Here is a 54,135-nt window from a genome sequence, read left to right as displayed (position 1 = left end):
CATCGCCAGCCGAGCACCCCCTCGAGCTGGCCCGCAGGGACCAGGCAGCTTTGCAGCAAAGCAGGTTAAGGCTCTGCACTACAAAATCACTGTAAGAAGCTGGCTGTACTAGTAGGAGGAATAAGAATAACGTACTCCTTGTTCTGTTTGACGGTGGGCAGTTCAGCGCTTACTTAAATGGGGCATACAAGCACTGTTCTGCAGCCTGGTTATCAGGACAGCAACTAAGAGTTTTGCTTCAGTCCCTTCTTGACTAGTTGGTAAATTCAGAATTGGCTTTGTGTCTGTTACTGGCTGTTCCCTTTCTTACACAATTGGTATGCAATAATTCTATTCCAGCTCTAAAGCAGGGTCAGACTGCTCTGAGGTCGAGGCACTATTTCCTGCTCTTCTTCCTATAGCTTGAATTAATTAAGTATTCCATCATTCCTCTTCAAGTGCTGCTTTTGGGTTGGTATTTTTTTGGTATACACATTCAACATCGATACACTTGTGCATAATGAAGATTTTGAACAGTTACTCCAAGGAGAAGAATATCTTCCTGTAGATCACAGTACCAGTCTACCATGCCCATGACATTTTCCTCCCATCTTACAGCAGAAGCCTGAATCAAAACCTTACTACGAAAATAAACACCATTATCACAATTAAAATCTATTCAAAGAGATAGCAAAATGCAGATTTATTACGTGGCTCCATTACAAATGTGTTTGCTTCTTGCTCAGCTGAAAATCGGAACATACCACTGGCAATCTAAAATGATCAACACTACATTAAAAAGTTCAACTTGGCAATCACAACCTACCCATTTCAATAGCTGTAAGGATTTTGTTTCCTAACAAAAATACTTATTTTAAAAAGCTCTGAACCACTTGACATGTATTTTCACTGACACACACTGAGCACACAGCTATTTACACCTATGTACAATTGTTTCATGTTATTGTGGAGCCAGCACCCAGTCCAAAGCACCAGTACTAGTGGTACCTGCTGCCTGTGGTTCGTACAGGACATGAGTTTGGCTCCCTGAGCATTTTTACATCATGGCAATTTAACCGTGTGATCTTGCTTTTGTTTCTAGCAATTTTTAGTCCGAGTTAAACATGCCCTCATAAACGCACATTTGGTAGAGACGTATCAAGAGCTGTGACACTGCATATCCAGTGTCAAAGGTCAAGTCAAGAATCATCTGGGAATCTACATATAATGATAGATGTGTAGACGTACCTACACTCAGAGGAAATGTGGAACACAAGCAGGAACCAACAAATAAATATTAAGCTATTTAAACTAAAAAAAAACCCCAAAACCTCACCAAAGAAATGGTCCATGCTATCACATGTAACATTCAAACAGCTACAGCTTGAAATAGCACTTCAATTAAAGAAAAAAAAAAAAATCTCACCTTTGCAAGTTTACAGTTGCTTTAGATTGCTTTTAAAACAAAGTAAAGGGCACCAAAAGTCAATTCATTAAGAAGTTGCTGTAATGTACTGTGGTGACAGACAAGCTAACAATGAATCAAACTGAATCTGAATGTTCTGTTTCTGTAGGCAGAGATTTGACATTCAGGTGCTTTATCAGTCATGTAAAATTTAACTGTCTGCAGAAACCAAAGCTTTCCCAGTTTGTCTGATGCCATTCCCTTGTCCAGCTACTCTAACTCTGACTTTCAAGGCAAGTACCTGCCAATTTGCTTCAGTGACAGTCTTTTAACATTCTTGGTGCAAATAATGTATGAGAATGCTAGAGGCGTATGAGACCAGATTACTTCAACTGAAAGCAGCAGTGAGATTTTCTTCATATATATGAGCTGATCACCTTAGTTACCCTTTGCAGTTAGTGAGGAAGAATACCTGCTTCAAGTACATGATGCCTCACATCCTAAAGATGCTTTCTTTAGGAGAAGAGTCCTGTTTCAAATTACCTGTTGTGGTTTTTTTTCCTCCAGTGACTCTACAGAGAAACTAGGACACATAGCTCAGGTGCAGGTATCTCAAATATGTAGGAAACTAGTTCCCAGTGAATAGGTCCCATATTTTTAACAAACCATTCAAAAGTACTGAGGGTTTTATTTCTGAGTGCTTGTACACACACACAACCCACATCTCTAAACTTTAAATCCTATGTATGAAATTAAACAGCAGGAAACTTCATGTACATGGTATTAGTCTAAACATGAGAGAAACATACAATTTGAGAACTCCAACGGAAGTTTTTGGTGAAAAGCGACTCATCCATAGCAGTCATTTGTGAATGTTTTTCTGATTCCATTCTGTGCACTGAATTGTTCTGTACTTCTCTCTTCAGAACTGTACTTTAACAAGCAGTCTTTGAAGAAAAAAAAAAAAGTATCCAGTTTTCTTAATTTCACTAGAGAATCAAGCAAGCCACCTGATAAGAAAGTAACTGTAATCTTCTGTAATTAGCAATGGTGGAAAGGCAATAGGAAAAAGTCCAGCATGCTGGAGAGACAGGAAATGTTTGTAACAACAGTTATGTACAAACCCACTTTTTTCCACCTCTCTTCCAGGTTGTGCATTCTGCACTATTCCAGGAGTCATTCATGAGGTATGAAAAAACAAGCAAAAAGTTAACATTTAACCATTTTAATAAAACTCACTATTATTTGCACTCTCAAAATATTTCTGAAAATAAAGTAAAAAAATCTTAGCATTCTTGAAAGTCTTAAGGAATTTTTTATTAAAAAAGCAGTCTTGTTTGTTGCTTGTTTGGAACCCAGTTCTGCCTTAACATCACACTGAGACAGAACTGTATCCTTCTTATTACTGTCATACAAGTAATCACACTGAATTTCTATAGCACTGAAAATGATACAAAACAAATAAACCCTCACAAAAATACATACAGGTAGCCAGAAAACTAATCAAGAAGAACTCATGTTGCCTGTAGTGAAGAGTAAACACCACTTCTAAATGCCAATAAAACCTTCAATTTGTTGGCATGTCTCTTCCATCTAAGATTTTTGAGTAGAAGGACAAACAGACCTCCACAGAGGAATTCCTAAAACGACTTTGGTTTACAATGATCTAGAGAGAATTCATACCCCATACATAATATTGATCTACTGGATTTCTGTAAAGCTAATATGGCAAGCAACAGGGAAAACTGTACATGTGAACCTTATGATGAAAATAATAATTTAAACTCAGTATGTCATATTCCAAATATACAGAGAAGACATGATTATATTAAACACACTTATCTTCTGCTATAAATTAGTTCAGCTAGCCAGATCCCAACTCTTTAATACTTCATGACTGAAGCAGCTAAGTATTCTCTGTGTCTGATAAATAATAGGCTATGTATGGTAAGCCTTAAAAGTCTGCCATTTGTACTGAAAGGTGTATTTCAGCATATTTCAGATACAGAAGTTGGTACTGACTAAACTATGCCGGTTTTCAGAAGATGGCTACCCGTAGTGGTGCAAGTTCTGCTGGATCCGTACATACACTTACCAAAGCGCATGTTTATATCCTGCAAATACATTCAGAAACTAGCTTCGGGAAATTTTGTCCAGAAACCAGAAGAAATGGAAACAATTGCATCAACTTAGTATCCTACATAAACTAATTAGTCCTGCTGAGAAACAGCCTGTATTTGCAGAAGAGGAGCACTGCAGTAGCACAAATACATGCCCCTGGTACGTCAACTAAAATCAGTATGACAACATACTAGATAACATGGGCATATTAATTCATTCAAAGCCAGATTTATGGACAGCACCACACTGCCACAGCCTTGCTGGCTAGATTAGCAATTAGTCTGGCATGAATATTACATTAGCTGCACTACCTGTGTTACCCAAACTAGTTTTGTCAGAGGATGCTTTGGTAGCTCTGCAGGACTGCAATGTGCTTTGCAGACACACTTGGTTCTTGACACAAGGGTAATTTCCAAGCAGATTTACAATACAAAAGTAGCCTACAACAAGTTCAAAACATAGTATAGATGTAAAATGGTGACATGGTGGTCAGATGGCAGGGTCATGCGACATCAGGCATTCCCCCAACACTTTAAATGGTTCCTCTCATAGATGAGTTGTATATGGAGAACATTACACAACCTCCCATACAATAATCATTGGACAAATTAGGAAAGCTGCAAATACTCCACCCATCAGTATCTTCCTGGGGGACAGGGTCAGAAAGAACAAAGGAATATGGAAAGAGAGGTAAAGTTCCTCAGTTTTTACATCCAATAGCAATCTTCCAATCTTATATGCCAAGGAAACAGCAAATAAACGTGACTAGGAATGTAAATATTAGCACAAGACAAACAACTCTGGACAGCCAGAGTTTAAACATGTATTAAAACATAGCCCATTTAGAGAAGCAACATCATATCAATGTATCCCATCTCTGAATCATCCCACATCAATGTGATCAGTTTATGCTTATTTAACTGACACTTCAGTAAACACGAGCCACAGGAGACTGAGGTGAAGTTGAGTTCCTTCCAGTTAAAACATCAACAGCCAAAGTCAGGTCCTCTGCCCAGTTACTTTTGCACATAAACTCCCTCCTTATTCACCAACAGTATAGGAACTGAAAGGTGTAGTGTCCTTAACCAGAAAGCACTGAAATGCCTGAGAACACAGGAATTAGCTCCTATAGATGCTGTATTATATTTAGACCACTGACCTGCAGCAGAGGCTAAAGCAATTTTGACTCGCCCAAGCTGTCAATGTTAGATGAGGCTGTCTGCAAGGACAGAAACTCTAGCTGACTTCTCTATTGCCTCACACTTTTCCTTTTGCTGCTTGCTAAAATCTGCCATCTTAATCTAAGAGTATTTTCTTCACTCAGGCGTACCTCAGCAGTGCACTGTCTGACAAACATTTATGCTCAAATCCTTGTCCTCATTTACTCCTCTACAAATCCGACACTTCACAGGGTGGAGCCTGGCACAAGAACAAGTGCATAACTCAAATTACATGAGTAGACTGATGTGCTGGACAGAATCCATTCTTCTACTAGCTCTGCAGGACTAGCAGTAGAAGGAAGTAATAAAACCAAAGTGGACAGATATTCTTCACAGTTGAAAAGATACGTATTTAAACAGGAATTTGCACTTTTTAAAGAATCACTTTCAGAAGTAAAACTACCTTTTGGTATTCATCCTGCTACTAAAAAGTCATAGAATAGTCAGATGAAGATATCAAATTATAAGTGAAAGCTGTGAAATTCCATCTGCGTTGCTTTCATATACCTAAAAAAATGTTCTAAGGGACTTTAAAAGCAGTTCAAGAGTAAAAATAAAATAAACCCTCATGCTGAAATTTTAGAATCTGTAGGAGGGCATAATTGGACATCCAAGTGTGCAGTGCTGGTGGTGGTATTATTTTTGAGAAATAACAACTGAATCCTTTACATGGGCAAAAATACCCATGTAATGTGAATTGTGAACAGCATGCACGGACAACCTGAATAGAAACATCAGGCACCGCCTTTCTTTTGCAACTGCTCCAGTTTTCTTCTTAGGAGGTTGTAGTTTTCCTTGGTCCCGGGTGCCATAGGATCAAGCTTCAGAGAGACCTCGTAGTGCTTCTTTGCCAAGTCAAGATTTCCCCAGCGATGATAAAGCACAGCTGGAACATCAATGAGGAATTTCATTAGCAATATTGTTGAATAATGTGCAATCTTGCCAATCACTTGGAAAACAACATTAAAGCATTTGTTTTCCAGTGAGGGTCTCTTGCTGGCTGGTGGCACAGTAGCCGCTTGTTCTGTTGCCAACCAAGGAGCAAAGCCTGGGAGCAGAACTGGCATGGGAATGATGGAAGGAATGAATTACACTGCAGCCATAAATGGCAGCTCTTATCTGGTGAGCTCATTGCGGGTTACAAGCATAGCATAAGTGAACCAATTTGCAGACACTGAAGTGCAGCTACCTCTGGGCTGGATTGTGCAGCCCTCTTGATCTGTCATATCGTGTGACAGCTTTTATGGTTTAATACCCTGTTCTTCTGGCTGGCAGTTTTTCTAGGAAGTGAAATAGAAATCTGCCCAGCAGGAAGAAGGCTCAAAAGATTGCTTTTTCTTTTAAAACACAATGAATATGAAGCAAACAAACAATACAGCTGATAAGAGTTAGAAAGGCTCTTACCCAAATTACCATGATAACTGGCAGCATTTGGATTGGCTTTAATTGCCTTCAGAAACAAAGCTTCAGATTCCTGAATAATTTAGAACAAGAAGTCAACAGGACAGTCTACTCCTGTAGTATATAAAATATTGCAAAATTGATCAACAATTGTAATTAAAAACCCTCTCAAAAATACCAAATTTGTGTGACACCACAGTATATTTATTCTAAGCCCATGTGATACTGTAGCTCAGGTGGCTACAGCCTCCAGAAAACAGTAATAAAGCTACCTACAAGTGCCATGCTTTCACAGGCTGCTGTTATTTTAGCACACAGCTATTAAGCACTAGTGAAGTTTGCAAAGCAGTTTACTTTTTTTTTTTTTTTAACTCCCCACGGTTACAGTATTTTCACACGTTACCTACTGAAGTTTTCCCTACTTAATTCAATCAAGTTAAGGATAATGTAATTCACTATATCTGACCAAACTGCTTTTAGGTGTCTTTCCCTTTAAAATAGATTTTAGCATTTAAAATAGCGGCATTCCAGTAAACCCCTTTCAAACAGCTCGTAGAAGCAGAATGGTTTGGATTGGAAAGGACCTCAAGATCATACAGTTGCAGCTCCCCTGCCATGGTTGCTCAGGACCTGACCTGTTTCAGTGTGGTTCTCAATGAAGACTAGCTGAGTGCCTGTTCCTTAAAAAGATCAAGCCAACTGAAATATTCCTCACAAGTTATCTTTTCCAGATTCCCACTTGCAGTGTGTACTCTTAGGACTGTCGATATCCAAGTTCTTCTTACGAAACCTGAGCTCCATCACCGAATATTTAAAGAACAATTTACCACTAAGTTTATTCTCCAATTCAAACATTTTCCCAAACTAGCTGCTAATATACTTTTGTTCCAGAGCATATTTCCTTGCAGAAGTTTAAAAAGATACCCCTTCCCCAATCCAAATGAAGTATATGTACTCACTTGCATGCAAGTTTATGTATTTTGGGAAGCAAATTTTACAAAGATTTCTATTCTGTGCTGTGTTTTAGGAAACTTGCCCATTCAGTTTCAATGCAATTAATGTGAAGATGAAATTACCTCAGTGTGGTAGGCTTCTGTCTGAATGCACATACTTGCTGTCTGAAGTATGTGAGAACAATAACCTGGGGAAAAGGGTTTTCCTTTGCACTAAGCTTTTATTGCTGAAATCTACAAAACACACCACAGGCTCTATGGAAAAAGAAAACCTGTCAGCCAGACTTTGGTTCCACCATCTTCTCATGTGAAGTATGAAATAAGTCTCTGTAAAGGTCCCTCAGAGGCAAGAAATTTCTGATGTGTCAAAATTAAGTCACTTAACTTTTGAGTTACTTAAGAGCTTCCCAGTATATCCAAATTCAAACCCAAACAACATGCTCCTTTCAGGGCATTGCTGCGCACAGCAATAAGGCTGCAACTCTCAAGCCAAGAGAGACTGATGCCTGAAGTGCCTTCATCTTCACAGGTCAAGGAGATTACAAATCCTAGGGTTCTCAACAAATCCTTTTGCAGGACATCCTGGTTTGTTTTTTTTTTTTTCCTTAACGTAAAGGTCGTCAAGCACTGGAAGATGCTGTCCAGAGAAGTTTCAGAATCTCCATCCATACGGATGTTCAAGATTCAACTGGAGATTGCCCTGGCTTGGGTCAGGTTAGACTAGATGACCTCTGAATGTCCTTTCCAGTAAAAATTATTCTATGATTTTAACTCTGTCACATTTGGCAAGTCTAGTGGAGTTGCAAGATATCCTCCTCTTTTCATATGACCATCAAAGCCTTAAAATCAACAGGCATTTGAAAGCATACAGTAATTAGTTGTATCTTTTTTTCCACCACAAATTTTATTATTTTGGTCTAACAAGTAAATCTCTGTTTTCTTCACTGGGCAGGTTAACAGCAATCAAAGTAAAAGATGTGCTGTCCAATTAATTAACTCTTATGCCTAAAAGTTGCCACCTACACAAAGAAGCACCACCTAATGTATGGTCTCATGCTTTCACTGCTGAAGCATGATGGGACAACATGTACAATGTGCTCCCAGAAAATTTAATGAAATAGATTCTAAATGCTAGCTGCCATTACCATGCATTTTCAACTACATGCTGAAAACATTTTTATTACCACTACTTTACTCAGCAGCTAGTAGAAGCACACTGGCCAATTAAAGGCTATTTAAGGTGTATCACATTCATATTACTGTAGATATATGGAGTAAATACACATTCCAGTACACCAGTGATATTTCAAATTGCTGTATCTTGCCAAATCTTTAAGTGTTGCCAAGAAACTTGCACACGGTGCATAGCAAAGGCTTTGGGTAAGCACACTGCATTCCATCTGCTGTCAAGGCCACAGCACAAAATCGTAGTCTGGCTTTATTTCAAATACAAAAAAATGCTGAATGGTTTCAATTTATTGTATTTTTTACAGAAAAAGCATAGACGTATACATAACGAAAGTACAGCATCCATATTTTCAAAGAACTAAAAATAGCTTGGTTCTTCACCCGTTGTGACAAGAACAAGTATTTAAAGGAGACCTCTAACGTAGTATAACAGATGTTAATTAAAAAACAAAACCATACCACCAAAACAGCTCATCCTTTATGTGCATTTGTTTCTGGAACAATAAATCATTCATGAGCAGATACAAACAGAAATCATAAAGGGTTGTGGGTTTTTTTTGTCACTTAGGAAATCCATCTTCTGCTGAAAATCGAAGTGTATTTGAAACTGAAGGAGAATATTCTGTGCTTAATGCAAAGAACTCTCTCATAACATAGTATAATCTTTTCGACTCAATGTCTTTCAAAATAAGAGGTAACAAAAAACACAGAACAAACTTTACAGCAACAGAGCCAATACAACTTTTATACAGACACATAACAAGTAACCTAATAAATGAAATGCCTGAGGTTATACAACATACCAGACACAGCCAGGTAGCCCTCTGAAAATTACCTCCATCACCTTGATAGTCTTCATCCCCTCCTACCTCCCTCCCATTCCAAACACTCAAAACACTCTTATTAAAGAGTCATCCACTTCTCTGTTTTTACATGGTGAGGGGGTGGACATGAAGTCTGAATTTTCTATGCATTTTAATTGTCATTTAGCATTCTCCCACTTAGCCCCTTCCCCCCTGTATCTGCACTTTCAAGGTGATGCAAAATACAGCTGCTGAGATCATAACCTTTTCTAAGTGAGTCCACTTCTCAATCCCCTTAATTTTCTCTCTCTGTTACAATTCATCGATTTCAAGTGACTAGTTAAGGTTTTTGCTCTGTGCAAACCTACTACACCATATTGAACTATTAAAACACTCACTGACTCCCTGCTTTCTTTCCTGGGCTCCACTGCTCCTTTTACTTTATTTAGGATGCTGACTTGAAAGTTTTATTCCCCCTACTATCATTTCTACTTCGCCCCCAACACACTTCCCCTGCAGCATAATGACCTTTCAGAGTTAGCAATCAAAATCACTACCTCTTTTTTTATTTTTTAAATCCACTAAGAAGTGTTTCTCCTACACCTGGAGAAGTTTTCTAGCTTGTTTTCAACTTACCTTTTCTACTTATCTCATTAGAAATGCTCTTTATTCTGTCATACTGCATGCTCTTCTTGATGAATAACTATACAATCCTCTATTCTTTCAGTCACGACTAACCAAAATAATCTCAGCAATTACCTCTTCTATAATCTCATCCCTTATACATCTTGGTCATTAATTTGTATCCTTTTGGAACTTTGTTAAACTAATCTAAAATATATATTTTATAACAGTCTCAGATGGAGAGAGAAAAGAAATAGAGTGTACAGAAAAAACCCCAGCCAGTCTACAGAAACAGTGATGGGTGTCTTAACAGTAATTTATCACAAAGTAAAGCAAGTGCTGGGTTGTCACAGGCCCTGGCTTCTCATGTGGGTATGTCATGAACAGGACTGTAGAAATTTAAGTGAACACAGTAATTGGAGGAAAAATGTATCTATTCTGAGAAGTTTCACATCATAAATCTCCTTAATTTGCATATACTGAGGATATTGTTTCAGTGATGCTAATATTACCACTATCAAAAAGCCATCAAAACCCCCAAAAGCCATTGTTCAGTAAATGATGGTTTTCTGATGAATACCAAAAACTTCCTTGATTATTAATTTGCCCCTATCACATACATAAATCAGTGACTATGGAGTAAATTAAAACAGCTAAACGTATTAAGTGTGTATGATTTATACTGTCAGCTCATACAATTCCTTTTGGAAAACAACTCATTCTTATCAATTCCATGACACTTTCTACTTGTAAATAGAAGAAGCTAATGCTGAGGTACACCACTCACAAGCTGGTCCACTGCATCCAAAAGAAAGTTCAATACAGTGCCCAATGTATGGACTTCTTCCTCTTAATATTCTGGAATTACCCAGGTATCCCATCCTCAATATGCAATTAGCAAGTCTGCGTATCTCTATTTTAGATAGCGTCTGAGGCAAAAGGCTAGAATTCATATGGGGTAATGGTAAACCTTGCTTCCTTTACATACCAAAAGCACACGGACTAGCATATCACATCTAATTTTAGCTCCTGAAATGAGACCTCTAAATCTAAGCAGGCTTGCTCTCTCTGTAGCAAAGCAATGCAAGACCCGAACTGCCCTCTAGTGTGCCTAAGTGCCTATTTCTCTTCACTGACCACTGACAATAGTTTAGGGCAGCAACATTCATAACCCAGGCATCTAAAATAAGGTGGCATGAACTTAGCACAGAAATGGGCATTGAAACCCCATTATCTAAGTCATAGTTGACAATGACCTCCTCAAACAGTTTCTACAAAAAACTTAAAGAGCTTAAAGAGGAAAACCTCCCAACCAAATCCCAAACCTAAAATTCAACACTCAGAAAGCTCATTACTTACCTTATATTTTTGTGATTTCCCCAGTACATTTGCCAATGAAAACATAAGGGAATGATCATTAGGTATTAATTCCAGGGCCTCTCTTCCAACTGCTTCTGCTTGAGCTAGATTGCCTGGAAGCCCATTCAGTGTGTGTGTGGGGAAATAAAAAAGGCATATTTTAACACAGCCTTATTTGTTACTTTTCATGCTGCAAGCATGCATATTGTACAAACTGATTACATGCATTTTTAAAGAAAACCAGTTATCATACACATGCAAATGTAAAATTGCATAGAGTAAGACAACAGAAAACCCCCATTTTGTTTTCAACAGATAACACCTTCAGAAGAACTACAAAGCACAGATTGAAAAGTTAAGTTTGGTCTACAATACAAACATGCTTCCACAATGATGGCATTTCAAGTAAGGATCAGAAATCCAATTTATGGGCTGGATTCCAAGTGACGCTTTAAAACCATTTATAGGGTGTCTGGGTAGCCAAACAAGAGGCAGAACTCCTTTTAGATAAATACAGAAAAAGCTTTAAGTTTTGCTATACACTGAATTATTCATGAAGACATTCAAATAGGCTTATACCTGTGTTATCAAGCAATATAATCATATTGTTCCAAGCCAAACTATGCTCTGGTTTCAGAACTGTAGCATTCCTCCATGCATTCAAGGCATCTATATGGCGATTCAAATCTGCGTACTAAAAAACAAAGAAAAGCCCAGTAATTTCACTCTGATTTGTTTTACTTCCCTCTCATGCACAAAAGACACTACAGAGCTGTTCTAAAGAGCTATTCCATTCTAGTAGAACTTGTTTTTATAGACAAAAATGTGAAATGTAAAAAGAATACTATGCTAGAATGGAAGAGAGAGTGCTATATACTAATATTAACCTGCTTTTCTCTGGCACCAATAAGATAGGGAAGAAAACCAGCATAGAATCTGGAAATCTACACAAAAGAATAAGTAAATATTTAGTTAAATATTTCCAAGAATTTAAATTATTTTTTTAGGGCATAGTTCTGCTACCTGACAATATACTTACAACTGAAAACTGTCTAATATTGGGAAATGGTCTTTTGAACAAAAGACCACAATCTATATTTTTCATTATACCTCTCTGTATGAAAAAAGTAGGACTACAGAAGGTTGCTATGGAAGGAAGTATGCTGGGAAAGCAATAGGAAAAGCTACCAAAAATACTCAGTCACCCTGAACTACAAATCAAGGAAACCAAATTAAACTATCAGCATTTAACAGTACAGCAGATTTTTTTTTTTTTAATGTATATATATTATATGCACACACACAGAGCTTCCTGTCATAGATGTAATTTATTCAGAAGCACTTACCAACCGCCCTAAATTGTAGTAACAATCTGGGTATTTTTTCCTGTGTTTAATTGCTGTCCAGTAGCTTTGCTCTGCCTCTTCAAACCTTCTTAAACTGTTCTGTACTATTCCTAGATTCATCCATGCAGCAGCAAAATCAGGTCTGGGCAAATTGGGAAAAAAGAAGAGAGAGAACAATTGAGCATTTAGAACAAAAGATCCTATTGATTGTATAGTTTCTGCTCAGTTGGTGCAAAACGCTACTTAGCATTGTTCTAAACATACTGTATTTGTACAGCTAAAGACAGCAACTCCTCTGCTTCTTGGAGCTCATTTCTTTCTTTCAGAATATTTCCAAGGTTGTTCATGGCATGTACATATTTAGGATTCAACCTAAAATTTAAAATTTAAGAGATGATTATTACGTATGGAACATGTATTACTATATGCAAATGGCTAGCTCTGCAATGCTGCAGATCATGAAAATGAATACCTAAGCATTTTCTTCATGTTGAACATGAAAGAAATTTTACGATAGACCATTAAAGCAGTAAAATTCCTAATACCTTACAGCTTCTCTGTAGTATTTGATTGCAGCACTCTGATTTCCTTTGTCAGCCAGGTTTTTGCCAACATTGTAGTGCACCTGAAAACACAGATGAATATTCTACTAGATGTTACACAGTCAGATTTTTTGTGAAGCCAAATCGCTAAAAATTCTTACTCCAAATAAAAACAGTCAGCACTTCCATCATTCACTGCTGGGTTTTTTTGTAGTTGGATACTTAAGACTGGACAATACATATGATGAAGACAGCAAGATAAAATCTACAGAATAAATTAATAAATCAGCTTCTCTGTTCCGGCTAAAGATTGTTCACTTCCTGGTTTTATAAATGAGGCCACCATACTTTTCGTAAGGCTCTTTATATGGAGAACTCCCGCTCTTCATTTCATTTATTTGCCAGATATGTAAGAGAAAGCCTGACTCAAACCTACCATAGCAGAAGAAACACTACAGCAATGTAAATGTTGATTGAACTTTGCTTTCTCTATAGCATGAACTAGAAGAAACTCAACACTAACAGAAAAAATAAGCTACATATTTCAAAAACAAAGGAAAAATAACAGACATGCCTTGGGATAAAAATGCATCAAAAAGCATTTTTGAAATAAATGTATATAGCAACATGTTGGAGACCTTGCCTGTTAAAAAGTAGAGAACGAAGGAAGGATTTAAAGCTTTGAGATATACCTACAGGGAAGAAAACAAATCATCTGAACTTATGGCACAGACCAGATAGGAAAAAACGTATTTCAGGACAAACGTCAGTTGGAAAGCATCTTCAATCCTACTTTAAGGCAAATCTCAGAAGACTACATTACCTCATCAAAGGGAAGACTCAAGTTTAGAAATAACAGAAAAGTACTGTGAGTACTGACTCCTGAAAATAGACTTTTCAGCAACTAGATCTGAACTTGTTATTTAAATTACCTTACTATTTGAAATCAAATTGTATACACTTTATCTGAAACAAACACATATTGTCATTTCTTCCATACCTTGAAAATCTAATTTAAATCTTTTCAAAGACACTATGCAGGAATTGCTTCAGATTGAAGTACAAAAATAAGTTTGTAATGCGTTTAGATAACTCTGATTCACCCACATTCAAAAAAGGATTCTACCATCTGGTGTGTCCATCAAAGGAAAATTCCTAATTGTATTTGGCATAATACCTGGGACCTACTGATCTAGCGCACACAATTATATTTGAACCTAGTTGTTCTGGTATTTAATTGTTGAATTCCATCTCTATATGATTGTGACTATGCAGTAACATACCGTCAACAAATAAAGTTAAGAACATTTTCCATGCTTTCCAAAATCAGTGAAAAAGTAGTTTTGCTGGTTCTACAGAGAGCAAAGATGCTATAAAGCTTACTAAGCATACACAGATATGGCTGTTCCTCAGGCTGCTAGATATAAAATCACACACAAATTCAGCATCCTATAAAGGTAGTTCTAACACAGCTCCCAGGAAAAAAAAAAAAAAAAGCACTTCTATTGTACATTCATAAAAATATGACAAGGCCCGTGCCAAAGCAGCAACAGAATGGTACTTTTACATCAAGACATAGGCACTCCTAAAGATCAGTCGATGGTGTCAAGAAAAAAAAAAGAATAGCATTTTTTTTTTTCCCAGGAGTCATTAAAGTAACATGATATACCTTAAAAGATGTTTCTTAGGACTGAATACTATTTGTCTTTCTTCCAGAAATTTTTCAGTACACTATGATAATATTCTTACCACACTGGATTGCTCTGATTATATATGCTAAAGTTTACAGACTCAGAATTTATTCAGAGCAAATTAGGTAATTAGACCTTGCTGTGTTTCCAGATAAATTGTGGCAAAACAGAAGTAAGGAATGATTTCATTCAATAATATATATTAGCCCTTAAAATTCCTGACTTCACCCTTCAATATTGGCAAACAAGATTATATTTAACCTTTAAGAAGCTTTTTGGGGTTTTTTTTTTGTTTTGTTTTGGTTTTTTTTTACAAAAGTCATAAGCATTACTGAGAAAAAAACCCCCAAACTTATTAAAGATTGGGGACAGAGCATATGACAAAAATCTTGGTATACACCAACCATTCAGTCTTTCACATGTCAGCTGTCTTACATTAGGAAACAGTCAGCATTTCATTTTCTGATTCTATTTACCCATTTTTTTAAAAACATGTGATTTCTTCGTATCAATTTCTATCTCAAAAGCAGCATCAGAAAGAATATTTGTCTTATGTAAACAGAGTTATGTAGACTGCAGAAACCTGAGAGGTATCAATTCTCTCAAGTCAAAACATCAAATGAAATATTAAGTGTACATGTATATTTTATGAACTGAACTAAAAAGACATACTATACTCTATTAAAACTGAGAGCAAACCTATTTAAATAAACTATTAGCCTTTTCAATGGTGTATTTCTTCTGTCCTTAGATATAGCTTCTTTGTGAAAGGAAACAACGTTTCTATACAATACTGCTGAAAATGAAGAGGTTCTCCTTATATGTAGGTTTCCTTATTTTCCTTCAGATGATACCGTAGCTTTAGTTCTCTTAATGTGGTGGTGACAAAGAAGGGAAGAGAAGAAAAACTAAAACATACCAGAAGAACTCCTCAGCCCACTATAAACATCCAGTGACAAAACCAGCTTTACAATGGATTACAACATGCAGCAACATCCTGCTCTTCAGAACAGTCGGCAAAGGGCGTTCAGGCATGCAGTCATTTGAGAGGTGCAGGCGACTTTTGCCATACAGTCATGCCTCTCACTTTACTGGCCATGACAGGGAGATGCCAAGATCTGCATTTAGCTCTGCTCCCCCAAACTAGGCCTACAATAACTATCTGCCCTCTGCTAAGCATGAGGCTGTACTGTTCCTTGACTTCTCCTATGACCCCTGCCTGCACAACACGAAGACACCAACACTTTCTACATACCAATGGGCGGGAAGAACCTGGGCTTTAAAAAATGAGGGGCCAGTGTGATGCTCGCTATTTAATCTCTAGAGATGTGGTGGTTCTGCCTTTGACAGATAGTGTACATGCCAGCCTGGGAGGGAGGATTTTACTTTCTTGATTAAACACTTAAAACCAGACATAACATTTTGTTATTAAATGATTAAAGATAGATATTAACTGGAAATGACATATTACATTATGCCCACACGCTCCTTTATAAATTTTAAACAGGTAATTACAGTAATTGCGCTAAAAGAGCATTTCTTAGAGATACATAAACAACACAATATTCTCTCTCAAGGCAATTAGGTAAAAATACCATAGGGTAGAACCTAGTTGACGTCAATAGGCATGTGTTTTTTAAAGTTAACATAACCATGGCACCATAGCCTAGCCAAAGAATTGATTCTGTTTGTTTGCAGTATCTCAGTTGGCCTAACAATCCAGTATAAAAAAGCAGAAGCACTGTACATCATACTATGTTAGACACACAGCGCTTGAAATCTTATTTAAGTGTTTAAATGTGCACACACGTTTAAATGCGGGAGAAAAAAAATTGTATTTTCCCGTACAAAACCAAATTTGCTGTCAAACAGATTTTTTGGGTTTTACTCAAAGCAATGTAGGATGTAATTGAAATGTAATATCATCTTCTAGGAGGTACACCCCCTCAGTTGGAGCACTACTATTATCAACTCTTTTATTCTCTCTTCCTAGCTGCTTATAATTACTTTTTCAGCAAATACGAACATTTGCTGAGAAGGATGGAGGCAAAGCACAGATGTCAAAATTTGTACAGAAACATGCAGATGCTTCTGTTCAATGCCAGCTCGCTTCACCAAACAGTCTTTCCTCTACTACTGAAATTCTGTTTTCTAAATAATAATAAAGCCTTTTTGAACTTCACATTTTGTTTGTGTGGCTAATGTTGTCTGGAAGTTCTCCTGTGTGACTGTGCTTGAATACAAAAAAATGGTATCTGTGTGGCAAAACACTGCAGATAGCTGCTATAAACATAGCCCACTTAAGGTAAATTCTGCAGAAGATATTTAATATATAGCATAGGAAAAAATTCTCAGTATTTAAAGGAAATGCTGTCTAGATCAGCTTCATAAGTCCTTAAACAGCACTAAACCTTGTTCTGTCATAAAGTGGTTTCACAAGCCCTTTTAAGAAAGTATAGAAAGTAATCTCAAACTCTGCTGTACATTTTCAGTATTAGCATAACTTATCTTTGACAAATTTGTATCTATAATTATTACAATCTGCATAAAGCATCAAGTACAAAGTTACTACCCTTAGTATGTCAAGGCAGACTGGTTAGTAACATGTTCTTTTGGGAGTATCATACTTCCTTGTTTATTATTGCAGAAAAGTTGCTAGTGAAATTTTTTTTTAAAATTATATTAATTTCTATTCTTTAAAGAAAAGCCAGTAGCTAGGAGAATGCAGAGATTGCATACAGAATATTAACAATTCAAAATCATTTAAATTCACTTATTTCACATCTAGGAAAAGAAAAATGGTGGGTATTTCCCACATATTTAACAATGCAATTGCAATTTATTTAGATAATCAGAGGAAGTCATCCAGAAATAAAGACCATTTCTGGATTCTTAAAAACTGACGTGGCTTTGCTAAAAGCTGAGAAAAAGTAACCTGGCACTTCCAAAAGTGCAAACAATTCCAACAGCAAAAAAAGCAGTATGATAGCAATTTTGGGAATAATCTTTAAAATTAAAAGAAACAATGTATAATGACCTCAGAAGGTGAGGAGCAATACAGCAATGTCTAGACACAGTGAACAGCAGTAGAGCAAGGGCAAAATCTCACGTAACCTTACGTATCCACATCTGCTCTAGGATTTCTTCTATCATCAGTGGAGAGAAGGACACAGATCTAGGGTGCAGTCTTTCTGGCCTACGTCAATCATTTAGTCCAAGGCAATGATGAATCACATGCTAAAAGGGACAATTTCTCCTCCCTAGTTATAAAGGGACCCTGGCTGACTCCGTCAGATGTAGATGTCTAAACCTAAAGAGATAAATCCAAGCCAGTAGTCTGACATGGTGAAACAGCATTTATCATAACCCATAATTAGATATTCCAGTACTTCAACAAAGCACTCCAGGGCAAACTAAACTTGCAACATAAGAACATCAAATGAAAAGATGCCAAATTGGATCCAGTGAGCCTTTTAAACCAGTAGTACTGAAATATTCCAAATTTATAAACTACCTATTTATAAAACCTGTTATGACCTGTAACATATGATCAATGTAGCTGGGGAAAACAGTCCCTGTAATTCTTCACAAAATTTGCTTTAGCATAAACAACACAGGCCTGGTTCTAACTCATACGAGCGTATATAACCACTGAGCTCCAGGAATTAAGTCAATCTATAAGCTATGAATAAAGGTGGTCTGAGGAAAAGGAATCAGTATTCAGGGACCTTCTGTTCAGCTAAGAAAAATACTACCGAATGTATTAAAAATGCATACTGTTTCAGTCTAACAACATTTGAAACCAAGTGCAGGGCCATTCAAGTTCAAATTTGTGACATAATCCTTGACATGTTTAACCTGTCCAGATCTGTAACATGCTTCTTTCTCTCTCTTAAACAAAAATTAAAAATCTGTATGATATACATAAAAAAATAACAAAATGTTTTAAATATTTTTAAATATTTAAAACAGTTAAAAATCTGTACTGCAAACTTTTTTTTTAATCAAAATTTCTGTAACTTTGTTATGGTACCTGATTATTTCCACTGAATTTTAAAATTATTGGGCAACATTTATCAAAGTTGATGCTAAATTTCATCCTCAAACTAGATGCGTCCATCACTCAAGGGGATAGATTCACTACTATGCCAGACAGTCTGATTTAATGCAGTTTCCACACCTCTGTCTAAACAGAATTTTAAAGATGAGTCTTTAAATTAGAGAAGGCACTGCTGTAACTACCCGTTACTTAGAATTAAGGTAAGTTTACTCCACATTGTTTACAGGCAGACAATTTGGAATTGAAGAGCTGTACCACAGAACACAAACTAGGAGCTGCAGCTTTTGTTGCTAGTTGGGGGACACCTGAAGAATATGGCACCCTGGCTACATAAGGGAAGTAAAGCATGACCACATTACAAATATTAAAGATATTCCAAGAACAAGAAAAACCTATTATCTGTGTTTCATCTTTTGGTCTGCATCAACCTCCCAGTGAAATAAATGGGCCACTGAAAGAAAGTCCTGTGGAGTCATTTATAAAGGAAATCTGCAGCTTCAAGACAACAGAAGACCAGAACAGAACCTAGTACCAATTTTTACATTTATTTTTGTCAAAATTGAATAAATATAGCTGAAATCATAAAGAAAAAAACAGACTGGCTTTCACACATGGATTCTCTAATGCTGTTGCCTAGGAAAGCTCCCTACTACTGTGCTTTCAAAGTTACTCCTTCAGCAAAATTGGAATGTGAACCTACAAACCTTTCCCTGTTCACATCACCACGCTTTCCATTTGAGCAAGCTGTCACTAGCAGCACTACAGCTCAGGCGTGTCTACACGGCCCAGTGTTGACAAACACAAGCTCATTTTCCCTGTACACTCACTGGCTTTGAACCAACTGCATTAGTTCAGTAGCTTGCATACAGCTTATCGGCTCAAGCACAGCACTGTGTGAACATAGCTACACAGCTTCCCAGCCAGACATGGCCTGAGTCCAAGGAGCTTGGAGCACAGGCAAAGAGTGTGGATCTGTCTAAAGCACTCTAACCATGGCAGATGGATGGAATAACACACAAAGAAACAGACTGCATTTGCTCCATTTATAGTATGTGCTTGTCATCCAGAAGACAAGATATACTGAGGTCATCATTAAAAAGATGGTTGCCTACCACTGCCACACAATAAAATACAACAGCTCTTCTTCTATGTATTGAAATCTGAGATTGTTGAAATACACCACCGTCTTGTAAGTATTGGCCATATATGTTTTTTACAACTCACTGCTGCATACTTGCATTCCAGTAGATGCTAGGTTTATCATTCTCTTTGCAAAGTTCAGCATTCACAGGTTCCTTTTTAAACTCTGTCTTGACCTGTATTGTCTAGATGCCACTCTAGACTGCAGAAATCTAACCTTTTAAGACATCAATGTATTTGTATTGACAAGCTGCACATTCCTATTCCAAGGCTCTTCAAAGACAGTCTGCTAAAATTCAGACAACATGAGGGCCCTGTGGTATGCCCCAACAGATTACACTCTCAGCTGTCAAAGGACTGCTGTGGAGGTCACCTCTGTTGGCAAGCTAGATTCAGCCTACTATGCCAAACACTGGTGCTCAGCCCAGTGAAACATCCTACCCAGTCCCACTTTCCTGTTTCCACACCAAACTTTGCAGGGAATACTGCAGTTTTCCTCACCGCCCAAGTCTGAAGACTCTAGCCCATTCAGCCACTGTAAGAGAGCAGACATGGGAGCAAAGATTTTACCCCCACATTCTGCAATTACACTGATGATATGGCACTTTGTCCCTTACCTGTGTTTGCTATATCTACCACTGGAAGACACACACAAAGGATTGTAAAAATATACCATAGGCGTTACTCTGGTGAATACATTTCTACAACTTACTTTCCTTTTGATGTTTTGTTGTAATATCTTGCAATTATAATCACAATTGTTTTAGTAGGTTTTATTAACAGTACATCCAATTTGACTGGATGCCTTTCCTGAAATGTATTCCCTCTTCTCCCTCCCCTCTCTACTCCCACCCCCACGTTCTGAATTACAGTATTGTAATTTGCAGTCTGGTATTTTGACTATGCTACATCTGTAATTTAGGTGACTGATATGTCAATGTCATATTCTTGCACCAAGCAAGACTGTGAATAACATGATATATTAACCATGCACACCACCTCCTCTATCCCAAATCTCAAAACACTTCTAAAAAAAAAAAATAAAAAAAAAAAAGATTAAAAGTCCACACAAGTCACTTACTTTTGCATTCAGAGGGCACACAGAGAGTGCACTCCTAAAAAGCTGTTCTTCTGACCTCCACTGACTGCTGCGGAGTGCACAGCGCATAACATTTATCAACAAGATGCCAAGTACTGCCACAGCAAGAATTTTCTTAAGGAAAGAGAGACAAGTTAAGAAACAAACCATTCACCTGAAGCACTTCATCATCAACTTTACTGATTGTTTTGATGTTACCTTTTTCTTGGCTTGCTTACTCAAGAGACTAAATCCATATGTAAACAGAATACAATATCCAATACTGGGGAGGTAGATAACTCTCTCTGCAATAACAAATCCTACTCGGAAGAACAGATTACTTGCAGGAAGAAAAGGGATAATAAGAAATCCAAGTCCCAGTGTAAGAATTCTGCAAAAAAGAAACAGATTCTTAAATTAACCACATATCTTAACAAAAGCACCTTTTCCATTTAACGTATAAACATTATTTAAACACTGTAGTAGGATATGCAAATGGAACAGGGCATTCAAATGCAGCTTTTGGGAGTTGCTAACAAAAAATAAATTTCAGTGAGGTTTTGACACTTCATTCCATCAGGCACTTTTAAAATCCTAGCTGTAATTTCCAGAAAAGCAATGTTCATGCTTCCAGGCCAGAAAATAGCCCAATTACATATTAATTACATAATTTCTATTTAAAATACACAGGCAGGAAAAATAATGGTGAAAGCTACCTCTTTATTTTTGGAACTAGTAAGACAGTAAGAGGGGGAAAATATAGCGTGTGGTTAAAGAAGAAACTTAGGTATACATCCTACTGAGAAAGTCTTTTCTCCCCTAACAAATACATCAATAGTAGGATCCATTGTGGTTAACCACTTGAAAGTTAGTAATCTATGCTGCTTACACAGCAGCTTGTCTTCTTTAAGTATCTATTTTAGGATGATTAATCCTGTGCAGGTAACTCTTGACAGACTATACAGAGCTTAAACAACTGAGACTAGGTACTTTGCTTTTACAGAGCTGACATGAGTAAGAACTCCAGGTCTGTGTCAGGTGTTTGTTATAAAGGCCACACGGATGGTTTTCTACTCTAATTTATTACAAATAAATCTCTAAACTGTAATGTAGATGTGTCCTCTTCCTCTTTTCTCATCCCCAAGAGCCCCAGGCCTTCACTATATTTTTTTCTTTACTTGTTACAAAAAAAGTGTTCAGCAATATAGGATCAGTGAGTGCATTTTTACTAGTAAGTATGACATTACTTGTAGCACTTTTAAGAGGGCCACGAAGATGCTCAGAGGGCTGAGACAGCTGGGGTTGTTCAGCCTGGAGGAGGCTCCAGAGAGACCTTACAGCAGCCTATCAGTACCTAAAGGGGCCTACCAGAAATCTGGAGAGGGACTTCTTACAAGGGCATGTACTAATGGGGTAAGAGGTAATGGCTTTAAATGGAAAGAGGGTAAATTTAAATTAGATATAGCAAGAAGTTCTTTACTGTGAGGGTGGTGAGGCACTGGAACAGGTTGCCCAGAGAAGTTGTGGATGCCCCATTCCTGGAAGCCTTAAAGGCCAGGATAGATGGGTCTTTGAGCAACCTGGTCTAGTGGATGAACTTTAAAGTCCCTTACACCTCAAAACATTCTATGATTCTATGACTGACTTGTTGAAAAATTTTAAAGAACTGAGAAATTGACCATACATGAAATCCATGGGAACAGAATGTGAAAAGTTAAACAGAAGCCCTTAGTGAGATAGAATAGTTTACAACAAATTTTTTAGTTCCTTTGGGTAAAGTACAAGTACTTTCCTCAGTACATACTGTGGGTCAGCATTTTACTTTTTAATCTATGGCCACCACCAGCATTTCTACCTCCTGTCAAGGCACATCTCTTTTCCATTATTAGGAGAAGATTAAAAGAGATGATGACTCGTAAGAAGTAGGGACAACAACATACATCATTTCCTACTCTGTTCTGAGCACATACTACTTTCTACCACCTACAGTGTTAAGGATCTCAAAATGCCATTTCATGAGAAAAATAAAGCAGCCATCCGTACCTCCTCTTCCAACTCTGTTTCCTAGTAGTGTGTGTACAGTGATGGGCCCAAATTGGGGTAAAACTGTAATGACAGCTATAAATATTTATTTGAACTGCATTTGCTAGACACTGGTTCTACTGAATACTTAAAATTATCAATAGTGGATTTAACAAAATAATAGTATACTTAAGTTGGCCAGGCATTTAAAATTCATTGCTGTCTCTTACCTTCTCTTATGGCTGTCTTCTGAGCACAGAGCTTGGCATATCAGACCAATTAGGCAGAACCAAAGTGCTGCAAGTGCAATTATCCTCCAGTCGCTGACAGATTTAATGAGGGGTATGCAGCCCATTGACCAATCAAAACACAGCCACCAGGGACACAACAGCAACCATGCATTCAATGAATAGTAGTAATTATAGTTTATAGCCTGTCAGTCAAAAAGAAAACAAACATTTATTTGATACTAAACTTGGGGGGGGGGGCAACTTTATTTCTTCTCTCTGCTGTCATTCTCCTTACAACAAAATATACCTTATACAATAAAGAGATCTTAAATACTGTTAGACTACAAGTAGTTACATATCCATTTATTTTACAGCTGTGAAATTAAATTTTAATTTGATTTTTTTTAAACATAGCTAGGTGGCTCTGCTATTCAGAACTGTCAAATGCAATTTTGTGCTGTCCAACCAATATCCACATGTAAAAAGAATAATCTCTTACAATAAGAGAAAATGTCGAAAGAAAGCACCCACTGTCTTCACTCTTCATTCTCCATTTCCGGAAAGAGCCTTAATGCAGTCAGACAAGACATACTTCAAATGTACCAGACCAGAACTTTATGCTATTTTCTTCAATTGTGAAAGAACAGATGAAAAGTCAAGCACAGTATGTGGAGAAGGGATAAAAATCAGCAAAAGCTAAATCCTTGAATGCATGGGAAAAATAGTGAGTAAATGGAAATGTACTTCCATGTGTGCAGTGCATGCTAAATTAAATGCAAAGAATATACAAGGTATATTATCTAAAAAAAAGATTCAGAAAAGCATCACAGCAGCACAAGTGAAGGTGACACATCACATCTTTAAGTGTAAAGACTGCCTACTTTATTGTTTCTTTGAAGCACAGAAAATAAAATTTAATTTGATGGCAAAGACAAATGTTCTGAGCTGGCCAGAAAAAAGCAACTTTATAACTTACTCTCACAAACAAACTGTCAGCAAATGAAGCTGGGTTGTCTACTTCAGTGAAAGCCGGAGGCCCTGTGCCCATAATCCTCCAGCGTATATAAAGTATACTGGCCCCTCCAGACATCAGAAGAGTTATCCTGAAAAGCAGCCCCTTCCTTATCAGACCAGCATTCTACAGGAAAGAAAGAAAGAAAAAAAAAACCTTCACATAAAAAACATTATTTTGTTTTCTCCTCCACTACATTCTTATCCTTTTGGCCACTGTCTCAGAGAGAAGAGGCTATTCCTCGCCATTTTTGCTATTAGAGCTGACATTATTTTTGCAGTTGCTAGAAAGCTCTCAAACTTTACTATGCTTTCACTGACTAATTGCAAAATATTTTTTGCAAGCATTTTCATTTTCTTCTCAATCAGAAAACTTTTTTATTCGAGAAGTCTCTCTTCTACAAATCCTCAATAACTATAGCTGATGTAATTTTACACAGACATTTCTGTCAAGGAATTTGAGCAGAATACATCCTTTAGTTTATAGCATATATAGTATATATACGGAATAGTATATATAGTATATAGGAATTTGTATATATAGGAATTTGAGCAGAATACAGCCTTTAGTATATATGGTCTATCTTTTCTTTTTAAAATGGATGTAGATGAGGCACTTAGTGACATGGTTTAGTGGTGGTCTTGGCAGTGCTGGGGTAGAGGTTGGACTTGATGATCTTAAAGGTCTTTTCCAGCCTAGGTGATTCTGTGATTCTGTGGTTACTTTGTGAACTTTGCTTTGAATAGGTATATCCAGTTGACTATCACTGTCACACAAAGGTTTTGTCCACTTAAGTCTCTCTGGAGGTAAAATTACATACATATCAAGAGGAATAAGAAACAATTAAAATGTTCACAATTGCTACTGTGATTAAAAAGCTAATGACAGGCATAAATGAAAAGAAAAACACTGTATACTGCAGAGGTTCTTCAGGCTTCACCAGTAGGTACTGGACACAGAATAATCAGTAACTATAGTGATAGCCTTTTCACAACTTGGAGATGCAAATCCAAGCCTATAGTACACTATCAAGATAGCAAATGGTAACTGAGGAAAAGTTAAGGTTAAAACCAACATTCAGATGGGTTTTTAGTATCTGTAGTTGACAATGGAGTCATGATAAAATATTTAGCTGAATGCCTAAGGATGAAGAAGTTTGTAATGCTGATTTTACACAAAGAGCCTTTGTGCTCAAGCGGTTACTTCCAACTTAACCATGTAGTGACAATTTATAACTGCCTTATGACAGATTAACTACACAAAACCTCTTATCCCAGGTTTCACTTAACGGTACATGCAGCTTCTTAAAAGCCAGATTTCAGAAACTGCCACAAAAATCCCTTAGTAGGAAGAATTTTAAAAGTGGAAGTGTTATTTTATTGTCTTTGATTTAGAGTTAACTAAAATCTGGCATGAAACTGAAACCTGTCTTAATAGAGAAGAAAAAAAAAATCTACAAGTATGAGAATTTAAGATCTACCTTTCAACAAAACAAAAGTCTTAGATACACTTCTACTAAAAAAAGAACAGATTTTTTAAGTGGCAGGAGGTAAAATTAATTGCTTCTATTAAAAGAGGAAGAAAAAGGCTATGTAACGCTTTCTTTACCCAGACAGAACTGTTTAAAAGTCACAAACTGGTAACATAACACTTTGAACTCTTCATGCTTAAAGAGTTATCTTCCAAAAAGTTTGATGCTGACACATTTCACAGAATCATAGAGTAGACTGGGTTGGAAGGGACCTACCATCATCTAGTCCAACCCCCTGCCATGGACACGGATATCTTTCACTAGATCAGGTTTATCAAAGCCCTGTCAAATCTGGCCTTGAACACGTCTCCAGGCTATCTGTTCCAGTGTCTCACCAACCTCATTGTAAAGAATTTATCACTGGTCAAACAGAGGAACAGGCTTCCTAGAGAGGTGTCAATGACCCAAGCCTGTCAGTGTTCAACAGACATTTGGTCAATGCTCTCAATAACAAGATTTAACTTCTAGTCAGCCCTGAAGTGGTCAGGCAGTTGGACTATAGATAATCAATCCAGGTCTCTTCCAACTGAAAATAGTTCTATCCCATTCAATCTTGATCTACCCTCTTTCAGTTTAAAACCATTGTCCCTTGTCTTATCACTACATGCACTGGTAAAATAATCCCTATTTTTCATATAAGCCCCTTTTATATATATTGAAGAGCCGCAATAAGGTCTTCCTGGAGCCTTCTCCAAGCTGAACGACTGCAACTGTCTCAGCCTTTCTTCACAGGAGAGGTGCTCCATCCCTCTGGCTATTTTATTGCCCTCCTCTGGACATACTGTAACACATCCATGTCTTTCACCCACACCAGAACGGGATCTGTGGGATCTCATAAGAGCAGAGAGACAGAATCACCAACCTTGACCTACTGGCCACATTTCTTTCTATGCAGCCCAGGATACAGTTGGCTTTCTAGGCCACAAGCACACATTTCAGGCTCATATCCAATTTTTCTTCTACCAGGATTCTCCAAGTTCTTCTCCACAGGACTGCTCTCAATTCACCCCCCAGTCTGTACTGATACTGGGGATTGCTCCAACCCATGTGCAGAAGCATTGCACTTGGCCTTGAAGACCTTAAGGAGGTTCACATGGGCTCAAGCTTCCCAAGGTCCACCTGGATGGCATCCATTCCCTCAACTGCACCATTCAGCTTGGTGTCATCTGTACTCAATTCCACTATCTATGTCATTGATGAAGATATTAAATAGCAGTGGTCCAAATATGAACTCTTTCCACTTGGGCATTGAACAATTGACTGTAATTCTTTGGATGCGGACATTCAGCAAATTCCTTATCCATGTAACAGTCCATCAGTCAAACGTATACCTCTCAATTTTAGCAGCAAAATGTGGGGGACCATATCAGAGGTCTTAAAGAAGTCCAGGTAGATGACATCAGCAGCCCTTCTCTTGCACACTGATGCAGTCACTCCACCATAGAAGGCCACCAGATTAGTCTGGCACAATGTACCCTTGGTGAAGCCATATTGCCTATCTCTAATCACATCTGTCTTTCATATGTTTTGCCATAACTTCCAGAAGGATCTGTTCCATGATCTTACCAGGCACTGATGTGAGTGCCTCACTGATGTGAGGCTGACTGGCTACTTATTCCCAGGGTCCTCCTTATTACCTTTTATTTCCATCACTTTAATTTTGTACTGACTCTGCTTTAATCTGCTACAGCTCTAGACTCTTTCCTTGCCATATGCTAGTTAACATTACTCAGTATATAGCAAAATTATCCAGCATTCTTATTTGCTGCCCAAAATACCCCTGGACCCTTCAGCCATTCTTGGGGTTTCAAATCTACTGTTTCAGTTCCAGAGATTGCATTTGCACTGATTTCCCCACGAAACTCCTCACTTCACTCTTTACAAAGGAATTTAAAAGCTCCATAGGACTTGTGCTACTCAGAAACATAAGCAAGACTTCCCTGCAGTGAAACCACTGACTGAAGCAAAGTACAATGAATACTCCTTTGCCTTGCTGAACTTTGGATGGGAGAGGCAAATGATTTAGCTGTTGAACAGCTAGTATGCTGTTAGTCTATTTGGCTGCTATCAGTCATTCACCTGAGGCTGACTCTTTCTGCGATTTGCTTGCCAGTGCAAATACTAGGTGCCAGATACCATGAGCCAATACTAGATAAAGTGATATCAACAAAAGTCAGAAATTTGATCCTTATTTGATTAGTGCTTACATATATATATTTTTTTAAAGCTACTAGGAATTGTCTCCTGTTCGGTAATTTGTATTCTGAAAAAAAACCCCAGTGTAATACTTGAATGAGATTGACAAAGTAGACTTTTTAATGCACTTTTTCAAATGTCTATTTCATTTGAGAATCTGAATAAATACCTCTCTTTACTCTGACCAAACTGTGTTAAACAACCATTTCAAATGTATAGCTACTGACCCTGGAGAATTTACTGCATCAAGCAGAAAGCTCTTCCACACCATATTTCAACATTGTTGAGAGAAGTGTGGAGTGGGTTTCATTATCCAATGCAATTCTAATGCTATTCCATTACTATTCGTGTTGCTGCAAAGATGTCATAGCATAGGCTGACTGAAAATACCTTTTATAAAATTCTCAGCAACCACAAAAGTGTCAGAAGTTGTTTATCTTCTAGTACATGACTGTCTGAATGGACAGAGTGAACAAAACCTCTGAGGACTCACCTCCAATGACTTGTCCTTATGCAGTAACCTTTGAATAAGCTCCAAAACATTTAGCTTGTTAATCACCAGTGCATCAAACACTGCATTCAAACCCTAAGCAACAAGAAGAAAAATAAGAGCGTAAGATGGAGCAGCCAACCACATCTTATGTACCACTCTTACCATGAGTTGTTGAGCATCTTAATTCTGATTCCAAACAAGTAGAGAGATACATTGGTAGTAATGATAGCAAAATGGTAAATTAAAAACCTGAGCTCAGTTGAGTAGAATATCATGTGACTGTAATGGGGTTTCTCCTGTTACATGGAATAACCCTGCAGGGAATGTCATGTACCATGTGCATATGGACACCATACGCACAGTCGTAACAGTATTCGCCTTTCGGTCTTCTTTCCTAAATGTTCTGCAGCATAAATGCTGCAGTCAAAACTAAGGCTTCTGTCAGTAAGGTGGAGTTTCTTTGAGATTTCTACTTATTTTTTGCTGTGCAGCATAGTATCTTTGACTGTCAGGTTTCAGAAATCCTATTTTTAAAGGATACATAAATTCTCACAAAAAAGGCTCTGAAAGATTTAACAGAGGTACCAGGATTGCTTTTCCTGAAATTACACTAAAAACTAGAACACATTTGGTGTTTTGCAGGACTACACTTGCAGATACTACCCTCAGGTAAGCAAGCAAAAAAAAAGATAAAAAAAATCCAGAGGTAATTCTGATGAGGTGACCAATAAAATCCAACTTTAACATTTTCCCACGTTTTTTCAATGTTTCAGCAATCACCAACCTTGACAATACTTGAATATTTAGCCTATACCCTAAAACTTTGGAAATTACCTCATTGTTCTAAAGACTAAACAGAAAAAAATACAGCAAAGTTCTAAATGAGGCAAAAAGTTAGTTCACTGGGAGGCCTCAAATCTCTTTCTAACAGAGAAGACAGAAGATAGGTTAGAGTGTGGTGTGGTTCCTTGTAGACAGGCCACCTGGCAGTTAAAAGGCTTCTGCTTCACTAGCATGGAGATAGGAAGGCGAGAAACCTGCTGAAAAATACATTCAGCCTACAAGCAGTCTTTTTAATGTGATTCATCCTTTTACCCTCTGACCCGTGCCCCTCAGCACAACAATAAACATAATTATCCTAGCAATGCAAGAGCAAACAAATAAAAAACCCAGATCCAATAACAATTCAGTGTCTGCTAGCTCAAATAATTACTTCATACCGCTAAAGGAAATAATTGTACCATGTTTTAAGATAATTCCTTACATTTTGCTTACAGACATCTTTGAATAATACATCACTCTACAAATATCTATAAAAAAATAATGTCCTAAGGCAAGAAGTTTTCTGTAGTTATTTCTCCCTTTTTTGCTAGAAGGACATGAGGGTCCTTGCTGCAAAGGATTTTTCTGATTCTGTTGCTTTATGTCACTTAAAGCTATAAATTGGATTTATCTACAAAGATCTATGTCTATATAAAATGATTACAGGTAGATGATTTGATCACTCAAAACAGAATGTCTTCACTGAAGTAATAAAAAAACAAGAGCACAATGAAAATGAACAGTAACTGTATCTGTTTGCACAGGCAGATCCTTAAATAAGGGACATTAGGAAGAGATTCAATATTAGAAATGCATAAACAATGGCCATACTTCCAATTACATTGTCCACAAAAGCAGGAGGGTGGAGCTTTTAAAAATGCCCTCCTCCAATTATATCTTTGTTCGTAAGCCCTCAACAAGAGGTTTGTAGGCCTCCTATCTCGAAAACTACATTCAAAAACAAGATCAATGAACATTACATGCATTAAACCTAACACTATAAATCTTTCAAATTTTGCAAAACAATGAAGAGATATATGCAACTTGCTTAAAAAAGATAAAATGAAGAATTCCAACAGATTGGCAAGGACACAAGACAGATCTACAAGAATAATGCTTTTTGTCAACATTAATTAGTTTTCAGAACAGGACAAAAAGGTGTGCATACAATTAGCTGTGGAAAGGATTCATCCTTGTAGGCTTTACAACTGCACTTGACAGATGCTGAGGTCAAAATTCAGTCAGTAAGAGGATTCTTACCAGTATTGTAATTCCTTGTTCTTTGCACAGCATGGCTATTGCGCCTAGGATAACACTCACCAACACCCAGAATATAGAAAAATTATGTCCTTCCTTATCTGTCAAAATAAAGCATGCCATAGTATGAGGTTTTTACATTTAAAGGTGAATTTAGAAATCTACATTAAAATTAGAATTTTAAAAACATACAGCATGTAATCTCACATTTTTTTCCGTCAGTCAAGATCTGGATGCATAGACTTAAAAAGCATAGGGCACCTCCTGCAATATGCTGGCATTTGTCCCTTTATTGCAGTCATTTTCTATTCTCAGAGACATCAGAAATCTCCCTATTTGCTAGATGTTTTAGCCAGATTAATTAGAATGGCAGAAGCTTCACATACTTTCCACAATTCATCATCTGCAAAGGTTAATTCCCAATATTTAGACACATTTATCATCCTTAGCCAGAGCTCTATCATTCCTGGCCACTCTCTTCCAAGCTACCATAAGAACAAGAAATTCTTTCTCATAGTTACACATGAAGTGTCACACACACAAACTGTTTCAACTGTAGTCTTATCTACAAAGGCAAAACGAGCTGCTTCTCCAGGGTTGCTGCACTTAGCAAGTACCTCATGTCATTTCATTAGCACTGCAGTGGAATGCCATGAAGCTCAAAAATTTCAGCATCTGAGCAAAGAAGCAGTTAGTTCTTGCACTCAGGAAGCAGTTTTACAGCAGGGTGGGGAATGCTGGGGTTAAGAGATCAAGAGTAACTACAGCTTCTACTCAAAGAAAGAGTCTTTTTTAAAGACTGCACCATGTAGCTGATTTTGGGTACTACAAGCAGGCATTTCTGAGGTTAATATAACAATAAGCCCTACTGCAGCCAATGTACTATCACACACAGAGTACATGCATACTTCACATAAAAACATATCTGTCACAACCTCTACTCCACAGGTACAAGCAACAGAGGGAAGTGCTCTGCTCATTCAGAGGAGTTTCTTGGTTCAAGCAACATGGGCTCTACAGGCATCACAAGAATCAATCTTTGACTTGGCACGTGAAAAAATAAAGTTGAACTCTACATTCACTAACTGGATCCCCTTCCTACTTTCCCTGATCTCTAGAGCAGTTCTTTCCTACTGCTAATGCAGGTTTGACCTCAGTACTTATATAGAAATGCAAAAATGGTCTATGGGAAGGCTAAATGGCAGTAGACACCTACACCTAAGCTAGTATACTAGGCTTTCTTTCTAACTGGTTGAGAGAAGGGGACACCTTTAGGGATTAAGTTACCTAATTAAATGTAGTGGTCCACCTTTCAGAGAAGCAGTTCACTCTCTTCACTGATTATAAAGAGAAACTAGTATACCAGCTCAGATGATGTTTGGTCAGACACAAACCATAACTACAAGTGTGCATGAAAAGGATCTGCTGACATTGGTCTCCTCTGTCATTTGAGGCAAACTACTTCTTTTGTGGCAGAGAGCAGAAGTTTTCATAAAAATGTGTAGAAAAACAGGTTGCTTCTAGCACTCCTTATTTAAGACTTAAAGCTTCGACACTGCGAGTATTAAGATGTTTGAGATTCATCATCGCAATACCTAGCAGGCTTTTGCTCCTTCTCCCTCAAATCCAAATTATATCCTCACACTTAGTATCAGAGGTGCAGATGTTATAAAGTTAAAAGAAAGCCATCTAAAGGAAAGAAGTCACACGATCTCAACACCACCAAAACAAAACATGGAAACGCAAAGTACATAATGACTGAAGTAAAGAAACATTGCAACTAAAAAGAAAATGTAACGGGGAAACTCCAGCTCACGTGAGTTATACAGAACAATAAGAGCTGCAGTTCATAGGAAAAGGGGGTTCAAAATTTGTTCTAAGTGTACTGCTAAGAATAAAAGGAACCTGTCCTAAATACATCCTTGAAGGAGCTCTTCAACTCTTCAGATTCTGCAACACAACAGACTGTTCAGCCAATACAACAGACAGTTCAGCCAGTTCTTGAGATTTAGTGGGTTTTTTTGTTTGTTTGCTTGGTGTGATTGTCTGTTTAATGTAGAAATAAACTATCTACAGAGAATGCAAAGATGGAAGGCGAAGTAATTGACTGTGTTCACAAATTGACAATCAGCCAACCTTGGTAAGCGTAAAAGGGAGAAAAGTGAACAAAACCAATGGACTTCACTGAGTTTACCAAAGTATGCTTTCTTCTACTAAGAAATTTCTTCTTCCCAGAATCAAATTCTGGTGGAAAATAAGTCAGAGCAACTAAGTACTTCTCAGAGAAGCAGTATTCAGTACACAAATACAAATGATCTTAACACAGAAGATAGAGGGGAGTATATATAGTAAGAGACCAGCTGGTGATTCACAAATGCTTCGATGATTCAAAATGTTAAGAGTAATGGGAAAAAAGGAACTAGGTCGAATTATCAAGAACAAGTGTAACAGCAGCACACACACACACAGAGAAACAAACTCAGAAAGCTCACATTGCAAAATGAGAAAAGGTAATATATGTAAAGAACAAACCCCGCAATTCCACAGATATATTTGTAAGAAGAGCAGCAACGAGGAAGGAGTTATTCCAATACTCAGTGGGAAAGTAAATGGACAGTGCCAAGAGAACAAAAGTGTTCTGTGCCTTTTTGCTTCACTTTTTCACAATGAGGTCAGCTGCAACCAGATAGCAAGCACACCACCAGCAGAAAGGGAGCAAGAACAAAAAGCAACAATAGTGAACTACAAGAATTTATAGAGAAGTTTGTCTGTTTTAAATTACGACGGTTGGTTACATTTCCTCCAACAGGTCATATACAACCCAGAGTAATCTCTACTGTTAGCTCTGAGAAATCACGAAGAACACATGAGAATCCAGAAACTTCAAATAAAATAAAACAATGCCAACATGCCTACTTTTGAAGAAGATACAAAAGGATAAGCTAAAGAAACAAAAAAACTAAGTTGACTGGTCAAAATTACCCTGAAGAAAACCCAAAACACTGAGACAAAATATTTTTTAGGTGAACCTCTAAGACATAAAAGGATATGATTAATTGTTTACCAAAGACATACAGGTTTGTGCACCCTTAGGAAGTTTGCATGTGACACAAAACTGGAAGGAGTGGATGATAGAGCAGAGGATCATGCTGCCACCCAGAGGGACCTTGACAGGCTGGAGAAATGGGCTGGCAGGAACCTCATCAAGTTCAACAAGGAGAACTGCAAAATCCTGCACCTAGAGAGGAACAACCCCAGGCACCGTACATGCTGGGGAACACCCAGCTGGAAAGCCCTTGGCAGAAAAGGACGAGAGTCCTGGTGGACACGACTGATTGAACATGAGTCAGCAATGTGCCCTTGCAGGATAGGTGACTAATGGCATCCTGGGCTACACTAGACAAAAACTTGGCAACGGGCCAAGGGAGAGGATCCTTCCCCTCTACTCAGCACTGGTGAGGCCACACCTGGAGTAGTGTGTCCAGTTTGGGCTCCCCAGTACATGAGAGCCTTGGACATACTGGAGTAAGTTCAGCAAAGGGCCAGTAATATAATGAAGGGACTGGAGCACATCACCTGTGAGAAAAGGCTGAGAGCTGGGACCATTCAGGCTGGAGAAGGGAAGAATGCTCAGGGCGATCTCATCGATGTACTTAAATACCTGAAAGGAGTGTGCAAAGAGGACAGAGACAGGCTCTTTTCAGTGGTGCCCAGTGACAGGACCAGAGAAAATAGGCATAAACTGGGTTCAAACTTAAACAGGGGAGAATTAGGTTGGATAGAAGGAAGGAATTCTTTATTGTGAGGGTGGTGAGACACTGGAACAGGCTGTCCAAGGAAGTTGTGAATGCTCCATCCCTGGCAGTGTTCAAGGCCAGGCTGGACAGGGCTTTGAGCAACCTGGTCTAGTGGAAAGTGTCCCTGCCCATGGCAGGGGGGTTGGAATTAGATGATCTTAAGGTTGTTTCCAACCCAAACCATTCTATAACTCTATGATACTGAAGAACAGGAGGTGCTGTCTGAACATCAGGAAACACCTTTTTACTCAGAGGGTGACCAAGCACTGGCACAAGTTGCCCAGGTTGGTTATAGAGTCTCCATCCTTGGAGATACTCAGAAGCTGCCTGGACATGGTCATGTACAACTGGCTGTAGGTGACCTGCTCAAGCAGGTCAGCTCAGGCGACCTTGAGGTCCCTTCCAACCTTGTTGGTCCCCTTCCAACATTCTGTGATTTTGTGATCTAGATCTCCTTCTGAAAACCATAATCTGTCTTTGGTTTCTTTTGCAGCCTCAAAAGGTCAATACAGTCATATATATAGTTGTAATACTATGAAAATTTATCAGTGATTAAACTTCAAAGAGAAAGAATTTCAATTAAGAAACATTTTATCTTGTGATTGCTCCTGAGTCTATACATACAACGCTCACTCCTCCCCTGCCCCAGTTTACAGAAATCTCAGTAAACTAGGGGAGAAAAATAGACACAAAAGACCATAATCCAGCAATGCCTTCTTTTTTTTTTTTTTAACAGTGATTTGAAAATGTATAGCACTGCTTAAGTGCTAATTATTATTATGAGATACACACATGCCAACAGAAGTAATCAGTCTAACAAAGCACATTCCCCTAATACAGCGCTGCTTCCCACCAGAAGAATGTTGTGTCAGAAAATGAAACCAATCTTTCATTGGCACCTGTGCCTGGTTGAAACTGGTACACCATATTGTAAGTGGGCATTGTGCCACTCTAACAGATGGACAAAACAGTAACCATGCCAAAGAAACAGAGTACTTGCTTTCTCTTTTTTTTTTTTTAAGCTAGAAGAATGAAGTGTTTCTATACAAAACCAAAAAGCATTGCTCACATAGTCCCTTCTTTAGGAGGACTTTAAGTCTGAAAGTTGAGGGGATTCAATGAAATACCCATATAAACTATAAACAAGCCATGAGGGCTCCTCTATGTAGACTGCCAGCCTCCAGTATAAGCATTCCTAGAACATACACAAAATTTTTTACAGCGTGGAATTGACTAATCCTAAATTTATGAGGAGCTTATTGATGATACACCTCAACTGTGTCTTCCTAAATGCTAATCCTATTTTGAGAGACCTTATCTTGCAGTTTCCTAAATCCACTACGAGTGCCAAGATTAGGCTTATTTTTAAGTCAATATAACAATATCCCAAACGATTATTACCAATTCAAACATTTAGGCATTCTGCATCTCCTTCTTCAAAGCTAATTGAGCAGCTTAGGGCTCAGCCAGGTGACTGCTTGGTGCAATTTAAGTAGCCACCATCTTCAGGTGAAACCCCACAACCAATTCTGTGAAAGCACCCCTTCCTTTGAAAGTTGAAGCAAAGTAAGTTATGTGGAGCTCCTGCAGGAATGTTTAATTGAAATAGATCAAATGCTTGTATATTTCATTAACATGCCTTGACTAAGGGGATGGCATCTTCCAGCTAAACTACTACAAATACTCATCTAACCAAGTTCTAAGATTTGCCTGTTTGTGAATTGCTAAACAAAGGAGGAAGAATTATCTAGTCTTAAAAGATCACATCAGAATACACTGTTAGAATTGACTTAAGCCTGAGATCTCCTGTGTGTCTCCAAATACACATTCTACTGCAGCTCAGCATTTTACTTAATAATGAAATTACAATAGCAAATGCCATTCCTAAACATATCCAAGCAACTCAAACTCATTACATACAGGCTACAGTAAGGGGATCATCTATCCCTGAATTACACCATCTGGAACAAACAAAAGTTAGCAGTTTTATTCTACAAAAAAGGTTTTTGTTTCTGCTCCGCCCACCAAAATAACAAACTTTAAGTAGCTGCCATCTTCAGTAATTCATTCTTTGAAAGCACCTACTCCTTTGAAAGTCTAGTTTTTCCACAGACAGCTATTGCCTTCCAATGTGTTCAAATATGAACAGTAGCTCACACACCTGAAAAATCATGTTTAATAATAGGAAATACCTCTTGACCAACTGCAAAATAGCTAACTCCCCATAATAATAATCTCTCTCATACAAGAGACTTAAATCTGTAGGAAAACCTCCATAATACAAAACTCCAATATTAACAAAACTCATCCCTACAGTCTACTTCACATGCTTTATTAAATTAGCAATGAACTAGTAGATGACTAACAGACAACTACATAGAACAGAACAAAACAAATACACAACCAGAACAAAGTAATTTTTAGAAGTCATAGCATATGAGCAAACAGTTGATCCCCTATTTAATATCCAGGCTAATATTATTTGCATGAAGTAAACCATGAACCACCCATTTTACATCACTCAGAGATCACCAATGCAGATGGCAAGTACAGGCAACTGGATCACTGTCAAAGTTGAAGACAAACGAAGGCAAAATGAATACTAAAGCAATTTTAAATCGCCTTACGAATTCCCAGAGAAGCTGCATTAAAATTCAACAAAGTTAATAACCCACAATTCCCTTCAGAACATACCTAAACAGTTGTCAGCTCTTGCTGTCTCCAAAGCCTATGCAGTGGATTTGTCCCCACAGCTGTGTTTTAAAACAGCAGGACAGAATGAGAACAACAGATTAGTTCCTCGCAAATATAAATGTTATCCTGTCAAAGATGGTAACATCAGAAACTGTATACTGGAGAAAAGTAACAGGGTCTCAGAACTTCAGCAAGACATAATTTAACACATAGTGTGTTAAATGCTGATACTTAAAAAGAAAAAAAATAATGCCACAGATTTTGGCTAAAAGAAACTGTCTACCCCAAATTCCACCAAAACAACAAACTACATCAGGCAAACAAGCTGTAGTATATCTTGAGCTTTACAAAAAGCATTATTTGCCTTCAGAAGTTTTCCAGTCTGACACTGATACTTCTCTGACCTCCCAGTTGTTTTCAGAATGATATATACTTTCTCCACAGTACCAAAATCCTCCTCAAGAGATGAGTCCTTACTCCAAACTAATAATAAAAAAATAAATCTCAGATTCGTTCACCAAGATATCAGGTGAAAACAAGCTCTAAACAGTCTCTCTTCTATGACTTTTTTTCTCCTTTAGAGAAGACCAAGAATGACAGTTCAACAACTATATCTACACTACTGAAACACAGAGAGGTTTCTGGAACACAGGTGTACACAAATCTCACATTGCCTTGCTGCAAGAATAGTCAGGTTCTTTATGGAAGACTTAGATAATCTATCTGTCTGACAGTAGCATTAGCTGCTGGTGACAAAACAGTACTTGTTACTGAGGACACAAACATATCAGTAGTATCAACTCAGGCTTTTCAGTGTTACTCTGACACTTTCTCGAAGTTCATCAGTAAAAGCACACTGGCAGTAATTATTAGGGGTACAGTGGAGAACAGGATTTCCATTTGGAGGGACTGTGACAAGCTGGAGGAATGGGCTGACAGAAGCCTCATGAAAATCAAAGACAGAACTATGCAACAGTCCAGGCTGGGGATTGCCCAGCCAGCAGCCCTGCAGAAAAGAATCTGGAGTTCCTGGTTGGAAGGAATGTCCTACGAGGAGCAGCTAAGGGCATCATAGGCTTGCTAGTTTGGAGAAAAGGAGGCTGAGGGTTCACCTGAATGCTCTCTACAGCTTCCTGAGGAGGAAAAGTGGAGATGGAGATGTTTATCTCTTTTCCCTGGTATCCAGTGACAGGATGTGTGGGAATGGTTCAAAGCTGCGCAAGGGGAGGTTTAGACTGGACATGAGGAAGCATTTCTGTACCAAAAGAGTAGTCAGACACTAGAACAGGCTTCCTAGAGAGGTGGTCGATGTCCCAAGCCTGTCAGTGTACAAGAGGAATTTGGACAATGTCCTTAATAACATGCTTTTAACTTCTGGTCAGCCCTGAAGTGGTCAGGCAGTTGGAGGAGATGATTGTTACAGGTCCTTTCCAACTGATACAGTCTATTCTATTTTATCTCACCCACCCTTCTATTTGCAAATGAATGATTTTCACAGCAATTCAATTTGCAAATGAATTATTTTCACAGGATGAGCAATGAATCCCACCAAGGCATTTCAAAGTTAGTTTTCAGACCAGAAGCATTCTGGCCTGAAACCTCAGCTCTGAAATGTCTGGATTTTGGCACATTGCTCATCAGCCTGCAGCAATTCAGAGGAAAGAGGTACTCTGAAGCTTGGGCTCCTCCTTTTGGGCTGGAAATAACTTTTCATTCTTTTGTTTAGGGCATGCCAGATAGAATCCTCAAGAACCTTAAAGTGTCACAAGGCTACCCAAAACGAGGTAACTTTGGAAGAGACTTGAGTATTTAACTTGGATACAAATTCTTAAGTACAAAGAAAGTCTCAGATTCTTTAAGAAGTTGCTGAGGGAAAATCAGGCAGTGAATGTGACAGTAAATATTGAAAACTGATCTGAAAGACAACAGGCACAACTGTGCTGGCAGACTGTAGTTTCCCTTGGCAAATCTGCTTAAGAGACACAGCTCTGACCCTATTATGATGTAATATCCAATAAAAAACCCTAAGTGCTGCTTAGTATCTTCTCTTCGTAATATTTTCGTTCTTCTGTATCAAGAATTTCAGTATAAGAATACTGCTAAAATTACATTGACTTCTAAAACGTATCCAAATGGCCTTTACAAGTTATACAAGCAATAAGAATATTCCTAACCAGAGTACACATCACATTCTTAAATCATTCATGAGGTGTCCTCTGTAACAAAATAATTAGAGTCCTATATGAAACTCTCCAAGGTAGTCCTAAAATTTGGCTCTTGAGTTCTTCAAGGAAAGATTATTACCCCTGCCACGTAGGTCTACCTACACCAACAAACTGGAAAGCACATAGCCAGTATTTTGCCTTTGCTAATTTACTCTAGCATAAGCAAAGCACAGACATACCCAGTAAAATAGATGAGAAAAGAATAAATGAGCGAGCAAGATCCCAAGGCCAATTTTCATAAAGAAATTATATTAGTTGAAAGAAATGAACCCTACACAAAGGGGAGAAAAATATCAAAAGTGAACAGGAATCACCGTACATACCATTTGAAGTGGCAATATTTAACTTAAACTTATGGTATCAGAAATATGCAAAATAGTTCCAAAACATCTAAATGCAATCAGCAGGAGCTACTCACAGCATCTCAGAGCTCCTGTGGACTAACTTACCCACTCCCTCAGCCTGATGACAGGACTACGTTGTTAAGCTAGATCACCTAAAGCCAGATCAAGTACCTCTGTAATACACCGCCAACTCTGGTTAAACATTACAGGCCATGTCTATTGAACTGGTATTATACAAGCTCTTCACAACACAGCTCCTCATAGGTTCACCAGATGATTCCTGTATCTCCTGTGGCAGGGCACATTCAGATAGCAGACTGCGTGTCTTGTACAGTTTTTCACAATCATGAATTCATGTATTGTTGTGTATTTATCAGAGCGCCAAGATAATTTCTCCACAACTGTATTTGAACTGCCAACCTGCATTCAGTTCAAATAATACAATGGATCTAAAAGCTCACTTGAAAGAACATCTACAATGAGCTGTCTTACAAAATCTCTGAGTAACACTATATTCAGCATGTATATGCCAGCACTTGCATATTCCAGGAATTTAGAGAGCTTACTCATATGAATAATTCTTTACAATTCATTAAAAATACAATTAAGGTTCCTAAAGTTCATTTCCATTTAAGTTATCTCAACATAATGGCATAAAGTGTACTAAAATATTTAAGAATATACATTTATAGGTTATATTTCTTTCAAAATACTTACTAAAATATTTCTTTGGCTTCTAAACAATAAAACATTTAACAGATAAGCCTATTATAAAACAGACTTTTCTTAATATAAATTCTTAGTGTTTAACAGGAATTAGGGACAGCAACCCTTCCAGCTCTTCTGACAATAAATACTTGCTAAAGCATGTTTCTTTGGTTGCTTTTCTTAATATTTTATGAATGTATAAACATTAATAAATTCAAACCACATCAAGCTGACATTTTTAGTTTTGCTATATTTCACTGAAATGTATGAATGCAGAAAATATACACAATATAAGATTTAAGGGGCAAACAGAATGCTTACTTTCTCTAAATGCTTTACAGTAGCCAAGGAATGACAACAAAAAGAACAGGGCACACAGCAGGTCTGCTCTGCCAACAATCCCAGCAACCTTAAAATAAAAAAAAATAAAAAAAAATAAAAAAAAAGAAAAAAAAAAAAGAAAAAAGACAAAAATGTTTCAGATTACCAGATTTCATTCTTAGAAAACCTGAGATAAAGGTATACACACATATACAACGTGAAATGTATAAAAGAATATTGCTGTATCACTTATTTCTTTTTAAACTGCTTTACTGGATTAGTGATACACATTTTTCTGAACCACGTCCTAATTTTGATTGGATATCGCTTAGTATCAACTAGGTGAATGATTTGGCTTTGATATATGAAAAACTGCTGGTTTAAGAAATAAAGAAGGACCTCACTGGAAAAAACATAGACTCCACCCCATTCCATCTGCGTTTTTAGATTATGTTGCCTTTCAGTAGAATTTTTAGCAAACGTCCTTAACCCCAGTAAAATCTGCAGCTCTGCTGAAAAGCAAATCAAGACTGTTCCACTTTCAGAAGACAAACCAGCCTTCAAAGTGCAGTCTGAACATTCAGAATAGATAAATAGCTTCTAGCCTGCAGAATCAGGAAAAAATCTCCCCTCTGGCAGTTTTTTTGTGTTATATTAATTGATTGCATTAAAGCTACCCTCAAATGCGTCTGGTAACGGAAGCTGTACCAGTGCAACAGAAAATGAGAAGCACATTCTGGGACCTCCATAGTCCTGATCTGTGCTAACCTATTTAAATCAAGAGCATTCTAGGGCCATCAACAAGCTTTGGTTCAAGCCCTCAAACTGTATTCGCAAGAACTTGCTGAGACACAGCATGACGTATTTTTGGATCTTCATTCCTCAATTACAAAAGTGTCAGATACACAATGAACTTTTTGTAGAAATCATGACATGGGGTTGGCAAGGGATAGCATAGGCCCTAATGTTGGGACCATACACTCAGAGCATGGGTTATGGAAAACACCCCTTACTTTTTATTTTAGCTCTGCTTCCTGGAGTACTGTGTTCCATGTTTCCAGGAGAAGATGTACACAGAGGCCTTTTGGAAGCAGGGCAGAACACCTACAGGGGTTTTTTTCAATTCCCTTTTTGAGGTGATGTTTCAGGGACAAAAGCACAAACTTTATTTTTTGTATAGCACACCAGTTGTCCCATTTTGTGAGTGGAAGAGAAAGAAGAAAGTAAAAAGATAAAGTGTATCTTCATTTTGTTTAAAGGTGGTTGCTAACCTCTCTTAGGAGAAGGGCATTTTTTGTATGAGTATGAAATGATGGAACAACTATTACTAAGTAAGATCAGAGAGAAGCGTAGAGGCACAACAGTAGGACTGAATCCACTGAAGACACTCTCCCCCACTTTACTCTCAGCTTCACTTGATACTGTAAAAGGAGAAACTGTTGGGAGTCCTAAATGCAGTTCAGAGAAACTTACTAATTTATTCGAAGCCATGCATCTAACTTCCCTGCTTCTATTTCTGTTTCATAAACGAATTACGAGAATTAACTCAATGGTTGTGGACTGCTTTAAAAGGCGAAAATAACAATGTGTCATTCTGTTTCAAGAGCTACTCTCAGCTTATGAGATAAAAGTAAAGGTGAACTGACACAATTTTGAAAATACATGCCAACTTGTTACAACAAAGAGATCAAGAGGCTAATAACACATATGGCCTGAGATGACTCCAACAGTACAATGTTATCTCAAATGCAGGATCAGGTCTGTAGTCGCTGGTAACAAGGTAAACAAAAAAAGCCACAGTTTTAAATTAGCATCAGGAATATTCTTATGTCTGTGTTTCATTTAGTATTCCATCGCTCAAGTGTTACCAAAAACCCCATTTTTTAGAAAAGAGAACCACACCACAGGAGTGTTTACATGTAGGTAGAAAAATGACAGATGTTTTTCTTACATAGGTACTGAAAGCTTTAAACTTTTCGAGATCTGTTTTATGTGACGGTTTGTTTTGTGCTGTATATACCAAAATCCAAAGCAGCAAGCAGACAGATTGCTCACAATTTTATGTCAAAATATGTCACCTCATTTCAAAACCAGGATGTCATGATACTTAAAACTCACGGATTTAAAATCATGAAGAATGCTTTTTGAGGAGATGCTGCCTGACACACGCTCATGCTAGAACCATAGCAGTATGATGACTGCTTCAGTACAGCAAGATTTATTATTCACCATGTAAATGATCAGAGGCCTTTGTTTACTCCTGGATCTTAGAAGACACATGGTATATAAGCATCCTACTTTTTTCCTCTTCTTCCAATGTTTGCCCAAAGTATACACAAGTCTTCAAACCTCACATATGCAAGCAGACCACTTCACTTGTAATTTATTAGACATGACCAAGGTCTTACTAACATTTGCCTGCTGATTTAAATATATTTTTAAGAGTTAAATGCAATGAAGATGATGATTAGGGATAATGATAAAGGAGTCAATAGTAAGTTTATTACAAAGTTAAGACCCAAGTGAGATTTCTCTTTACATGTCAGAACATCAAAAGCACTGAAGACTTGTTTTACTTCGCTCTGACATCTAGAACTGGCTTTGGAGAAAAAATACAAGGGGCCCTTCTGACATTAGCACAACATGTCCTCACAAAGAAGTTATTCTGCAGGCAAGCAAACACCAGAGAATGATTGACAGGATGTGTTAGCCACACTGCCAAAAAAGGTGCCAAATTACTAATACATAACTTTGCACCATTTCTAGGTTTCCAATACATTCAGGGTCCCCAGACAGCTTTCCATAACCTCTTCCCCAACAATCATGTGCAAAGAAAATGGGAAAAAAAAAAAAAAAAGCCAAAACCACAGCATATTGTGAATAAATGAAAAATCAGTTCCCCATATATATAATAAGGTGCATTGAGGATTCAGTGTTCATTACTAGCACAGAGATCAAAGTTAAAGTTAGTACTTTTTCAGTATCTTAGTTCTTCCAAACTCTAAAAGAAATTGCTCCTGCACTGCAATTTTTTTATATTTCATTTACTCATTATTACAAGATCAAGCAATCAGGGACCACATCCAGCAAGTCCGCTGGCATAAGGCCATAAGATTTTCTTAGCTATGAACGCAAAAGAGAGCTTTTTTTAAAAAAAAAAAAAAAACCTTGTCTCCTCCCTCTTCACTAGAATTTCCACACGAGGACTTTGATCTTTGCCACACGTGCCATGTTTCTATTCTGCATCTTTACAGCTTCAACTTCCAGCCACTGTTACTCTTTTGTCTGCATTATTAAAGGGCCCACTACTATGAAATCTGTGTTCTCCACATACATAATTACAGATTGTGATAAAGAAATTAAATCCTTTAATCTTCTCCTTCATATTAAAACACAAACCCATGGAGTTTGATCTCTAATGACACGGGATGATTTCCAGTCCTTTAATCATTTTCATGTCTCTTCTGAGCTCTCTCCATTTTTCCTAATGTTGTCCTTGCAGCACGGATTCAAAACTGGATGCAGGATTCTAATACGCTCACATAGAGAGTTCATATAATGCTCCTACTCCAAATTTGTATCTCCTTGTTTTTTTATCAAAGCAAATAGAAATGAAAAGTAATTAGGGAAATTCGGTAACTAGGGAAACTCTGTAGTTTAGGGCTATCCTTCTTTAGTTATTGTACTTAAATGATCTATCTTCCTCAATAAGGTCCAGCCCTGTGGAATGACAATCTTTTGAACATACTAACCATGACATTTGATGGTTCTTGTAAGACATGTGCCAAGAGAAGTATTAAGAATATATAAAAGCAATGTGTAGCGTATAAGACTGTCAGAATTAATTAGTCAAGTGGTCAAGAACTTCTAAGATACAAATCGTTGGAGCTCCTTATTCAATACTTACACATTCGGTGTGCACTGGATGTACAGCAAACAGCAAAGCAGCTAGAAGAGATGTCTTTGGAGCCAGGTTTAGCCTTCTTCCTTTATTACTGAACTGCAGTCCACCCAATAATATTGAGAATACATCAACCATCAACACTGAGATAGTACAATGCAGTATTATATTGATGACATGAAAACCAACTGGGTAGAAGCCTCCAGCAAAAAGGTAATTAATTCTATACAGAAACAAGAACATTAAGGCTAGGAATTAAATCAGTGGTTAGAGATATGCAAACAAGAAACCTAAACAACCCCATAGCAAGATCATATTAAACAGCACCACCCTCCCTTTCTTCCCCCCCCAAAAAAAAGCTGAAAAAACCCATCAAATCCCAGCACGGATGTTATCACCACTGAGCCAATACAGTTGGCTAGAAACAATGTCCTGATCTTTACCCAAAGGTATTCATATGGGATACTATATTCAGCATAATAGCTATCCTGTCCAAAGACATATGTTAATGCTATTATGTTAATCATACCTATGGTTACTTAGAAATGACTTCTGGTCGGCAACGTAAGTTCAATGTTGCAGTGCGGGAGTGTCCTTGTGGAAAAAAAACAAGTCTACTAGGGGGATGGATACCCTTGGGCTTAAGAGAAACTATGTCCAAAACCAACTGGATGAAATTATTTTAATTAAATCCACACAAAGAGGAAATTAATATGCACTGAGACTATGATTTCCACTGACATTCTAGCTGAAAAATGTCCTAGCATTTGGACTGGCAATGTGGAAACCATCTGGGTACAATCAGTAGACATCCAGAAAGTAGTCAGCTAGCACATCTTAGTAACTGATTTGTGAGACTGGTTAGAGAGAGATTTAATATGAGTATTAGAACCAGAAGGAAGTGTAAGTGAAAATTCAGTCTAAAACCCTATTCAAGATAAGAACTCGGCTATAATGAAGAGGCAGAAGAAAAGGGAGAAACATCTTGTTATTTTCCATACACTTTTATCAGTAGGTGAGATATACAGAAACTTAGTGTGAATTGGGAATTTTATACAGTTCATTTGGTCAGTCTGCAGCTGGTTTATGTGAAATGTATTAAAAAAACCTCTAACGTATTATAAATGTGTTGCACATAAATCAGAGCTTAGGGAAATTAAGAAAACCAATTTCTTACTTGTGAAAATAGCATTTTATGAACCATCTTCACATGCTCATCTATATTTTCAGATATAGTAATAACTGTATCCCAGTTCCTTCTTTAAACTAATCAAGATGTTACTAGAGATGGAATATACCAGAGAGACCGTGAAAATAAAGGAAAGCATGTGCTGTGTAATGCACTGAAAGCTTTACTGAATGCTTTAACAGGTTTAAGACTCTGACACTTTCTATTCAGTTGCATATTTTCCTTCATCACAATGGCAAGAAAGCCCAGGAGACTAAAACCCACAGTGCTAAGTACTTAAAACACTGATACTGCATTCAAGAGTCAAAGTTTTTGCTTGAATATGAAGACTAAGAGTGGGAGTGCTTCTTCTGCAACCACTTAGTCCCTAGCGTAGGCTGGACACATCTGCAGAACCAGTGCCAGGTCCCCATTCACAACACTGAGTTGCATGGGGAAAGTAACCTTAAGGTGAGTCCTCAAAGATTCTCTGCATTACTGTGTCCAGTTTGTACATGGTCTACTGCTTGCTCAAATCTTCGTGCAAAAAACCATGAGCTAAGCATCTACACAACTAATCCTCATAAACATGTAATTATTTGAGAAAACCAGCAAATTATATATACAGGCAGACATCTTCCTCACTAGGATTCTCAGGCACAAACACTCACGGAGTATCAGAGGGGGAAGAGGTGGGAAGACTGTTCAGTGACCTAGTGGCAAAAGGCCACTATTAGATTGATGCTACTTATTAAAAAAACCCCATTTAACAGGTGACCAGAGGCAGAAAACAGAAACTACAATAGCACTATAAGTGGCAGCATAGCTAAGTGAAGGGAACATACACCTCTTAGGCCTCTGATGGTGTGACCTACATATTGAACCACACTGCCCCTAGTAGCAGGGTATATAAGAGCATAAGATGCAATCTCCGAAAGGTACATTGAAATACAGAATGTCAAAATAATGTATACTTTGGGGGGAAAAAAACAATTTGAAAATTAAAACTCAAATTGAGATTAAGGTAACGAACAGGAAAATCATATCCAGGAAAGGTATTCAATGACCCTCCAGATACTTTATCATTCTCCTTTTCTGTTGCCTCCTGCCTATTATTAATTGAATGAATACATGTTAAAAAAAATTCAGACCATGAGCAAAAAGACAAGTCTCACCTGAAAGTTAGGACAGTTAGTGGTCGATATGACTTATGACTGGTATTGCTGCTGAGTTTGCTACCCCAAAAGTCATGATGCCACAGGTCACCAAGTGGGGTTTCTGCCCTGAGGTCCTGAAAGGAAACATCATAAATTACCAGATTCTTAACATTTCTGTTTTTTTCAAAGCAGCTAAAACACAAACAAGTTCTAACTACTACAAGCTCATGCTAACATAGACTTAGCAGGTGCTTTGTTGGCTCACTGCTGATATTTAACAAGTCTGCAATGACGGTCACATCTTGGATGCCTGTCGTCATAAAGACCAAGATGCTTGGATTCTGTAAGTAGGTATAACTACATGAAATTTAGTAAAGCTATATGTACTCATATCAGTTGATAATCTGGTTAACAGCTGAAATACAAAACACCAAAAAAAAACCCCTCTGCCTTACAGTTTTGTAAACAGCCTTTGATGTTAGGTCTAGGTTATTTTGAGAAGGAGGCCAACTACAAACTGCTGCAAATACCTATTTTTCTAACAGTGTCAGTAGCACAACTACTAGTGAAAGCAAGGAGACCAAAGATAGAAAACAATAATTAGCTCTTTTTAAAGCCTTATTGTGCACAGGACCCTATTTAAACTCTTTATTTCCCCCTCTCTTAAATTCTTAGTACATGAAACCAAGAATCAGAATCTCTGTTTTAAAAGATTAATAATAAAAGACAGAAAAGTAATGAACTATTTTAATTTGGGGTGGGGGACTAATAAAAAAACCCCAACCCACTGCAAAGGCAAACTCTGCTCTTTCCTTTTATCTTAAAGCCATGCTGATAATGAAAAAATCCAAATAACCTAGACTACTGAAAACATATACTTTGAAGAGGAAAATATAAAGACTTTGGCAGCGTCTACCTCCGTTTTCTGAGAGGACAAGCTAAGAAGCCCCAACTAACATGTTCATCTTCTACTTGCCCCTCTTACCCTAATTCCCTGTGGCAATTAAGTACAATTTATGCTATAGCAAATATGCAGGTTAAATACACTCAAGACAGAACCTAAGAACAAAACTGTGCTAGCAAATCAACAGCTTTCATATGAGTGTTGGTATTACACCTTCAATCAACCACGAGTTACTCCACACCCCACCCACCTTCTCCTCTGAAAGTCTTCATGAAACCAACAAACCAAAGCAGATTCTCTTCATCAGGGATTGTAGTAATAGGAGAAGGGGTAAAGGGTTTAAACTTAAACAGGGGAGATTTAGGTTAGATCTAAGGAAGAAGTTCTTTACAGTGAGGGTGGTGAGGCACTGGAATGGGTTGCCCAAGGAAGTTGTGAATGCTCCACCCCTGGCAGCGTTCAAGGCCAGGTTGGACAGAGCCTTGGACAACACGGTCTAGTGTGAGATGTCACTGCCCATGGGACTAGATGATCTTAAGGTCCTTTCCAACCCAAACCATTCTAGGATTCTACGAATAAGCCAATACAAACACAAGCAGACAAATCAGGTTGCTAAACCCATGGAAGGTTTTACAAAGCCTGGTGTGCTATGTCTTATTCCTCCTACGTCTACATATACTTACCAGGCTCCCACATTACAATGCTCTTGGATCACTAACTCAAGTTCTTCTCAAATGCTGCTACCATCTCACTTGCTTCTACAGTATTTTGAGCACCTCTTGCGGTCTCCAGTACCTTCCGTCTCATCCTTAGCTAGCATTTTTGGCCTGCCAACAAGGCAAGAGAGAACATATACTACTGCTAGTACAGCCAAATGTCTGGGCCATGCTGACTGGCTGCTGCTAAACTGAACTTAAAATAACTCATTTTTTCCTGCTTCTCTCAACACATTCTGACTTTCATCCATACAAAAATAAAAAAAATTCTAAGATTTATTTCTATCATTTATAGAATCATAGAATCAACTAGGTTGGAAATACCTTTAAGATCATCAAGTCCACCATTACGACAGGACTGCCAACTTGATCAAATTTGGACAGTACTAGACAACTGGATTAAAAAGAAATGCAAAGGAGAAGTAAGCTAAAAATCCTACCACATTGTCAAATGAAGTGAAGCATTCACTAACAGGTTACTAATCAATACACAGAAAAGAGAGCAGAGCTAACATCATAGTCTTTGAAAAGTCCTATACTGCAGCTGTTAATTAAGGCATTCTCAGGGAAAACCTTAAGAAATCAAGACTCACAGGGGACCCTATTTGAGCTTAAGAATTATCAAGGTGCAAAATTCCCTCACTCTCTTGCAGATGTTTCTACTGCCAAACAACAGCTACAAATTTCTTCTTCTCCCAGGACTAATTTTGGCCTTAGGCACCTAAATTCCTATCCCATTCCTTACTGGTATGCACATACCCCTAAGGTCGTAATCTGACTCTGGGAGATGGAGTGCACTCAACCAGGAGGCCACTAAATCAATATAGCCTGCTTTTCCAGAGGCAAGTTGGGACTGGGTTGTACACCAACATCTACTGAAGTCTTTGTGTTCTGCAGAAGCCGACCGTTAGTGGTCATTGTGTCTTCAGACTTCAGGTTTTTCCAACCAACACACAGGTCCTTATGTACATTTGCCAAAGAAAGGAACTATGAAAAACATTTTCTTCTTTTCGTATTAAAAATCTTAAAAGTATGTCTTCTGTGTCACAGATGGTCTTCAATAATGAGATGTGAAATACACTGGAGATGTGCAAAGCTAGATTTCCCTTTCCGCTAGAATCAGCCTTCTTTTGTCTTCCATAGGAAGCATGCAGGAAAAGCTGAATACACAGAATTCTTAGTGATTAGATTACACTTCCATATGACCTAAAAAATCTTCAGTCATGTATCTTGCTCTTGTATACAAGTTCTGTGAGAAAAAGTTTATTATGTGAGTTTTCCCACTTGGTAGACTTACCCTAAAAAAGGAATGGTTTGCTCCAAGAGACATGGCTGTTTAGAAACGACATATGGTTTTCTCTTTAAGAACTGAATGTAGACAGCAAAGAATCTCTAAATATTTGATTAGCAGCAGCTTACAGCAAAGTTCAATACTCGAAGAAAGGTCAGGTTTCCTATATAAAGGCTTACGGAGATGACATAATGTGTCTGAAACTCTTCTTAATCCAACTGTTTGTCTTGCCAAGCTAGCAAATAAATAAAAAGTCACTGTTGTGTACCAGTTAAAATGCTGCTTAAAATGACAGGAAAGCATCTGGAAAACAGCATGGAACCCCAATATAAATCTAATAACAGAATGTTCCATGGTACAGTAGGCATGGGGTCAGCTAACTGTGTTTTTCACTAAAAAAGAACATAAACTGAAAGACTGGGGGCGGGGCCTGGGAGCTAGTAAATTAACAAAAAAAAGTCACTGTGTGGTACCCAAGAAAATACTGGTATAGTAATGGTCAGTGAATCTACAAAATTACTTCACCTGCTGTCTCTCCTATTGAATAGGAATAAAATAGGCTATACTTTTAATAAACTGTGCCTTTGCTAGATGCTTTTCTTCACCATTAAGCTGGTAAACTCACTGCCTCTGCATTTTCATGTATTCATATGACCCCTGTGTTAAAATGATACTGTCACAAAAATCTCATTTAATTTCTAAGGAATAATAGAGGATTTTGATGTGAAAAATAGAATAAGCCTCACAGTTTTTCAGACTAGGTATCATTTAATCTATTTAAGCAGCTGGCTGAATTTCTCAGCATTGCCAACAGCTATAATCCTGGTGCAGGTTGTTTTGTTGCATGGATAAATTTAAACATTTTGAAAGTAAAGATTGAAATTGCACATGAAGAAAACAACCTACCTTGTTTCCGCATCAGTCTTTTTGTTCATTCTTTCGGGAAATTAAAATACTATAATCATGCCCAAAATAAAACTTTGTAGAAGAAAGCATCACCAAGAGCCGTGTAATTTAAAACATAATGCTTCTTAGAAAAGAAAAAATAGTGTCTATAGTATTCTCTTAGAAGCTTTGAGATTTATTTCCAGTTTGGCAGATGTATTTTCCCCCCATACATTTATAACTCAAGGTATGATGACTTAAACAAGCATAATACATATTTGTCTAAGGAAACAGTGATTCTGTGGGGTTCTAAAAGGCACATTGTGTAAGTTGCCTCTAAATCTTGTGCAAAGGAAAAAAAACGTGAATTGTATTCTTCTAATAATATGAGTTTCCAGATTATCAACCTTGTAACCCCATGTCTAAAGAAAAACAGAACCAACAGATGAGGGTGATTCTTTTTAGCCTGTGCTTCTCTTGCCAACCATTTAACATTCCAGAATAGAATAAGAGCTGCAACACTAAGACCCACTCATGAGCACTAACTGCTACATGTGATTCTAACAAGTGTCTCAGCATTTGAAGACACTCAACTCCTCGCAATTGAAAAAAAATCTCACTTAAAGGCCTGTTTGAATTGCATGTTAATTTCTAAGCATTTCAGGGATTGTTCATTGTACCTATGAGCAGTTTTAAGACAGAGCACAAGAATACTCTGCTTCTATTTCAAAAAAATACTGTTGTCACAGGAACTTTTAAAGGGGAAGGAGCAAAAGAAAAAGGATGTTTTCCTTGCTCCTATAACTTTTTAATGGTATAAACCACAGCTGGAGAACCCCTGCACCCTACAATCACTTAGTGATGCATTATGCATCTTGTAACCAGAGTAAGTTTATTCACTGGGCTTATTCACCTGAGAAGATACTGAAAAAATCTCCTATTAACATCAACAGGTATTAGAAAAGTCTACGCCATAGTCTGACTGACTTAGAGATGAGTCTAAAATTAGGTCTACAGGCAGGCTTGATGTACAGGTGCTCTGTGAGTAAGTGTTACTAAACATCACATCCAGATTTGCTGCAACTCTAGATAAAGCTGTCTTAGATGACAAGCAGACAAATTCCTTCCCCTTGAGCAGATATCAACACTTGTTAAGCAGAGCATCTCACTTGCAAAAGAATAAAAGGGGACACATTCGGAGGAAGGGGAAGAAGCTGTTTAATTTGTTCACTCTCTTGTTTACGTACTAGAACCCAAGTCATGTTATTCAAATAGCTTTAGGAATAACATTTTGTTAAGTATACTTATGCTTCTAGCTTTTTGGTAGAGCACTGCTGCACACTGTGTTTGGCACCCTTAAATAAGACTTAAAAAAACCCAACCCAGACACGATAAAACAAAACAGAAAAATTAAGTTCAAAAAAATGGAATATCAGAAGGAAGTTCTTTACTAGGATCTACGGAGATCAACTGTTGTCATTATATCCTTTCCTATGACCATTTATGTCAAAAGGCACGGGGCAGGGGGAAGAGAGACAAACCTTATTATTGATGATGGCTTCAGAATCATCAAAGACAAAATCTCCATCATAGCTGTTAGCAAAACAGAGGAAGGAAATTAATGCCACAACCATTTTAGCCCAGTATGATGGAAGGATGAACCATGATACGTCATGGTCCAGATTAGGTTCTGTTTGCGCCATCCTGTGAAATGCTTGTTCCAAGTTGGGAGCTTCAGCATTATGTTGGTTGCAAATCTGAAAGAGATACATACAAATGGACAGTTATAGTTGCATTTCACAAAAAAAAAAAAAAAAAAAAACCCAAAAAAAAAAAAACCCAAGGAGAGTGGGGTTGGGAGAGAAGAATGAAGTTCCATACAACCTAATATTTTTTCCTCTCTATACACTTCATAATTACTGGAACATATCTAAACATAATTCTGTACTTCAAATGTGGAAGAAAGGCACAGATTCGCACGGTTAGGGCACAGAGATAAAGCCAAGAAATTCTTAGATTCCAAGCTAAAGCTTTGGCACAGGCAAATTCTAAAACCTTGAGGAAATCACTATATTTCTGTTTCTTACTCTTCTTTTCTAGTATAACAAACTGACATCACGGGGACTGTGGAGCATTATAAAGTTCTTAAGAGAATGATAAGCACTATAATTTCCTTCTGAGTGTGAAAAACAAACATCATCAATTGCAAACAATTGCAAAAAGAGCTCAACTCTCTTCTGCTAATCGAATCAAAGGACCTAGTCTTACACATAGCCCATACAGGAAATTCGTACAAACACCACAGGCAGGCATATACAGACAGCAGTTAATGGACTAGGCCCTTAATCTCAACAATGCAAACAATAAGACAACAAGACACATAGTGTTCATTAGATCACTCTGCATGTCACGAGTACAGTATAGGCTAAATTCCACTGCTGTTTTCATGGGCTCATGAGGTTGTTGAGGTAGATGAAAAAGGCCATGCAACCCAACAGCACTGAGTGATACATCAGTGTGGAGGTACTAAGGCTGGAGGTTTAGGCATGAGCCACCTTTACTTGGAAGGATCCCTTCCGATGCTCCAAAGCCAGTCCTCTGCCTGGACAGCTATTCTGCCTCTGCTTCTCTGGTGCTCTGACAGTATTGTGAGTGGTCTTATTAACAAGTGCTGCTATAAATGGCAGGGGGAGAGGTTACAAATGGAAAACTGCAGTAAAAGGAGGGCAGAATACAAAGTGCTTACTTATAAGCCCCCCAAATGATAGGCAGATACAGTAGCCCTGCTTCATACTTTCTTCTTATTTATGGGCTTTAAAAAACCAGTCATTGCACCCTGAAAACACTGCATTTAATGTCTTCATACAATCCAGGAAAAAGCTCCGGCTGTTTGGCTTCTTGAACAGACCTAACCATTAGAGCTGCTAAAGCAATTGCTTCGTAGCTTTCTGTTTGCAACACTGAATTCCAGTCTCCACATATACCCCGTCTCTGTACACACATGCACACAGAGGACAGGCAGTACTCCCCATCACACCAGTGCCCCTTCTTGCCTTGGGGACTATACAGGAGTGCTCCCGCATTCAGATAAAGTGAGTAACATCGAGCTGAGCAACCTGAGAGTGAATGGAGCTCCTCAGCAGACCGAAGCAGACCAGCCGCTTCAAGAGCGAAAGCCTGTCTCAAAGTAACTCGCCCTTGCGCGCTTAGTTTGACGAAAACAAAGAATAAAAGCAAGGCTGCTAAGCAAAGGGAAGGGTGTTGCATCGCTCGTAACGGCACAAACACACCACCAATGCCCACTACCCAATTAAAATAGCTGATCTACCCCAAAGTCATTCTGCCCTGAAAGTTTCTCCCATTACGTTTGCTCTATTTAGCTGATGTCCATCTGCTGCCAGTCCTCTCTCACGGTCCAGACGAGGAGGCCGGTTCCTGGGGGCTCCCTTAGCAGAGCAACGCGCTAACCGCCCGGGCGCTCTGATGCCCCCCGAGGGACCGCGACCGCCCGCCTTCACACACCCCCCTCCGAGCGGCGGCACTGAGGGCTC

The 54,135-nt window shown here is 38.0% G+C and overlaps 1 protein-coding gene across 1 annotated transcript; it reads right to left on the bottom strand.

Annotated features, from left to right (window-relative positions):
• Nucleotides 1-5,459: 5,459 nt before the first annotated feature.
• TMTC4 (transmembrane and tetratricopeptide repeat containing 4) lies at nt 5,460-52,344 on the bottom strand. Its single transcript, XM_010015550.1, has 17 exons — nt 52,126-52,344; nt 46,807-46,922; nt 44,470-44,686; nt 40,563-40,650; nt 30,477-30,574; nt 28,395-28,487; nt 24,139-24,300; nt 23,163-23,365; nt 21,130-21,301; nt 20,914-21,045; nt 12,945-13,024; nt 12,664-12,771; nt 12,400-12,541; nt 11,633-11,747; nt 11,054-11,166; nt 6,130-6,199; nt 5,460-5,611 (listed from the first exon to the last, which is right to left on the bottom strand). The coding sequence occupies exons 1-17, from the start codon at nt 52,285-52,287 to the stop codon at nt 5,460-5,462; spliced, it is 2,223 nt and encodes a 740-aa protein (XP_010013852.1). The 5' UTR covers nt 52,288-52,344.
• Nucleotides 52,345-54,135: the final 1,791 nt, after the last annotated feature.

This window comes from Nestor notabilis, unplaced genomic scaffold, assembly GCF_000696875.1.
Source record: "Nestor notabilis isolate BGI_N333 unplaced genomic scaffold, ASM69687v1 scaffold11350, whole genome shotgun sequence".
NCBI lineage: Eukaryota > Metazoa > Chordata > Aves > Psittaciformes > Psittacidae > Nestor > Nestor notabilis.
The sequence above is the reverse complement of the archived record's forward strand: the minus strand, read 5'-3'. Positions and strand labels throughout refer to the sequence as shown.

What these genes read in the sequence shown, in the direction of transcription:
- TMTC4 (XM_010015550.1), bottom strand. Translation starts at nt 52,287, where the DNA reads ATGGCGCAAACAGAACCTAATCTGGACCATGACGTATCATGGTTCATC. An exon ending in TGTGCCCTCTGAATGCAAAA is followed by an intron (nt 13,025 to 20,913) that starts GTAAGTGACTTG and finishes CTGTGTTTTCAG; the next exon opens with GTGCACTACAATGTTGGCAA. An exon ending in TATATTGCTTGATAACACAG is followed by an intron (nt 11,167 to 11,632) that starts GTATAAGCCTAT and finishes ATGGGCTTCCAG; the next exon opens with GCAATCTAGCTCAAGCAGAA.